The 71,597-nt window shown below is 49.9% G+C and overlaps 1 protein-coding gene across 1 annotated transcript; it reads right to left on the reverse strand.

Annotated features, from left to right (window-relative positions):
• Positions 1-3,609: 3,609 nt before the first annotated feature.
• Positions 3,610-55,397, reverse strand: ZHX2 (zinc fingers and homeoboxes 2). Its single transcript, XM_005857325.2, has 4 exons — positions 55,379-55,397; positions 55,153-55,223; positions 9,032-11,804; positions 3,610-4,825 (listed from the first exon to the last, which is right to left on the reverse strand). The coding sequence occupies exon 3, from the start codon at positions 11,565-11,567 to the stop codon at positions 9,036-9,038; it is 2,532 nt and encodes an 843-aa protein (XP_005857387.1). The 5' UTR covers positions 11,568-11,804; positions 55,153-55,223; positions 55,379-55,397; the 3' UTR covers positions 3,610-4,825; positions 9,032-9,035.
• Positions 55,398-71,597: the final 16,200 nt, after the last annotated feature.

The following is a 71,597-nucleotide window of genomic DNA, read 5'->3' on the forward strand; positions in this document are numbered from 1 at the left end:
AATCCCAAACCACTTTTTGATTTCCCATAATACAAGCAAATAGCATAATTCTTTGGCTATTTTGCAGGTTCTTTCCAAGTAGGTAATGATTCTGTGTTTGTGTGTTTGTTTTTTATGACTGGGTTTGAATTAGGGTGGCTGATTGTTTTTCAAAATCGTTTGCTCCAAACCAATGGTTTCTTTTTTGTTACACATTATAGACTGCTTGCTGGATTCCTACTGCTGAACACCCTGACACCGTATTTAACTCTTTCATTCCTGCTTAGTGTACCTTCCTCTGATTTATCCACTTGGCAAACTCCTACTCATCCTTCAAAATATAGGTCAAGTTTCCTTGAGGAGGGAGCAGACTATGCCTAACTTATTTCTATATCCAGCAATTAGCACAGAGATAAATGAACATCTCATATTCTAAGGTTACTAGTAGACTCAAGGCGGAGCTCAGTGTTCAGTATTGTGAAGACTTGTCCAAGCCCAGTGGGCAAAGACTCTTGGATTGATTATTAGTGTCTGCCGTGGATGTGGAGACGGCGTGCTGGGTGTGTATTTGCCATTTTGGTCCAGGCCATAGACTGATCTGTGTGCTGGACCATCATCCGTTTTCCCCTCTGCCCTTACCCCCACTGCTCAGTGTGCTGGGAGGCAGTTCTGATGGGTTGGATCACCAGGTCCCCTTGCCTTGACTTCTGGTTGGGTTTGGCCAGTGGGAGGCGGTGGCAGGAGGGCAGAGGAAGGGAGGGGAACAGTGTCAGGGTATTTATTCCCTGACTTCCTCCCTACTGGTCACCATGGTTTATTGAGCCCACATCTCTGCATGTGGCCCACTCTGGACATCTCTTTCAGGTTCCAGTACCTGACCCATTCTTTACCCCTCGCCTTGTTGATTTCCCCAAACTCTGTCCACTCCTTTGTAGAGAGCTCTTTTAATACACTGCCCCCAAATTACCCGGTTTCAGAGTCCCGTCTCTTTCCTGCACGGATCCAGACTGCGGCGCTTGTTCTGGGGGAAGGTGTTGGAATGACTGATGGACACCTTTGTCTCCCTCTTCCTCAAAGTCAAGGGCAATGTGCCCCCTACACTTAGCAGGATACCTGACTTGCAACATGTCCTAGGATGTGATCAGATGTCTTTTTTAGTCACTTTAATTGATCAACACCCCCACCTCTCCCAGAGCAAGGACAGAGCCTCTGCGGTGGCTCCTAAGTACATCAGCTGGGAGGCCCCTCAGACGGGAGCTTTCAGGAATCAGCAGGAGGGAACTGACCTGCATCCTGGTTCTCTCCACGTTGTACAGTGGCAGGCCAGAGAGAGCTGTCATTTCTAGAACTGTTGATTGGAAGTGACTGTGCACCAGGTGGCTTGGAAGGACAAGTGCAGCCACAACTGGTGCACCATGTGTTCTCAATCCCGTTCCTGCCTCTATCTTCCTGCTCCCCAGGGCGTTGGAGTCTACACTCTGAAAACAGGCTCAGTGGTGTATTATTAGATCCCCACCTCCCTCCCTCTTTCTCCCACCCCCAGCTCTCCCCAGTGTGCTGGAGGAGGGGGCGGGGGTGGGCTGTTCAATGCCTTCACAGCAGGGTTTCTTAAACTTGAATGAACTTGTGAATCACTGGGGGATGGTGTCAAATTGCAGGCTTTGATTCAACAGGTCGGGGGACGGGGGCGGAGATTCTGGGTTTATAACAAGCTCCCCGGTGATGCTGGTGCTGCTGATTCAGGGAACACACACTGAGAAGAAAAGACTTAGAGATGAGCCTCCAGCTGGTAGCCACTAGCCACACATGGCTATTTCCACTTATTGTCTTTCCATTGATTTTTATCCAATAATTTCATCAACTAATCAGAACTGAGTTTTGAGTGAAAGAAACCCAACTCAAAAGGTTTACAGCTAAAGTAAAAACAGAAATAGTAGGTGTTTATGAAACTGAAAAGATAGGGAGATGGACATGGTCAGGGACTCAAATGAAGTTGCCATTGTTGCTATCACCACTAACACCGTCGTCATCAATCATCTTTCTGCTTTCATTGCCTCTTTTCTTTTTTTTATTTTAAAAAAATTTATATGTTTTTATTGATCTCAGAGAGGAAGGGAGAGGGAGAGAGAGAGAGAGAAATATCAATAATGAGAGATAATCATGGATCGGCTGCCTCCTGCACGCTCCCTACTGGGAGTCAAGCCCGCAACCCAGGCATGTGCCTTGAATTGAACTGTGACCTCCTGATTCATGAATTGACACTCAACCCCTCGGCCACACTGACTAGGCCCCTTTGCCTCTTTTCTTGAAATTGTTGTCCTCATTCTTTCTACCTACAGACTCTGTCCAGCAGGGGCTTGGCAGGTGGCTCCGGGCTAATATTATCACCCTCATCATCTAAATGGAATAGGGAGCTCTTTCCTCCAGCCTCAGACTGCTCCTGTATCACACTGCGCCCAGATCTGTGATTAGGGGCTGGCGTACCAGGGCTCGGCCTGCGGGAGGGGGTAGGACACTATCACGGGCAGCCCCCAGAATCAGATGAGTGGAGGGGGAGACACGTGTCCCCTAGTGCAAAGAGGAACAGGGCAGACAAACCAGCATGTTCACTCCGTCTCACTGCTGTCTCCCACTTCATTAAGAATCCCGTCCAGCTACTCCGCTTTAAGAACCTCTCTCCTGGTTTCTGCCCCCCTTTAGTCATTCCCCACAGAGAAAAGATAACTTGGGTGGTTTCAAGAGCACAACTGTCCTCTCTGTGTATTTTCACTGCAACCAATGATCAAGGCTTCTCTTCGGTACAGATATTAAAATCAAAAGACAAACATTCTGGCAAGGTTTTCCTTTGCTTTCTTCAGGCATTTGATAACTTCACACACTGCCTTACTTGAAGAATTTATTTAAATAGCTTCAGAGTAGCAAGCAGACTACAAGGGTGTAAAAAGCAGGTGGGGAAGCAGCTACCTGCCAAGGAAGAAGCTGGAGGTGACTTTGGGCTGGAAGGGCAGGGCACCACTGGGGATGGGGTCTGTGGAAGTTCCAGTACTGAGAGCACAGACAGGAGAGGCAGTGTAGGCAGGGACCAGGAAATGAGGTAGCTACAGCCACGTTTTACTGTGTTTTTTTAAAAGTATATTTTTATTGATTTCAGAGAGGAAAGGAGAGGGAGAGAGATAGAAACATCAATGATGAGAATCACTGATTGGCTGCCTCCTGCACGCCCCCTACTGGGGATGAAGCCCACAACCCCGGTATGTTCCCTTGACTGGAATCAAACCTGGGACCCTTCAGTTCGCAGGCTGACGCTCTATCCACTGAGCAATACTGGCTATGGCTTTCTTTTTTTTTTTTTAATAAGAAGAGTGCAGGTTAGATTTTTTTGGATTTTTTTTTTTTTTTGGTGGGGGGTGAATAGGAGGAGTTTGGAGGTCAACGGGTGGTAAGGAGAGGATCGATTGCATATAGCAGAGTCCCCAAAGCCAGAGGCACAGGTGTCTGGAATGTCATCTCAGACCTGCATCCAGCTTCCTCCAGTGCGCCCTCCTTTCACAAACACCCCTTTCCATGCCCAATGGGGGTGTTTGCCGCGGCCTGGGAGCCAGACAGAAATGAAAGGACCAGGAGCAGAGGAAAAGGTTATAAAAATGTTTAGTCTTTGCTTTATTGAGTTACAGCAAAGGAGCAACAAGTTAGAAAAATTGTGGGTTTTTTTTCCCAAACTCCCTAGCATTTTATTTGTGCAATGTACTCAAATAGGGGGGGTGGGTGGGTTGCACACACAATTCATATTGCAACATTTACACCAGGTATATCTCTTGGTTTTTCTTCTTTAAAAGTTAGAACTAACTGGGAAGAAAAGCGCACTCAGGAGTCTAAAATTGGCCCAAAACAAACACACAAACAAAAAAATCAATTCATGGTGAGGCGTCAAGCTGAAATCTTGTCAAATACCACACTGAGAAAAGGCAGTTAGGAACAGAAACGAAAACCAACACGGTTCATCTTTGTACCATCTAGAGAGGAAGATCTCTTTTTGTTGCCATTTTATAAAAGTAATGACAATGCTACAAAGGGGGGAGCCCTTTCTGTGAGTATCTAAAAAGGTGCTTTAAAAGGACAGCCACCTGCCCCCCAGGTCGCCCGGCAATGGCTGGGCCCCCGGTCTGACTCAGAGGCCAGGCCATTGAGAAACCAGACCTGCAGGAGGCCGCTGGGAAAGCATTGTGCGTGGCTACCCGGGGATCCCAGAGGCGGTTGGGGGAGAAGTGGAAACAGATTTGATTTGGAAGATCTGCCCTCTGTAAACTCTCTTCAAGTTGAGTCCGACGCCTCCCCGAGAAATCTCCCAAATTTCAATCCACCTTTAAAAATGAACTCTCCCTACCTAAAATCCAGTAGATATAATGGCACTAATGCTAATATTATCCCTTTCCCCAAATTAATAAAATAAAAACGAAAAGGAAGGGAAAAAAAGCGCGTGTGACCAGCCCCCGCCTCCTGGGAAAAACCTCCCGATGGTAGTGCTGGAGATGGAAATTGCCCGCGATTAAAAAGGTAGCAAAATTCCCACGTTGTACAAATTGGTTCCAGTGGAGCAAGAGGTGGGGGACAGGGCAGAGGAGCCAACTATTTACAAGGACCCATTGAAAACGCAGTAGTAGGACTTTGGCACGATGAACAATTCCCACCGGTCCTCTGGGAGGCGCCTGTAACGCCGCTCGGTCCGTGCCTGCAGGGACAGGCCAGCTAACTAGGTCCGGCTGGAGTCTCTGGTCAGGTGGCCCCGCAGGCCCGGGAGGGGAGTTCTCTTCTTTCTTCACAGACAGAGCCGTTCTGACCGACTTCCCTAGAAGATGACACAAAACCAGAGACAAGATGTCAGGGAGATGGTGGCTGGTGGCAGGGGCTGGGAATGACCCCTTCCAAAGCCAGTGTGGGGGAGGGGGGTTTGGGGGGAGGGAAGGGAACAGGGACAGGAGGAGAGATGAACAAACACCCTTCAAGTTTGGGGCCGGTTTTAAAGTGTTTCCTGAGCACAATCTGACCAGATTGGGAGGCAGCCTCAGAACCAGGGTGGCTTCCTGGGGGATCACAGGGGTGTGACCTGTGTGATTCCTTCATCATTACGAGCCCCTTGATGATCCCTGTACAGGCAGCCAGTCACAGTGTCTGCTCACAGGCTCTGGAATCAGACAAATGGAGATTCTGGTTCTGACCTTGCCCACCTGCTGGCCCTGAGGCAGTGGACACGTGACTTATTCTGCCAAGGGCTGTGTTTCTGTGTCTGTAAGACACGGGTGATAACGGCATTCGTCTCTTTGAGTGGACAGCGACTGCTCTTCCCTCCCTCAACCAGAAAGCTGATCCAGGATCTTCCCACCTCCTAGCTGCGTGCTGAGGCCAGTGAAGCTCCCCAAACTTGACTCACTTTATAATTCATACCCCAACGGCTTCTGAGAGGGATACAGATGAGCCGTGCAAAACAGGCCGGTGCTCCAGAAATATTGCTTCATTTTTCCTCGAGGAAGGCCAGGTATAAAATCAGGGCCTTAGGGGTAAGCAAATTCGTGTGTGTGTATGTGTGTGTGTGTGTGTGTATGTGTGTGTGTGCATGGGTGAGAGTACACACATTTTCCTCCTGTCTCATAAACGAAACTGACCCCTGTCTCTTTAAGTGATTGGCAGAAACTGCCACTTTTTAGGTAAACCTCAAAACTAAGGTGGTTCTCTATCTGGCAATGAGGTTTTTCTCCTTCCCTGTGTAATTTCTTATGGACATGAACATGCAGAATTCTCCAAGCATATGCATTCATAAGGAAGAAATGCTGAACAAGGCCCTTAAAAAAATATAAAACAACACCTTGCAAGACCAAAGGGATGATTCAGAGAAAGGGACAGAGCGCCTTTTCTCGGCTGCTGCAGAGATCCCAGATGTCTGTGGGAACTGCTGCACATCCAGTCTCCTTTGGCTTTGTGCAGGGTGTGTCGCTCTGGGCGGGACTCGGCTGTGGGGCTGGCAGCTCTCTCACAGTGAATCTGGGAAGACGCTCGCTCGGAACAGAGGAAGAGGAAGCAGAGGCAGGGCTGGTGTCTTCGTCTGGGCCCAATCGCCTTCCCCCCAGCAAATCCCAGCTTGCAGGCCACTTCCCCGAAAGGCCTTGTCCCAGATGCCATCAGTTCTCTTCGTTGAGTGTCCCTGTGCCGGGGTTTCCCCAGCACAGCTGTCCTCAGACTGCCTGGCTAATTGTACATCTTATGAGGCCCGTGACGGCATGGACGGTGCCCACAGTGTTCACTGCTGACCCCGTCCCTCCCTCCCTACACCGTGTCTGGCCCACTCAGGATAAGTTCACATTTCAGGTTTATTTTTTTGAGTATCACAGCGATTTTGACCCTGTGGCCTCTTGCTAATATTGCTTTTTTAACCTCCTGGGTTTCTACCCAGAATCTTACCCCTCGGTCACAGGCATTCCCCAACAGCAGAGGCCAATGACCTGATGGATCCCCCTGGGCCCAGAGCAGCAGGTCTCAGCTTTGGGAGGAAACTGCAGGGCCATCGCGCCCATTTCCTCACGGCCACTGTTCAAACATTTCTGCCACGTGGATGTCCAGCCTCTCTCTGAACTCCGCCCAGGACAGGGAACCCACTGCCTCCCACAGCCGCCCCTGTCTACCTCGGGGACAATTGGGATGTTAAAAAGTGCTGTCTCTAATTCTGTAGCAAAATCTGCTTCTCTATTATTTTACCCGTTGGGGAAACACGAAACAATTAGAATTCTTTCCCCACTTGATAGCTTTCCGATAGCTTTCCGTTTCTGTTTCTCTTTCATTTTCCCTGTAGGGATTTCCCCAAGCCCTTCGGACTCAGGAGAGAATAACACTTTGTTCCATGAGAAAGAAAAACAAGCAGTGTGATAGTGATTTATTATCTCTCAATCATATTTCTGAGGCAAGTTGCCTTCGATAAGAGGGGGCATGGCCTGATTTTAATTAGAATTGAGATAAGGACAATACAATGGCATGGAGAGGGAGTAAGCGATTTCCCAGTGGATAGGGAAAAGCCCATTCCACTCACAATCATCTCCACACCAGGCCTCGGTCAACTTTGGCACATCTGGCAGAAGCTCTTTCCCCGTAGCAGTTTGGGGAGCTCTGGGGTTGGGGAAACTGCTGAGACTTATAGGTCAGGTAAGTCCCCCCTCATTGCTCTCAGGGAGGCTCAAGACAGAAGGAATCAGAGGGGTCACCGCCCCTTCCTGCCTTTTTCCCTTCACTGAATGTTACCCAGGTGGTTCAACAGAATTTGAGCAAATGGGGTCATATTTGAAACTCACTAGGCAGACTCCAGATGAGTTTACGAGTGTGGGCTGGCACACAGTAGGTGTTCAGGATGCATTTGTCAAATTGAACTGGACCCTACTGTCTAAAGCAGCAGTTCTCAACCTGTGGGTCGCGACCCCTTTGGGGGTCGAACGACCCTTTCACAGGGGTCGCCTAAGACCATCGGAAAACACATATATAATTACATATTGTTTTTGTGATTAATCACTATGCTTTAATTATGTTCAATTTGTAACAATGAAATTGGGGGTCACCACAACATGAGGAACTGTATTAAAGGGTCGCAGCATTAGGAAGGTTGAGAACCACTGGTCTAAAACAATCATGTAGACTTGTATCATGAATCAGAAAAGGTCAAGGACAGTAGACAAGGAAAACTGGGAGCTTTCAGGCAGATTCTGATTGGACAAAAACCATCGCTCTTCCACTTTAACAAGAGAGAGAGGGGCCAGACTGGTAGGGTTTTGCAAGAAAGTGGCCAGAGGGAGGACAAAACTGAGGCAGCCAGACGGAGGTGGGTAGCTGGCACTATTGGTGACATCAGCAGCCTTTAGCCCTCTTCCTGTCATGCCCCCTCCCTCTGAGCTGCTTCCTGATCCACAACCCATTACTACTTCCTCCTTCCTTGGAGGAAGACGACGCCATTCTGTGATTGGCTGCTCATTAAACTGCTCTTTTCATACCGGAAGGAACTGGCTAAAACAAGGTTTCCAGAAGACTTTATTTTTTTTTGCCAGGTGCCTCATTTTATTACTGGATAAATGATTGAATGAGTGACATGGCCAGCCACAGCTGTCCAAATTCATTAATAAAGAGGCATGGTCATTTCCAGGCTCCCTTTGGGACTTTTCCAATCATTCTGGAAGTCCTTACCTTTATTATTTTTAACGATGACATGGGGCGGGGAGGGCTTTTGTGCTTTGGCCAAGGTGGACCTTTCCCTCCTGCATCCTTCTCCCTACTACCCCCCACGCCCACCTCTGACATCTTTTCTAAGTGCACCACCAAGCAAGCTGCTGTGCTTTAGGTCTTGATTTGCACAGACCTCTTGTGAAGCACAAACACCAAGGGCTTGGGTGGCATGTCCCATTATGTGGATGACATGGCCATTAGTAACCATGGTAACCTCCCTTCCCAGGCCTCTGTGGCTCCACGGGCCTAATTTACACCAGTCTCGTCCAGATTGAAGGGGCTTGGGGGACCCAATCAGCAGAGCTAGGAGCAGGGTTACTTAATGAGATACACAGGGCACCTTCCATTCACCATGACAAGGCAAATGCCCAAACCTTTCAGGTTAATAGAAACGACCCCAAGTCTACAGCCAGTAAACGTAGATACTTACCCTTTAAAAATCCAAAAAGAAAAAAAAGGAAAGGACACATCCTTTTCTTGTTTGTTTTTGTTCTTAGAGCAGAGATCACAAAACAGGCGATTACAACTGCAACTAGACTTTAGAACGGACAGGCCCAAAGGGTGGTGTCCAGACAGGCCACAGGCCACAGGCCACAGGGCTGTCACCCATTGGCACAGCCTTTTAAATAAGAACATGAAATCTACGAGCCCCTACTTCTCTTCCTTTCAAAAAAAAAATAAAGAACCCATCATCTTTGTCAACATTCTCTGTACCCTACAAACTCCATTGGCTCTGGCAACCAAAAGAAAGAAACCCAGCATCCTCCCCTCCTTGCCCAGGGGAAACAGGTGGCATTACCTGTCTAGGCCTGGCCAGCCTCGGCAGGGACGCTGTCGGAGTCCGAGTCGGCCAGCTCTGCGGTGCCTTCCGGGGCAGTCTGGCTCCAGCTGTCTGACCGGTCAGAGGTGGCATCCTCCTCTCCGACCGTCACCTCCACCCAATCCACAACGCCTGACTCCCCGTTTTCGTCACTCCCCTGGCCTTCTCGGCTGTTGCCCTCTGACCTGTCCAAGGTGGCCTCTGAGGGCTTTGCTGGCAAACCCTCTTTTGCTGGCTCGCTGCCCACTTTCACCCTGGGCACCAACTTCTCCAAGTCCTCTTCGAAGAGCTTTTTGGGGTCCTTGTGGTATTGTGGGCCCACCTCGCTCCCGTTCTTCGGGCTCTCGGTGACGGCGGCCTTGACGGCTTTCCTCGACAGGGTGTCATAGCCGTGGTCCTCCGCTATGTGCTGCTGCTGGTACTGCTCCATCCACTTTAAGGTCCCGGTTTTCAGCAAGCACCTGTTCTCCTTGAACCAACGCACAATTTCAGTTCGAACCAGGCCGGTCTTTGCTGCTAACTGGTCATACTCCTGGGGTGTAGGCCACTGGGTTCTTGCAAACGTGCTCCTCAGGAGATGGACTTGTTCTTGACTTTTTGTAATTGCTGGTGAAGGACTGGGCAGAGAACTGACCAGTTGGGCACCGGTGAGCTGGTCAAGTCGAGACAGAGCACCGTTGGGGGCCACCCCATCCTGGCCTTTTTTGCCAGACCCCATGGAATCCAAGACCGCTTGCTCCATGCTGTCCCGAAGCTTCCTCCGCTCTGAGAACCAGGAGTCGATCTCCCTCCTGCTCAGCTTGGTCTCCACCCTCAGCCGATCCAGTTCCGCTTGGGTCGGAAAAGAGCTTTTCAAAAAGCTGTCTTCCAGGATTTTAACCTGACCCTGGGTCTTCTCTTTGAACTTCTGTGGGGCAAAGTCTGGGTAGGCATGGTACGTGCGACCGTGTTGGGAGGCCGACATGGCCAGCTGGTCTTTGGCAAGGGTTTCGCTGGTGATGTGGACGATGCCCCTTTGGCACCGGTACCGGTGGTCACTGAACCACTTCTTGATCTCGCTCCTGGCAAGGCCGGTCACCTCGATGAGTCGGTAGATCTCAGCATTGTCAGGGAACTGGTTCTGGAGAAAGCTCGCCTTGAGGTGGGTTATCTGCTCCTTTGTCTTCTTGCGGTCGCTGGCCGCGGTCAGCGAAAGGCTCGCCACCTTGGGTGGGGGCTCTGGCACCTGAGCCACCTGAGCGACCTGAGCGACATGTGGACGCTTGGGCTCAGGGGCAGCCTGTGGAGTCACTAAAGGTCTCTTCTGGCTGTGGCTGGTCACTCCGGCCACGGCAAGTGTGATGGGGGAGCAAGAGACAGTGGTTGACCCGCTGGTCACCTGAGTCAGCACCAGGCTGGTCTGGCCGAGGATCTGGCATGGCAGAGCTGTCTGGAGGATGGGCTGAGACATCTTTGTGGGAGCCAGCTGGGTGGGCAGCACAGTGATTGTCGGGGGGACAGTCTGGATGGTACCATTAAACATCTTCTTCCGGGCCTCCTCCACTTCCTCTGGGGACCAGCTGATGCCGTGCTTTAAGCGCTGGGTGGCAAACCAGATTCTGATGTGCTCCTCTGGGTGTTTGGACGCAGCTGTGAGCCAGGACAACTCAGCCTGGGTCGGGTAAGGGAACTTGTTGAAGGAGTTGATCATGGTGGCGTTCGTGTCCAGGGCAGAGTTGTATTTGGTAGTATTCAGCGGGACGGGGACCTTGGGGACCAGGTTGATGTTTGGTGGGAGCTGGACAGAAGGCGTGACGTGCCCTAACTCCTGGAGCAGCTCCACGCTTCCGAGTCTCGAGAGGATCTCAGCTGCGTCTGTCACCAGGCGGGCAGTCCCTTCCATGTGGTTCTCGGGGGTGGCCTCCTCGGGCTTCTTGGGCACCTTCTTGGCATCAGCTTTCGGTTTCCCTGGCTTCATGATGGGGGTTTTACTCACTGAGATCCCAGGGTCATTGTCACCACTCCCGGGGCCGCTGGTGGTGATGGACACAACGTGGTTGGTGGCTTCAATGGATTGCTCTAGGACAGTTTGATTATTGCGCTTGATCAACTTCAGCTTGAAGTTGGTCTCCCCAGGATGGAACTTGGAGTTGTGGTCAGACAAGGAGTCATACTTTTTGGTTGTGAAATTGCATTCAGCACACACGTAGAGGGGGTTGAGAATCACGTTGGGGTGCTGCATGTCCACGTGCTCCGTGAACTCATTCAGGTTTTGCGTGGAGTAGGGGCAGTATTTGCACTCATAACCGCCTTGGAGCTTTTTGGAGGGGTTCTCCCCTGTCGATTTCACCTCTATCACTTCATTTTCTTTGGAAGAGTTTTCAGGTTCCGCCGCCCAACTGCCCTTGGCCATTTCAGGCTGTGGCGTGACGATCCCCTTTTCTTTGGCCCTGTCTCCTTCCTCGGGCACATCTTGTTCTAGAACTTGTGATGTCCGAACCATGCACGGGGTTGTAGACTTTCGTTTGCTCGCCATGCTGCCTGCCTGCGTGCAATGGCTTATTTTGGGGCAGGGGTGGGTGGGGGGGCGCCTAGAGGGGGCAGTAAAACTTTTGGAACAAACTTATTTGTTTGTTCAAAGAAAGGCTCTTGGCTTTATCTCCCCTCCGATGACTTTGGCTTCGTCAATGCTGAAGTCTAGTGTTTCCAGAATGATCTCAGCACAGAAAATTGTAACTGCTCCAACAGTTAAACACAAGAGGCAGCATCATATCTGTGGGACAAGAACAAAGATAGGGTCAGTGTTTCTCTACAAGGCAAAAGAAACTAGCATTGCTTTCTGAGCTGCACCCATAACCATCCCAAATGGCACCCAGAGCAAACACGCAGGTAAGCATGAGGGTGGGCGCACGCCACAGTGAAAGATTACATTCTTCTTTTCTTCCCTCTCTTGCAAGGGAAGTGGGAACTGGCCCAAAACAAGCAAAGGAGGATGCAGCTCACTCTGTCACGTTTAGAGACTAATAGATACAGAAAAGCAGCAAAGGTACTGAGTTCTGGAGTGGTGGGTGGGGTGGTGGAGGGAAAGCTGCAGATGACAAGCGGCTGGGCTCTCAAGCCGCTTTAATTGTTGGGATGTTAGAAGTAAGACGCTTTCCTGGATCCAGCAAGTGGCATTTGTATGGGCATTAAAAAACAGTTATTAACTTTTGTTTCTATTCATAAAAATAAAACCACTATAGATAATCCAGAAAAATGCACTGAAGTATAAAGGAGAAAAACATCACCCCCAATATTATAGTTCCTTCATTTCACTTGAAAGGTTCCCCATTTCTATAAATATGGAGCAAAATAATGATTTTAAAATGGCTGCATGATACTACACTGTAGAGATACACCTTCTAGGACTGATGGGCTAGGCATCTAAATTCATGGGCTGATGTAGATAGAGCCTTTCATTGTGTGGCTAAAGGAGAAGTGTTGGGATAGCTGACATCTGGGGAGAGGGTAATGGAGGAGATGGCATATCACCTCCTGCCCCTCCCATTGGCTTGGGTGTAGGTCCCACTGACAAAAGTGCTCAAGGCAGTAAATGAATACTTACATTCATGGGCTACTCTGTGCGGTTCTGGGTCCACACCCATCTCCTTAGGGACTTAGGTGACAAACCTGAGCAGGACACAGGAGAGGGGCGTTTCTACCTTGTGAACCCAGAACCTGGCCACCCTAAGGCTGGAGCCCTGTATTTTCTTGCTGGGCAACTTCGTCTACAGTGGTGAGGGTCCCTCAGGGTACCGGTGAGGACAGGACATGGCATAGCAGAGCTGGGGGAACCATGTCCTCTTTATGACAACCCTCAACTGACATCTTCAGTCTCCATGTCCTCACTGAACACCAGACTCTTGATCTTCCCCTCAAACACGTGTCACCCTCTACAGAGTTCTTCACCTCCATCAATAACTCCACCATTGCTCCCTTGGGCCAAAGACCTCTTGGCTTCACCCCACACAATTCATCCACCATCAATCCTGTTGACTCTGTCTTCAAAAGACATCTAGTATCAGACCACTTCCACCTCTTCCTGACTTGGTTCAGCCACCATCATCTCCCGCCTGGAAGTCTATACCAGCCTCATGGGTCTCTTGCTTCCTTCCTTTTCAGAGCAGCAGAGGGATGATTTAAGATAGGAATCAGTTCATGTCGCCTTCCTCCATGAAGCTCTCTCTCAGTTTCCCATCAGAGTGAACTCCACGCCCTTATGACAGCTGGCAAACCCTGGCATTTTGGCTCATGCTTCCCTCTCCCCCTTGATCATCACACTCCGGCTGCTGGAATAGGTTGTGACAAGTCAGAGGATGATGCAGAAATGGGGGAGAACTGTACAAAGTAATGATGGTGGAAGAGAATAGAACAGAGAATGCTGGGTGCTGAATAACACGAGACGCCTTTAGAAACAATAGAGACCATAGCAGTGGAGTTGGTGGTTGGGGTGGGGGGAGAGCTTTAAGAAGCTATTTCCTGTCCTAGCCGGTATTGCTCAGTTGGTTGGGCATTGGCTGGTGCACCAAAAGGTCACTGGTTTGATTTCCGTCAGGGCACATTCATCCCCAGTAGGGGGTATGCAGGAAGCAGTGGATTGATATTTTTTTTCTCTCTCCCTTTAAAATCATTTTTTTTAAAAAAAAGCTATTTCCTGTTACCTGTGTCTGTGCTTAGCTTTTATTGTTCAGTTGCTCAGACAGACTATTTTTTTTTTAAAGTAGAGGCTTGCTGAACTGGTTAAGTGTAGGCAGGAAAATGCAGTAGCAAGATGCTATTTGCATGCACAATCTTTACTATTCTCACAAGACCAACAGATGGCTCTAAGCTCCATTTCACAGGTAAGGAAACTGAGGCTCAGAGAGATGAAATGAGCTGCTGAGGAAGATGAAGCCCAGATTCTCCTGCCTCCATCCGCACTGCTTGGTCCCTGTAACGATTCAATTTCCCAATACTGAGTCTATAAATTAGATTTCTCACAAATTCCTAGTGGCTTTCCCCCTCTGGGAGTGTTCAAGGGAGAAAGATTTTAATTGAATTATAACATATTTTTCAAGTTGCTACTCTGGAGACACTCTTATATTAGGTAGAAGAAAGCTTGCATGGTCTCCTCCAGCAAAAAATAAAAATTAAAAAATCAAAAAAAATTCAGTGGTCGAAATGCTGTTTGTGGCTGTTCTATGTGGCCCACGGCATCAGTGTCACTATGCATTTAGGTGACACGGGGCTCTGAGAGGAGGCTGGTGTCCTAGGAGTGGTAACCTGAGACCCCACTCAGTTAGTGCTCAGGGTCAGAGGAAGCCAGCTATGCCTGAGAAGGCAGACCCTTCTGGGCCCGTGTGAACCTGGAGCCCAGAATTTTAATCATTTACTCAGGGACAATGGTCCCAAAGCTCAGACTCTTCCAGCCCTTTAGTAGGTGAGGATATGGCCTCCAGCCGCCTGCTGCTCCTCAGCACTCACCATTAGGCCCACGTGCTCGGTGGAAGAGGCACAGGCTGGAGCCAGGCCTCCCTGGTTTGAACCCTGGCTCTGCCACTTACCAACAGAGGAATTCATCCTTCTCCGGCCACAGCCAGGATGCCTGCCTCACAGGCCCCAAACCCACACGCACCTGAAGGACACCAAATGCAGCCCTCCCATTCCCCACGGCCAGCCTCAGTTCCTGCAGCTGGAAAATGGGGCGAATCTGTGCCTGTAGGATTCGACTCTGAACACCTTTAACACTGGAACATTCTGGTTCCCTAAAAGGGTGACCTGAATTAGTGAGCTAGTATTAAGGATGAACGGACTTGGCAAAGCGAGGTTCAGATGGACCGTTCTGCACCTTCCTCCCCTTCAATCTACCTTCTGATCATCCCTACCTTCCCCCCACAGCCCCCCTCAGCTGCCAACCCTGGATAAGCTGCTGCACATTTACACCAGCTCATCTCACCTCAGTCATGCTGCTCCGAAGTCTGTTTATTCATCTTCTGTACATGCCCATAGAAATTTCTATGGCAACTGAGCCAATATTTTTAGTTCTCCCAACGCTGCCTCTCTGTTTTAGTAAAAGATTCTGCCTTGAATGTTTCTGAGAAGATCAAGGTCACCTGATCAAGCTCACAAGACAACAGTCACCTTTTTCCCCATCTCCACACCCAGGTCTTTTCTCTCCACCTCAGTGGAAGTAGTTGGACTCCCCACCATAAGACTAATAACCCCGCTACCTGGCCTCCAGCCCAGCACTCACCAACTCTCAACTCCTTTCACCCAATATCCTGGGTGTTTGTGGGTTACAAACACTCCAGGTTGCCTAAAAGAGTAAACAAAGCAAAACAAACATGAAAAGCAACAGTGCATTTTCCAAAGCTGTTCAATTCCACCATCGTCTGCACATTATTATACAAGCTCTTGCCTCCTATGGCAGCAAGGAAGAGCTCGGGCTCCCGAGTGGAAGAGGCTCGTCTCTAGGCCTGGTCCCACCACTCGTCAGTGTGTGAGCCTGGCCAAGTTGCCTCAATCTTCTGCGACCTTGGCTTTTCCATCGCCATAGGGGGATGGAAATGGTACCCAGGGAGCTATCCGAGCACAACGTTCGGTTCTGGGCCCTGTTCACAATGAGCTCTGAGCTCACAACACCGGGTACCTGTTGTTAAAATGATGTAACCATCAAACCTCTCACGGGAAGTTTGAGAATCCTCCTGTTCATCTCTTCTGCACTGCACTGCTCATCCCTCGCCCCCTGTATTCTGTTCTCCTGCACTGTGGATGCCTTTTGAGGTAACTGCCAAATGGATGCCACGCCACTGCCTCTGAGGGGCAAACAGTCTTCGTGAAGTCCCCTGCCCCTGGCTTCCCTGGGCTGTGTTCCATGTTCTCCCCCTGGCAGCCCTTCTTCACGACCCCTTCCATTTTCTGCTCCCATTGATGCCTCTCCATGCCCTTGGCTAGTCCTTATCCCTCTCCTCTCGTCCTCCTTGGTGATCTCATCCAGCCCAAAGCTCTAAACTCATCCTTGCAGATAGATGTTGACCAGACCAGCCTTCCCAGCCCTGTCTCCTCTGTGCAGACCTTCCATTCTGACTGTGAGGATGAACTACATGGACTCGTGAGTGGACAAAACTGGAGCAGCCACTGGCACTGACATTTGATTATTTTAAAAAACAAGGCCAACGTGATTCATGAAAACCAAGGAAATAAAATAAATTAAAAAATGGGTGATCTATATCCCATAGGTTGGATAACAGACTCTACTCAGTTAGCCCCACCTGGAAGGTGTATCTGACGGGGCAATCTGGCCGATGCTGGGCGGGCCGGTCTTGGAGCCTCTTCCAACTGTGTTCTCTGTGCATCCATGATCCTCACTGAGAGTTTCTCAAATGTTAACACAAGAACCCAGCTCACCACCTGCCTCCCAAACCCGATCTTTCCGTAATGTTTCTTTATTCCAAGTAAAAGCACCACAATCTACTCAGTCATTCAGGCCAGAAACCTGGATTTCTCCTGCTCCTCCACCCTCTCCCCACCCCACAGTGCATTACGCACCAGGTCCTCCTGACTCTTCTTCCTTGATGTCTCCTAATTCTTCATTCCTCTGCGCTAAGCTGAGTCCTCCTCAGGGTTTCCCTCAGCAGCTACATCTTGGCCTGGCCTCTGGGCTTTACCTGTTTGCGACAGGCATCGCCCGTACAACATCCTTTCCTTCCTCCTTGGCAACGACTATCCAGTTCTTTCTAGAGAAAGGCCCCAACCCACTCACGGCCCATGTGCATCAACCAGCAGTGGGCATGTGACTTGGTCCTGACCACTCACAACATCATGTCCCCCAACAATAGTGAGTGATTAAGGGATGGGCTCATGACCCAAATGGAGCAGTCAGAGCCAGTGTGGCTCCATTCCAGAGCTCTCATTGGAACCCTTGGGAGAAAAATGTATTCCTTTTCCAGTGGATTTCCTGACGGGATTGGATATAAGTGCAGGAGCCCAAGCGGCCATCTTGCCACATGACGGGGAACATGTCTGAGAGCTGAGCTGAAAGCTGAGTTGAGAGAAGCAAAGAGTCCTGACAACATCCCACTGAATGCTGCTCTGCCTGAATCCAACACGCTCTCCGACTTTTCCATGAGGTCAGTTTGCTTAAGTCAGTTTGATAGGCTCTTTTTTTTTGTCACCCGTAACTGCAAATGTCCTGACAGGCAGAGTTTCAGGCCAACCTCCTCACTGCCACCATTTCTTCCTAAAACAGCAATCCTCAGCCTTTCCCACCTCGATAGACAAGCTAGGTGACCCACCCATGTGCAACATTCTCTCATTCTTGTGTTGGCTATTATTCCACACTATTTGTTCTCCTTTAAGAAAGAATTTCAGGACAGTTGTGAGAGTGACACTTTTATAGGAATAACCTTGAGTCCTTGCTAATCAAGAAAAGTGAGTCATTTGAAAATTTCAATGCCTTATTTTTAGAAACAGACAACTGATGCCACGACTGAACATCATGTTTCCAAACACGAATCTGACCACATCATCCTCGTCTTCAAAACCTCCCTAGGAGGACTGGAGCTGGCCGTGACAGGTGCTCCTTGTTACCCATGCCCATCTTCAAACATTCTGGGCATTTAAAAAGGGAAATACAGCAGAAGACCTACATTTTAGAAATAGAAACATGGACCTTGGAAAAGAGAACACAGCTCAGACATATGTTTGTTCACTCACTCACTCACTCACTCACTCACTGTTGAGTGCCTGCTATATACCAGACACTGCGTTAGATAATCGGGAAATAAGACATACCATTCCTGCTCTCAAGGTGCCTATGATCTAGGAGGGGAAGACAGAAAATAAATAAAAAACAAAGAACTTATAGATAGTGTGGTAAGTGCTCTGAAGAGTTTCCTTAAAAACATGATGGTGACTGAAGAGTTACTTTCCATGAGATACTCAAGGAAAGCCTCTTTGAGGAGAGGATCCACCAATCAAGAGAGCAGCCTGGACAGGATAATGAGTGTCTATGAGAAGAGAGGAGACGCACTGACTACTTTTGACACTCCATGCTTACTGCAAAGTAATGTTCAAATTATTCATTATCCTGTAACAATTCCCTTCTCCCCAAAGACACTTTCTGAAAGGTCTTAAAAAGCTTCATTGGAAAGTACGACTATTCATTTGTCAATATGAAATCAAAATTCTTCCATGGTTTTATAGTGTAAAAAATGTCTTCCTTTTCCTACCTAGGACAATTCAGATGGACATGAGATAAGTTGAGAGCTCCAAACAGCTCCAAAAAAAGAGGGAAGTGGAGAAGTCATCTGCATTTAGGTCAAATGTTAGAAGACATTTTAATCTCAAGGAATAGTTTTTGCAAAGTGAACTAAAAAACAAAACTATCACATGCGTTGTTTGGAGTAGTCAAAATAAAGCACTGTCTTGATAGCTTATGAACAAAGACTTTGCACCCAAGTGTACTGTCTCCCTCTAATGAGAGAAGCCAAAGGAGAAAAACCAGGATCAAGAAGGTCCATGGGGCACTGGAGTTGGAAGGCTCTTAGAGGTGACCTGAGCTTGTCCATCAGATAAGGCAACCATGAGATCTGGGAAGGGAAAGAGCACAAGTATGGTGAGAGGACCCAGGATCTCCTCCTTCACCATCAATTATAGGACTTCAGTGGCCTATCTATTTGGGGCAGGTGGGTGACATTTCTCTTAGAGGTGGGTTGTGTTGGGAGGATGGGTTCTGCTAGGGGGTCGTCTGTCCCCAATGTCATGGTAAGATCAAGGTGTTTTGAGCTGAATTGGTCCTTGAGAAGCCAGTTAAGCAGATGGGGTCAGTTCACTAGCTTTGGGTTTGAATTGAGGCTCCATCCAACACCTCCCAGTTGTATGATGTCGGCAAGATACTGCAGCTCTCCTAGATATGGTTTCTTTACCTACAAATCCAGAGTGAATGCCTACCTCATCAGATTGTTAGAATGCCACAAATGGCATAATGCTTGTAATGACCCCATCAAAATACCATGCCAGGTACCTACAAATGCTCAACAAATGGTAGCAGTGTTGATGAGCAGCTCCACTGTAATGTATTCCAACGCAGGAATTAGTGTTGTAGAAAGATTAAGATTAAATTAATTCCCTGGAGGGGCTTGAAGTAGCTCATGACTCAGATCCAAGCCAAGACAATCAGGAAATTGTCATTGTTTATGCCTGCCTGGGCTTCAAATCACAACTCTATCACATTGTAACTAACATCTTTACTACCTCTCTTTCTCTGAGCAATAATCTAAACACACACACACACACACACAAGATTAAGACATATTTTGAAGCAAAATGGCCTCACAATTTTTGCAGTTAATTATCATCTTCAAGGCAAAACAATCTTTTTTCTAGGTAGAAAGAATCCTAGCAGTCGCCACCACACACAGGCACACCCCCACGCATCCTCAAACTTGGAAAACCAGGGCTGGGGGAAGTGTGGTGTGTTTCTGAAAGAAGAAAAAAAATCTTGCTGAGACAGAAAGAAAAAGGAATGAATTCTGGTTTTTCATGTAGCACACATAAATAAGGCACTTTCAAATGTTTAAGATCGGCCTGCTCTGATTTACAAGCCGTCAAATTCTGCTATCAAAACATTTAGAGAGGCTGCGAGATGGTCGGGATTTATCATATCGACAATTCCCCGTGTAACCTTTTCATTTCATTCCTTGGGTGATGTGCGTACACTCCATCTTCCCAGAGCCTGGAGAGGAGTGAGATTTCTCTATTCCCCAGGCACAGAGCAGGGCGAGACAGGGCTTTTCAGCAGTCGCCGCTTCTGTGTGTCAGATCCCGCTCTCCCTTCTGTCCCCCAGCCCTCCCTCCAGCCCACCCTTTGCATTCCCAAAACCACAGCCGTCTCTTGAACCCCTTTCATCTCTACCTTGAAGAGCCTCCCCTGCACCTCAAAGCCTGGGGTAAAGGCTGAAGGTGTACTTGTACTGTCTGGCACAATGTCCTCCACAGAGCCATTCATGCAAGCCAGTTCAATCCCAGACAAACCACACAGACTTAAACCGCACCCAGGGGCTGTGTTTCTCTTCTCTCTGCACAGGACACAGGGCTAATAATGAACCCCTAAAACAAGCATGTCAAACTCAGAAGCTAACATGGGCCAAATAAGCAAGGTTGAAGTTTCTGTGGGCCACAGAAAAACAAAAGCTTCAATTTTCATAGAAACGTAGGTTAATTGCGATAGACACGCTGAATACAAAGGGCTGAAGTAAATCAGTCATCATTAACATAAAATAAGAGAACATTTTGATAAAAATTAATATTTTTTCTTGAACGTTAACTTACCAGACACTGAATAACTGCACAAATTAATAAGCGCAATGCAAATAAACCTATTTTTCTTGTTGTCTGAAAGTGAAATATTTCCTGTTGTGCACACCAAACAAGTCAGTCCAAGACGAATGACATGGCCATCAGCTGCTAAAATATTTGCTACTAGTATTAGTGCGGAGAAATGGTGCGCCTGTGCGTAAGGCACACAAGGGAAATAAATGTAACACAATTATAGTGATCAGTCATTAGTGAATGTTGTAGTTCGTTATTAATAATTATGTATAACAGGATATTGTAGAAATTAAGTTACTAAATTTTTATTAAAACGTTTCTTACAAAAATTTCCATTGTGGGCCGCGAGTTTGACATGCTTGCCCTAAAATATCCAGGTCCTAATCTCTGGAACCTGCGAATGTGGCAAAAAGGACTTGATGATGTCATTAAGGATCTTGAGAGGGAAGGATTGTCTTGGATTACCCAGGTGGGCCTTCATAGAATCACAGATGTCCTTAAAAGAGGCAGATAATTGACCATATTCCCTATGCCAGGGGTGGGCAAACTTTTTGACTCGAGGGCCACAATGGGTTCTTAAACTGGACCGGAGGGCCGGAACAAAAGCATGGATGGAATGTTTGTGTGAACTAATATAAATTCAAAGTAAACATCATTACATAAAAGGGTACGGTCTTTTTTTTTTTTTAGTTTTATTCATTTCAAACGGGCCGGATCCGGCCCGCGGGCTGTAGTTTGCCCACGGCTGCCCTATGCTGTATTTTGCATCCCTGGGATTATTTCATAGCTACCGATTTGTGCTTCTTAATCCCCTCACCTCTTTCATCCAGTCCCCCAATCCCCTTCCCTCTGCAATCACCAGTCCAGTCTGTTCTCTGTGTCTAGGAGTTAGTTTCAATTTTGTTTGTTTGTTTATTTTGTACTGTAGATCCCACATATAAGTGAAATCATATGGTGCCAGGGGGAACACTTTGTAAAGTATATGATTATCTAACTCCATGCTGTACACCTGAAACCAGTATCAAATAATGTTGAATATAAACTGTAATTGAAAAATAAAATTCAAAGCTCTTAAAAGAAAAGAGGCAGGCAGAGGGAGATTTGGCTACAGAGGAGGCGACGTGATGATGGAAGCAGAGATTGGAGTGATGCTCTTTGAAGATGGAAGAAGGTGCCACAAACCAGGGGATACAGGTGGCTGCTGGACACAGAAAAAGGCAAGGAAACGGATTGTCCCCTGGAGCTTCCACAGGGAGTGTGGCCCCACCGACACCCAAGGCCTCATGGGAGTTCACTGTGACCAGTTGAATGGTTTACAGGTGGTCCTGCACAGTACACACATGTCACCAGGAAGTGAATAACTTCAATGAAGTGCGGCAATGGGCCATGGTGTTCTGTGGTCACCCATGTTCCCGTGACCTTGAAGCAGCTGGCCTGACAGCACAGTGGAATGACCTTTGTAGCCACAGGAATGGGAATACAATTCCCATTTTCATGGAGCTTACTATCTAGGGCTGGACATAGCCTTTCATTAAGAAATCACACAAATTATTAGCTAATGACAACTGACAGCAGCTGGACAGCCTGACTTTGTAGGGGAGGGCATTTCTCCAGGGCAGGGGCAGGGACTGTCACCCTTGGCTCTACACAGCATCAGCTGGGGAGCTCTTAAACACTCCTGTGTCCGGGCTGCACCCCATACCCAGTACATCAGATTCCGTGGGGTGAGGTCCAAGCACCTATATATTTAAAAGTCAAATTCCAGTGGGAATTCCCGTTGGAGAAGCACTGGTCTCAGGCCAGCCACCTTCCAGGAGACCAGGACCATGGTGACACTCTATGGAGGACACTCTAAGATGGGGGGTTACCTCACTCTGTTCCCCTGCTAGGCGGGATCATGAATCTGGGCTGCCATCCCACTTAAGCAGGTGTCAGAAAGAACTGGGCATTCTACTGGTGTTCCCTGCTCCATCCCACTCCCACACCCATCCCAGGTCAGCCTTCCTCCTGGGTCCCTATACTGTCACAGCAGGCTCCCAATCTACCTCCCATACACGGCCACGGCTTTTCCTGGGCATTGTCCAAACGGCTGCCTTGTGATCTGTCTGAAAAACAGATCATGGCACACTACCCCCTGGCTGAACCCTGCCCTGGCTCCCCCAAACTTGTTCAAATTCCTCAGTATCATCAAAATTTTGCCGATACTGTCCGGGCTTTTGATCCACCCTAAGGCACACTCACTGACTCTGAACCTTCGCACACCCCCCTCCAGGCCTCGTTCACACTGTTCTCTCTGCCTGGAATGCCTCTCTCTCCAAAATCTTCCAGTCGAACTTAGCCTGTCTTCCAAATGTAGCTCAGATCCCTTCTCTCACAAGAATCTGTCTGATTCCCTCTGCCGGGTTGTTTGTTTCCTCCCTCAGCCTCAAAAAACACCATGTGAACCTTCCACAGGGCTCTCTTAAGAGTTACTGGTCTAGGTCTCTCCCCTAGTGGGTCAGGGCTCATTCTGGGCAAGGACCCTGTTCTCTTCATCACTGTGTCTTTGATAGCTCTGAGCACAGGGCCTTGGTCAGTAGGTGCACAATCGACATTCACTCAATTTATGAACATCGATCACACCCCATTACTTTATCCTCCAGCCCAGTGGTCGCCAACCGGTGGCTCATGGACCACTGGTGGTCCGTGAGGCCCGAAAGGTTGGCGACCGCTGCTCTAGCCGGCACATCTCCTTGGTGTCTAATGCAGTTTGCAGAAGACAAGCCCACTGAGAACCTCATTTGGCAATTACTTGATTTCAACGGGGGATAACAAAGGAGTACTCTCTCTAGGAGCTCTTGTAACAGCTGACAGCAAAGTAAGTTATATAGTCTCCCCTGGATTTTTCTTAATAGCAGGATATGGCTGACTCAAGTTCAGAGCAGGCCCAGAGGTCTGTTAATATTCCTGTACTGTTAGCAGTAGCAACTCAGAGACCCTCAGCTACCCAGCCACCTAGGATCAACCCACAGGATATGTGGCATGTTGGATCTCATGCTCTCTCTGTCTGGGCCACTGGCTGTTCATTGGTTGGTTGACTGGTTCATTCATTCATTCAATTAAAGATGTACTGAGGGCCAACACTATATGGGAACTGGGAATGCTGTTGTCTGGAGCTTATAATTTGGAGGATCATGGTGTAGAGACAAGCCCCAATTGCTATACTCTGTCTCAGCTTTTCACTTGTAGAATTGTGAGTTATGATCGATTTCTGTTGGAAACTCCTAGGTTTTGGTGTTGTTTTAGGCGGTTAATAGTTAACCAGAACAGAGGCAGATCCAAGATATTAACCAAGACTGAGAATATGCTCTATATCTGGACTTCAAGACTGACAAGTAATTTTAAGAATGAATGAAGGGGCCCTGGCAGGGCTGGCTCAGTAGTTAGAGTGTCGGCCCAAGCACTGAAGGGTCTGGGTTCGATTCCTGGTCAAGAGCACAAGAGCACATACCTGGGTTGCAGGTTTGATCTCTAGTCCCCAGTCGAGGTGCATGCAGGAAGCAGCCAATAGATGTGTCTCTTTCACATTGATGTCTCTCTCTCTCTCTCTCTCTCTCTCTCTCTCTCTCTCCCTCTCTCTCCCTCTCTCCCCCCCTCCCTCCCTCCCTGCCTTCCACTCTCTCTAAACAGCATGGAAAAAATATCCTCCGGTGGGGATTAACAAAACAAAATAACACAAAAGAGTGAATGCAGGGTGCTGAGGAAGGCCTGAGGTTGAGTGCAGATGCCAAGTGTTCACATTTCCATTCCAGGTTTGCACTTCCATTCCAAGTCACATCTGATGGGGCCACCCAGCTGGTTCTGTCAGCAGGATTACAGACACAAGCTGAACTGTCCCCTCTGCAGCCCCCGACTGTCCCTGGGGCAGGTAGAAACACATGACCAGAAGGCAAGAGAATCTCTTTCTATTATACAACATTGCTATTAATAGCCCAGCGCTGGCCACTGTGCCAGGTGCTTCACGTGTTACTGCTAAACTTCACAAACTTGAAAGTAGGTGTTTTACAAATATGGAAACTGCAGCTGCGAGATGCTGACGAACATGCTTGAGGACCAGCACTAGGCCAAGGCAGAGCTGGGGTTCAAACCTGGGCTCCAAGGCTTGGCTTCTGAAAGAATCAAGATGCTCAAAGATGGGGTGACCTGACCCAGGAAATTGGGGGGGGGGAAGAGAACAGGAGAAAGGTCTTTAAAAGACATAAATAAACTCTAGTCAAGTTATTCCAAGGTCTCCCTTGAACGGCTGCCATGTCATCCCTTTGGTCAACATGGAAGGTTCCAGACACCAACCTGGAGTTCTGCGGGAGCAATGGCTATCTATGTACACGCTCTGCAAAGAGTTTTCTGCAGGCCCGAGAGACCCGCGCTGTGCAAGTGCTAACATCTGCTGATTTTGTAAGTGGATATATTTAGTGGTGGAACAGTTTTTCTTCCAGTTTCGTAACACTTACAGAAAAAATCCTGCTTGTCCTATTTTTTCCTTTTTCCCCCCTTTCCTTCCTTTTCTTTCTTTCTTTTTTTTTTTTCATGAACTTGCAAATGATGTTGCCATTCTTTCCATAGCAACATGCTAGGAGACCGACTCTACTTTGCTGGGAGAAGTCTGAGCAGGACCCGGGAGGAGGGAGAAGAAAACACAGGGATGGGGTGGAAAAGAAATGCTAAAACTTCAACAGCCAGCGTGAAGGCCGAGAGGCCTTGAGCCATGTCAGGACCAAGAGAACAAGTGTCCCCAGCACCCGCTCCCAGCCCTGCGGAGGGGTTGCCTGCTGTACCCAGGGTGGGGGGCAGACTTGCATTTGCTCCCTGAGGGTCAGGACCCTGACAGTTGTATCGTTCTTCCTGAGCTTCTCGCTTCCTTCAATTCTCTTTCGATCCTTCTGCTGACGCTAGGGAAATAGCTTTAAGTAGGTGACAACTTGTCTTCAGTACTTTTGAACTCAAATCTCCTTTTTAAAGGAAGGTGGATGCTGACATTGGGGAAGGGCTGGAGCGGGGAGGAAGGGAAGGAAAACCAGCGCCAAGGCTGGGCCCCGCGGTCCCCACTTCCACACACTATCTCCTTTCTTCCTCACGATGGCCCTGGGTGGACATTCTTATCTCCATTTCCGGGAGGAAACTCGGGATCTGAACCCTAGACTCCAGGAGGTGCCACGTCTAAGCAAGAGCTCTAATTCTGCGAGCGGGATGTGAGCAGTGGTGTCACGCCTGTGGTTTGGCAATGCCGGGTGTGCCTACGTGGAGCTCAGCCACTTGGCCTGAAGGCCGAAAAGCCAGCGCCTCCTAGCCAGGGTGCCAAACGTTAAGCAAATCCTTCTGCCCGTATTCATTCCAACGTGACCTTTCACCTCTCATTTCTATTCTCTGAGAGGCTGTGGTGAACTGGAGAGCATGTGGGATGGAGAGTGCCTGGCAGCCATTAAAAAGAATATATGACCTGGGAACATCCTCACAGAATGTTAAGTAAAAAATGAGATTACAGCACGCCATATGATTCCATTTATCTGATATCTGGAAAAGGCAAAACTAGACAAGAACCAGTGACTTCCAGGGTTGGGGGGGAAGGTTAACTGTGGAGCACAAGAGAAATTTTCGGGTGATAGCACTGTTCTATATCTTAATTTTGGCGGTGGTCATTCAACTACATTGGGTTTGTTTTTATTTTATTTTTTTTTTTCAGAGAGGAAGGGAGAGGGAGAGAGAGAATGAAACATCAGTGATGAGAGAGAATCACTGATCGGCTGCCTCCTGCACGCCCCCACAGTGGGGATCAAGCCCATAACCCGGGCATGTGACCTGACTGGGAAGTGAACCATGACCTCCTGGTTCATAGGTTGACGCTCAATCACTGAGCCACACTGGTTGGGCTACATGGGTTCCTTGAAAGTCATAGAACTGTACCTGGTGGTGATGACCCCACAGCCTGGACTATATGGGAGAGTTGCCTTGGTGGCCCCGACATCCTGTTCAAGGCTGGGAGAGCGGCCTCTGTCGAAACACTGAGGCCGAGGGGGATGTGAAAGTGTGGGTCCTCCCCCCTAGCACCCACCCACACCCCAGATGGCTTTGGCTCTTTCCCAAATTCCGATGCTACCCACTGAGCTTGGGGGTGCTAGAGAGGGAGGAGTTAGCTTCTGCAAGAACAGCGAGGGTTGTCAGGGAATAAAGCATTAGTCAGACTCCAGCTTTCGTCTTTCCTCTCCCATTCATTTTCAACGCCCTGAATGAGCTTACTCCCTCAGCCTCCGATTCAGCTCCCCATTCTTGAATTCAGCTCCCGTCCTCTTCTCTCCCCATGAAAACTGTGCTCAAAATCCATGATTTCTTAAGGGCTACACCCACACAGCGTGCTCGGTTCCGCTTTTGTCCTCAGGGCTACGGCAGCCTAAGAAAAATGTTGGTTGAATGCCTGACATGACAAAGGCAGGGAGGACGCAGTTCTGACCTGGGAACTGTACAATTCCTGTATCTCTGGTTCCTCGTCTGTACAATGGGGATGCTAGTGATACTTACTCATATGATAGTGCGGATGCAATGTGTTTAATAAGGGGCACGGTGCAGTGCTTGCGTCAAGGTAAGTGCTCAGCTGATGTTAGCCATTAGTTCTGTTATTAACAACCTAGATCAGTCCAGACAAGAGGACAGAGTCCTGAGGGCTATGAGAGATAAGAAAAAAGGAAGAGGGATCATTTCCAATGAGGGGCCCGGAAAACCGTAGAGTAGCGGTGCGGTCCGTGGTGTCTTAAGACGAGCATGTTGAGAGGAATGCTAGCGGCTCTGCAGGGCAGAAACTGTACCGTGGTCGAGACTGATGCCTGCTCTGAGCGAGGACAGTGGGATGATGGTGTGTGTGCCTCGTCCGCCCTAGGTCATGCTTTAGGATGCAGACATGCCAGGGCACATTTGGAATTCTGCTAGGACAGGCCTGCCAATACTTTTTTGAATTCTAAGGCCTAAGGGGTGCTTTGGGAAGTAATGTTCCTGTAGGGAAGCACACTGCCGGCATCATTAGAAGGAAATGCAGTTCTGACTGCGGCCTGGTGCCTGATCTGCATCAGATCATCCTTTTCCCCAGATCCCAGCGATCCATGTCTAATCCTAAGAGGAGGGGACAGGTGACAACAGACAGAGTTGTCTCAACAAAACTCTCTGCACGTGCTAGAGCCCCATGGTGGATGTAACACGTGTGTGTGTGTGTGTGTGTGTGTGTGTTGTGTAGGGGAAGAGTCTCCTCATTGCAGCACGGTCCACTGTGGACGTGACTACGGTGGGGGAGGGGACACTGGGGGGGCTGGCGCTCTGGCACTGCACGGTGTAGATGCCGTGTGGCCTCAGAGGGGCAGGGACAGGAGGCCCAATGCTGGTAGGGGCAGGTGGTTTCTCGGTGGCTCCTTAGGGTGAAGAACACCCCCTGAGGACTCCCAGAAATAGTCAGGGGGCTGGAGATGATCAGGGGCTGGAACCCCCGCAACGGTGGGTGGGGGCCAAGTCCTATGCATAGTGCCTCACAGGAGAGCCCAAGGTGGGAGCCCTGAGAAACACAGGTCATAGCTGCCATGCCATGTGGGGTGAGCGCTCCAGGTGCAGAAGGAGCGAGTTGGTTGCCTGGCGGGGGGGGGGGGGGGGGGGGGGGGGGAGGGGGGGGGTCCCTCAGCCGGGGGGGGGGGGCAGAGGGACTGGAAGGCTTCACAGGGACCAGAGTAGAGCCAGGGGCTGTGGCCGAGGGGCTGGAAAAGAAGGGCCATCCTGGACCGGGGGAGAAGCATGAGCAGACGCACAGAGGCATGGCAGGGAATGCTGGGTCAGGGAACGGCGTGGATTTGGGGTGCACGGAGGTCAGGAGACAAGTGGTGGGAGATGAAGTTAGAGGGCAGGGAATGGGGAAGGCAGACCAGGAGGAGCAGCCTCTTAGGAGCGAGGACTCTGCTCTGTTCCCTGTCACGTCAGTACCCAGCACCTGGGGGAACTCCATGAGGGACGGTTACATGATGGGATGGAGAGGAGGATGGAAGGAATTGGGATGTAGGAGAGGGCAGAGTGATATGGGAAGGAAAGCCCTTTTGGCCTTTTAAAGGAAAGCGAACCCGAAAAGCAAGATGATAAGCAAATACAGCCGAGGATGAAGGGTGTGCGCCTAAGAGGTGTGTTACGTTCTCAGCCCTGGGCCTCAAAAAAGTACTTACACATTTCAAAGAAAACATACAGAAGAAGAAAGGCACTGAAGCCCCTCTCCACTGGATTGAGGTGGAAGGCACAAAGCAAAGGGATGATTAGAGCATTCCCAGGATGCAATGCAACTTTCTGCAGGCATCGGGGGCTGTGGGGTGGAAAAGGGACCCCTCTTAGCCGGGGCCTCGGTGCTCCCTGCCCAGCCTCCGAGGCTCAAAGGGACGCGGCTGGAAGATGCACAGGCTGGGTCGCCCTGCCCAGCAGGGAGGCAGCCGCCCATGAGCCACCCCTCCTTGTTCTTGCCTTGTTGCCTGTCTTTGGAGCCTTGCTGAGAAGGAGAAAAATGGGGCCAGAGCTGAGATGAAAGAGCCTGTCATCTCATAAAAGAGCCAGGCGATGCTCTGAAAGGCGCAGAGGAGCCAACACCTGCCATTTGCACTTCAAGGCTTGAAATCCACCCGGGAGGGGATTTGCCTGCCCTTCCCCGCCAGTGCCTTGGGGACCAGCGTCTGCTGGTCCGGAGCCGGAGGAGCAGGAGGGGAGGCGAGTCTCCGAAGAAGCCCTAAGTCTGAAACCAGCATTTAGGAGAGCTGGGGACTTAAAAATCCTTCACCCCTTTCCTTGCCCGCCAGGAGTCATTCCCCCCTTTCTTTGGTCTTCGGACCACTGTGTGATGGTGAAAAGTCTCCCCCGCCACCAACAGACCTTCTCTCATCGCCATCACAAAATGAGATGCCACCGGGCTGAGACCCGGACCGGTCCGCTTCAGATGACACGCATGGAGCCTTTTCTGCTTTTATTTGGTCTCCTGAGAAGTTCTGCAGCCCTGCCGGAACCCACGGCCTGGCCGGGGCCTGCGAATCACTCAGATGTGGGAGAAGAAATGTCTCCTCGCAGACATGTTTCACGCATCTCTGGGAGCAGAAAGCAGAGAGCAGAAAGGGGCGGACGATGTTCCAAGTGAATTCCCCGAACGATCAGTCCAGGACCGCGAGCACATTTCTTGCCATCGATTTTCTATTTTCCACAAATGATCTAGGAGGGGCACTCGGGGAAATCTCCGAGCGTGAAGAGAACACGCTGCCCTTTCGGGTTGTGAACCACCAAGGTGGTGGGGGAGACCGTGGGGAGCAGGGCTGCGTGGGAAGGAAAAGCTGCGGGTTAAGGTCGGAGGCGGTCGGAGGTGTTGCTGAGCCACGTTCGTAGGATGGCGGGCTCTCGGTTACCTGCGGTCACTCTGGTCCACATGGAGAGAGCCCCGGAAAGGGGGCCGGGAGACCTGAATGCTGTGCTGGTCCCTTCCTAAGAGCTGTCATTGCCTCCTCTGTCAGGCTTGAGGATTGAGGGGTGAGCTTGCAGCTCTGCTCCCATCACCCCACCCCCCAGGGCTCTGAGATGCTAACAGCTCTTCTGAGAAAGGTGAAGGGGCACCTCGCAGACAGTCAGCAGGAGGGGGCAGGGCAGGAGACACTCAGCCAGGGCTGCAGGAAACCAGATGCCACAGCCTAGCTCTAGGTTTGGGGAAGGCAAAGAGAAAGGCAAGATGCTCCCCTTCAGGTAAAACATAACATGTATCGCAGCAGGAATCATCTCAGAGAGACGTGCCACCCCACAGCAGCTTCTCCGGGAATAACTGAATCACAGCCTCTGAATGTCAGAAGAATCCAAGAGAGAGACGACGAGGCTCGGATAGCACAGCGATAGAGAGAAAACGCAGCATGTGAATTAGCCTGTATGATTTATTAGCGAGTCCAGGTCCACTGCTTTAAGAAATCGGTCGCAAGTTTTAATTAGTTGGGTTTTTATTTTTGATAAGTGGCGAATCTTGGAAGCGGTAAAATGCCAAGTGATGGGCCTGAAAGGGCAGGTCTTGGGAGGCAGGGACAGGGTGAGCATTTTGCTCTGGCAGGAGCTTATAATGAGCTTGAAACTAGGCCAGGGCTGAACCCGGGCCTGCAGGTGCGGCTGAGAAAGAACCGGTGGGGCCCTTGGGCCTGTCAGGTGCAGGCAAATGCCATCTGCTTTGGTTGCGGCCCACTCTGCCCCACTCTCTCTCTCTCACCATTTGTGGTTACGGTGACCCCGGCTTGTGGGACTCAAGAGCCTTTAGCTCTCTTCTGTTCCTTCTCAGTACTCACTGCCAGAGAGCTGGCTGCCAGGACCAGGCAGCAGGGGGAGAGCAGCAGCTCCCTGGTCTGTGTGTTGGTGGCAAGGACAGTGCTAGGTGCTTGGAATATGACAACGAACCCTCTTTTGTCTCTGGGTCCCCAGGAGGAGGCAGACAAGAACACAGGCAGAGATGAGACAATGGATTAAGTTCTGTGAATAATGGGAGCATAAAGAACTATAGACAACCAGAGACTAGCAGGTGTAGGGTCTGTGGGGTGGAGATCAGGAAAGGCTTGCACCAGGAGTCAGCTGAGCACACGAAGGCCATAGTTATAGGATGGGTTCACCCAGAGACTTGGTAGAGCTTGCTGGCCTCTATGCACACATCATTTTGTTCTATTAATAACTGACAGCATCACAAAATCCTTCTTTTGTCACAAGGGAAAAAGAGGGGAGGAGGTGACTGGCTCAGGAAAGAGCCATGAGTGATTTGAAGCGCATGCCCTGTGGTCCGTGAACAGGTCCAAGCCAGAAGGACGCCACATTCACTGCACTGCTGATGCTGCCCAAAGTTCTTACTTAGTCCCTGGGTCCCCCGAGTTTAGGGTGGCTCAGGACACAGCACCCCAGCCTCTGCTCTCAGTCAGGAGGGGCAGGATGAGGGGCAACACGGTGGCTGGAGAACTTCCTCAACTGCCGATTCCCAGGAGGCCAGAGCGAGCCTCACAGCTGCCAACAAGTCTGCCAGGCTCCGCCAAGGCCGTGGTACGGGTAAATTCCTTCCCTCAAGACACGCCACGCTCCGAGGCAGGCTGGCTCATGAAGGCAAGATCTTTGTGGGCCCGGAAGCTGCTAAGGGGTACGGTGGTTAGGCTTGGAGATGGGCAGACGTGGATTCAAATCTGGGTTCCTGCCACACAGACACATGTACATGAATGTTCATAGCAGCACTTTTTATAACAGTCAGGAAGTGGAAATGCCTGCCAAACGATGTATAGATAAACAAAATACGGCTCCTCCATACAGTGGGATCGTGCTTGGCAAGAAGGAATGCTGACAAGCTACCACATGTACGAGCCTTGACAACATTATGCTAAGTGAAATAAACCGTCACCAAAGACCACATACTGTATGAATCCATTCATGAGAAAGCCCAGAGGAGGCCAGTCTATAGGGACAGAAAGTAGATGAGGGAGGGTTGCCTAGAGCTGGGGGAGAAGGGACTTGGGAAATGACTACAAATGGGGACCAGGTTTCTTTTGAGGTGATGGAAAAATGTTCTAAAATTGTAGTGAGGTTTGTGCAACTCTGTAAATATACGGAAAACCATGGAATGGTATGCTTCAATGGGTGAATTGTGTGGCATATGAACATAATTCAATAAAGCGGATACATTTTTAAAATCTGGGTTCCCACCTCTTCCTGGTTCCCTCTAGATTGTAAGGTTCACAAAGGATAGGACCCCCTTGTTTTGCCCACCTTTGTCTTCTAAGGACCTGGCACATAGTAGGTGCCTTCACATTTGCTAGTGCATAGATATGTGGCCTCGGGCAAGCCTGTAGGCTCTTTAAGCCTCAGGTTCTGCATCTGCAAAATGGAGACAAGGATGCCTCCTGTAAAGGGCTGCCAATAACTAGGAGATAGGCACCAGGGGCCTTGGCAGACTGAGGCACACAGCAGGGCCGCGGAAAGGGTGGTCTCTGGATCTGTGCTCAGTGCCACGGACCGGGCTCTGCAAGGGCGAGATTAGCCACCCACTGACCTCCCACCACATGTCCATTCCTAGAGCCCAGTGGCCTCGCGGTCACACACAGCAGCCTTCACAATGCCGGGAGTTGGCCGTTAGAAGCAGCTCTGGAAGGTCAGGCTCACGTGTCCCCAGCGCCCGAGCCCAGAGCAGCGGGGGCTGGCGCAGGCGTCACACTGAATTTTCTGTCCCTGCCTGGAGATGCGTCTGACAGCCTCTCCCAGACGGTGTCTGCCACTGTGGATCAGGGCCGCCAGCACTGAGGCCACGCTGTGTGCTGGCAGCCCACACTGAAAAGACACAGTGTTTTCAGAACAGCTGCGTGAGGGTCAAGGTTATGACCACTGGAAGCCACGCCACCATCCTTAGGAACTCGTTTTGCAAAAAACGTGGAAAGGAACTTCCAGGCCACCACATACTTAGAACTCTGAACCTAACTCTTTCTTCTGTTCACACTGGGGCCCCCAGACCCTCAGCCAGGGTCCTGGGGGGCAGTTCCTCAGAATCTCCATGGTCTCTTCATGGAGAAGCCCCTTGTGTGGGAACAGCAGAGGGAGGAGAGAAGTGGAAGGAGGGGCTGTGGGGTGAGGGCTGGAGGTGTGTGTGTGTGTGTGTGTGTGTGTGTGTGAGACTGTGAGGGACAAGAAGGGGTTGAGGAGGTGCTAAGCTGGCCCACTGGTCCCCTGTAACTCTGTCCACCCACACCTCTACGCCCCTCCCCACTTTGCCTTGGCAAAGCCCCTCCCCCCTTTGGGCACCACTGGGGGAGGGGGGGCCGTTTAAAGCTGGCAGAGACCCTACCAAGCAACCCCACAGTTGACTGGACGGGGCCGACTCACTGGTTTCAGACATTTTTGACTGAGGCTCACAGTAAGAAACACATTTCATGTGGCAATCCTGGGTGTGTGTAGAACCACGTATAAAAACAACGTAGACAAGACAATACGCACCCTCACTATGTAGAGTGTATTCTAACGCCCCCCTATTGTTTTCTGTTTCATTTCAAAAACACGCTTCTGTCCTGACCTACTAACAGGGACCAATAGGGTGGACAGGGCTGTGCTCAGAGGGCGGTCCGCGCATGGGCCCTGATGCTCTGTAGTCACCGTCTAGAAATTCTACATGATCTTTATCTTTGAATTAATAAATTGTAAGTAAAGTTAGATGGGGCCCATGGTCCCATTTCCTGGGTTCTGGGTCACCCACTCCCTGCCCCCAGCCAGTGAAGGCTGCTGTCCCCCACCCCAGCTTGGGGGCCTGGGCTGGCCCAGGGGGGCTCCTGGTCATGTGCATGTCCAGTAACCCGTGAGGTCTGCACTCTGTGCCTGAGGGAGTGTGACATTAAATGGCAAATAAAATGCACCATGACAGGCTGAGAGACTGCAGGAGAAAGGAGAAAGCTTTTCCCTGCTTTTTCAGCGGTGGGGCCTGCATTTTCATTTCACCCAGGGACCCACAAATCATGCAGCTGGCTCCGTCTACTAGCCCGATTTCACAACTCCCTCGTGCATTGTGACTGGCAGTGTGGAAGCATAGCACTGGGAGGCAGGACATTGCAGCTGACCGAAATGCAAGCTTTTATCAGGCAGTTTGGAGTTTAAATTCCAGTTCTGTAACGCACTGGCCGTGTGATGTTGGGCAAGTCACTTAGCTCTCAACTTCTGTGTCCTCAACCACAAAGCCAGGACCATGATAGGACCTACCTTTAGAACTGGGGTGGGGACTGACTTAGGAAAGGCGATGTGCCAAGGGCAGTGCTCTGAATTTAAGAAAGAAAGCAGTCGTTATTTCTAGATCTCGCTGGACTCTGGCGAGGCTCTAATTTTCTCCACTTTGCTTTACTTCTCTGAGGAGGGGATTCCTGAGCTGGGTTTTGAGGATAATGCAGGGTTTTTCCAGATGGGCAGCCTAGTAGAAAACAGTGTTGTATTCTTTCTAACTTCCTGATGTTCCCAAGTTCCTTCTTAATCATTTTCTTTCTAGAGAATGTCCTTTAGCCATTCTTTTAGGGTAGGTCTGCTGGCAACAAGTTCTCTTAGTTTTTCTTTATCTGAGAATGTTTTCATTTCCCTTTCATTCCAGAAGAGATCTATCTCTATCTCTATCTCTATTTCTCTCTCTATCTCTATCTCTACCTATGCCTATATCTTTTTTTTTTGGCTGGATATAGGTTCTGGGTTGCCAGTTCTTTTGGGGTACTTGTCTGAATTCTCCTAACAGTCCTAAGCCCCATGAGGAACAGGATCCTCTCTTACTCATTTCTGTATCCTCACCAGCCATGTAGCACCTGGTAGAAAGCAAGCCTGTAACACACGTTGGATCAGCTGAATTCGCCTGGAGGGGCAGCCCACAAGCCACCTGAGCTGTCCAGCTACTTTCTGTTCCATAAAGTCCTTGAATTAGCAGATGATCTCAAGTAGGTTTATGCCAAGCTACTCATCCCGTTTCATGCACAGAATTCAAATTCAAGGGCCAGAGAGCTATAAATAATGTCTTAAGGTTTTTTTTTTTTTTAAATTACATTTATTCGGGTGCCATTGGTTAATAAAATTATATAGATTTTGAATAATTTCCCCTGAAGCATATTTTTCACATTCGGGGACCTGAGTTTTCACGTAAATCAGTTCTAGTAGCAGAAGGTTAGCGAATCCCCTGTGACCACATCTTCTGAGTCTAGTTGGGACTTAAAAAGTTTATCAAGGTGGAGTCCAGTTACTAATTTAGCCCAGAGGTTCTCAGTGGTAGATGGTCTTCCCCCCTAGGGGACAGCTGGCAATGTCTGAAGACGTTTTCAGTTGTCACAATAGTGGGCACGTGGGCTATCATCCCATATACTTATCCTCTTGCACGGATTTTGTAGGACCTCCTACCACCAACCCGCCTGGGTAGCTTATTAACAATGTACATTGCACGGTCTCGCCTCAGACCCACTGAATTAGACTCTCTTGGGGAGAGTATGAGGGAACCACATTGAGGACACCCCAAAGTGACTGAGAGGTACTCTGGCATTTTTCTTCCATTCTTCCAGAAGCAGGTGAGGTAAACTGGGGGTGAGGGTGGGGGTGGCGGAGGCACACGGGTGGACACACTGTATGCATGGTCGTTTTTAAAACATTAACTAAAAATGCTCACATTCTAGCCTGGTTCCTCCAACGCCAGTCATTTGTACCACACTGTGGTGAGTTACCTCCTAGACAAACACCCCCTTGTACTATTCTTTTCTTCATAAAAAAAATCATTTTGTAAATTCTAGCACCATTCCAGACAATAATATCCATCACAGGATTGATCAGCTAGTTACGTTTTTTTTTTTCCTAATACAATACAGGGGTGGGCAAAAGTAGGCTAATAATAATAATTAATACAATAACTCATGAATAAATAATGTCAGGATACACTGTTTTGTGCACTCACACTGTAAACCCACTTGCCCAGCCTGTGTTTGCCCGCACCACTAAATGGGCGTGCTGTGGGTGCAGGAAGAGTGAGTTCTGGCAGCGTGATGCAGCCCCCAGGAGAACGCTCACATCACTCCCTGTGCTCTCTGTGAGGCAGCCGTGCCTGGCTCATCATTTGGAATCTCCGAGCTTCCTTTGCGGGGATGGATGACAATCCCCGATGCTTCCTGGAGGTGGAGGAACAGGGTGGGCAAAGGCTCGCACCCCTGACCATGACACGTGGCCTCCTTGACAGCTGCCCACTCCCACTTATGAGTCTTTGGAGCCAACCCTCAGAAACCCAGCATTAGGACAAAATGAAGGACCGACACGTTCTGAATGCCACTGAGCCGCAGAAATCGGAACGCGTGTGTGAGGAGCAGGAGTCACTGAAACCATGAACCGGTTTCCGTAATCATCCTCCTGCTTCCAGAGCCCCTGCTTTCTAGTGGGGGGTGGACAGAGGGAGAAGCACGATACACTGACGGCTACAAATTTCATGTGTCTGCTCAAAATCAGAACAAACATGGGCAGTTTATTTTTCCGTTTATATCCTTTTCCAAAAAGCCTAACCTTGACATAATGTTAGTTTTAACAGGGCTCTGCCCACAGCCCACCTGGCTACAAACTCGGGAATAAAGCAGCAGCATGAACTGCGGGTGTGCAGGATGCGCTAACACCACTTTATTTTTGTCTTTCCCTCCAATTTGCATTAAGCTGCCTGCATAATTGCCACCTCAGGTGAAACCTCTGTATTAGCTGTTTCCTTCTTGAAATACATTGATTTCCCATGGAAGTCACGAGGCTGGGAAGTGGGGAGGGAGGTGAGACTGTGGAATTGGGTTAAGACATCATTTTCAGACTCAGGTAAAACAAACACAGCAAAAGCCCCCCCAAAAAACCCATGACAGTATTTCTCTTTGGGGTAAAGGTGGGGGACTCAAAGGGGTGTCCCTGAACAATGAAACTGAAACTCAGAGAGAGGAAGTGACTTCCCCAAGGTGACACAGGCATGAAGTTACTGAGCACAGCGAGTATAAATGATACCCTCTATCTACCGCGCAGGCCTTGCTATTTAAGAAGCTTCTATGTGCAAGTGTAAGTCATCCCTGTTTAGCTCTAACAGAAATGTCAATACAGGGTTAATAAGCATTTATTGAGCATCTACTATGAACCAAGCAAGTTCCATGTGTGGAGGACAAAATTCCTGCTCTCACAGAGCAGATGCGGGAAGGGGAGCAGTTAAACCCTTCCTCAGGGAGAGGGAATGCTCTCAGTGCTATGGGAGAGGATGGGGAGAGGGTCTGTGTAGGAGTTAGAGGGGCTGTAGCTCTGGGGAGGGAGGGAGACATAACTCCGCCCACGGGCAGCTTGGAATTCCCTGGAGATATGGATGAGGCTCTGGACTCACGGTGCCCAGCTTGGTGCTTTGGGCCCGGCAGGGATTCAGTACAGCTTTGCTGAATGAATGGATGTTCTGTGGCAGGTGACTGAGCCCCTGGACACCCAGGACTGTTGTAATATTGAGAGGATCCAGAGAGCGAGTATTGGACAAGTCCGTGCAAATCCACCCCTGCAGCTGGGAGAAGAGGGCGGGGGAGCTGCTCTGCGGAGCTGAGCCAGGAGCCCAAAGGGGCCGAGGGGAGGAGCAGACGAGGGACCTGCCTGGGCACGCATCCCCCACGGCCACTTTCCAGCCCAGTGACCTCGGCGGGTGGCTTAGCCTCTCTGCGCTTCAGTTTCCTTATCTGTGAAAGGACTACAATGGCGTCTGCCTCCTGGGATTCATACAGGTAAAGGCATAAAACAGTGCTTGGCACACAGAGGGCCAGAGAAGTATGAACTGCTGTAATTTTCTGTGGGCGGGACAGATTGGGATCGCTTGGTTCCATTTGGACTAGAAACAGAACAAAACAAAGCAATCCTGCCACGGGAACCTCGTGATGTGTGAGGCGAGGGAGGGAAGAAACCTCAGAAGCAGGTCGGCCAGGCCGAGCTCCGCCTCTGACGTTGGAATTCATGCCTGCAGACTGCATTCTTTCCCAGTTTTTCAAAAAACAGAGTTGGATGTGTACCTCTTAGTTTTCAGATCCTTTTCGGAAAATGAATAGCTAATAAATACGTGACCACTATTACGAGGAATAGCAACCATTTTCCCCTGTGGCTAACACCACTTCCACCCGTCCCTGAAGCTTTTTCTGCTGTTTTCTCACCACCAATGTCCCCCCACCCCCCACCCCCCCGGGGGGGATTTACCAGAAGGATAGAGCTTTGGAATGAAAAAGGCCCTGCTGGGTAATTTCACAGCTGACACCTTGGGCAGGTCACTTCCCCTCTCTGAGTTCCCGTGTCCTCATCTGCGAGGTGGGCTTTTGGCGAAAGCTAGAGATGATGTACACGAAGCCCCAGGAAAGGTTGGTCACATAGAAGGAGATGTTGAGTAATGGTCCCTTCCTTGCACAGTGCAGACAAGTCGGGGGTCATCACCACTCACGGATTTCCCTCTGAGGTCCTGGAATGTGTCATTTACCTGAAGAAGGCTGATGGCCATGCTTGCTCCTCGTGAACTTGGGGTTCCAGGTCGAGTGAAACTACTCGAGGCCTCCAATAAGCCCACTGTGGCCTTGCGGTGACCCGGCCACCACATCTGGCAAGAAGAACCTGGACACAGTGCACAGGGACGCACTGTCCCTGCATCCAAGCTACCGACTCTCTTGGCCTCGTTTCCAGCTGTTTGGTTGAACAGAGTTGACGTGCGTTTGAGAGAAGTAGCTACACCACGGACCAGCTTAACAAACAAACAAACTCTGGTCTTTGTCAGAAAAAAAACCCACACGAAAATCACTCCAGGTATGAGGCAACATCCTGCGACGAAAACCTGATCTTGTTTCCCCGTCCCTTTAACGACTGACTTCACTAAATGGAAATGAAATTGCTCCATTAAATTTCTAAACACCACATTCAAAACACAAAACAAACAGACAGAACAAAAAATTCCCTGTCCGAAGGCTATAAATTCAAAACCAAATAGCGGGACGCAGTGTTTTCCGGAAACCATTAGACTTGAATTTCAGACCCAGAAATGTAATCATCAGTGATGTCTCTTAGAATCTCAGGGTTTTGTTGAGTTCTCAGAGCTGTGGTGCCGGAAAGCACTGACGAATGGTGGTTACTGTTATACCCAGAAAAAGATCACTTAATTCTTGTAACAACCCTTTGAGGTAGTAGGCACTATTATCCACCAAAACTGAGGCACAGTGTGGTTAGTAACTTGCTGAAGGTCACTAACTAGTAGGTGGGGAGCTGGAATTTTGACCATGGTCATAGCCCTTACTCTGTATTGCTTCTCATGACCTTGAAGTGACTCCAGGGGAGCCCAGGCTTATATTCAACAAGTTCCTAAGACGCCCAGGGTGCCTATCAGGGTGCCAAGAAATAGCTCACAGTAGCTCAGGACATCATGGTATATTCCCATGGCAACTGAGGCTCAGAGGGCTTCAGCATCTTCTCTGAGGTCACCTAATTCTTATCTCTTAATTCTCAGACTGTTCTGTCCTTGATGACACGAGTCTGAACAAAGCTGGGTAAGGGTGGGGGGAAGCCTCAGACATCGACAAAGCTCTCTTCGTGCCTAGCACTGTGCTCAGACCCAGGGAGGCAGCGAGGAAAACGGAGCAGGGACCTGCTTCAGACAGGTGGCTGTGTGACCCTGGCCTACTGGCTTCCTGTCTCTGAGCCTTGGTGCCTTTCTCTATAAAATGGTGTCTGTTTGAATGGCACTGTGTTGAATGAGTGACAGTCTCGACTGAGCCAGAGACAGAAAACTCAGAGAGGCATTTTTCTGTCCCTCCAGAAGATCTCGGTATGGCCTCTTAATTCTCATATTGTTTTTCAATCACCAGAATCGATTTCCCTCATCCCTCTCCCAGGGTCATCGCCAAGAAACTGTATTAAGTTGCAATTAATGTTGACATGTGTACCTCTTGAGCTGTCTTCGTGAAAGGGGGCGCACAGGTGGTGGCAAATTGAAGAGCCAATAGTAATCACATCGCAGGGGAGGTGTGAGCACTTCAGGGCACTTGCAATTAAATTAGGAGGAGAAATGCAGAAGGACCCCCCCTCCCTGTCCGTCCCCCCCACCCCCAATAGCTGCTCCACAGCCCAGGAAGAGGGTGTGGCCGCTGGGACTGGTCAGTACAATTGGCGTTGCATAGCTCAAGTTTTAGCAATCAACGGCTGTAAGCCCTTTTACAGTTGGAATTCACAAACAACTCTGTGCTCTGACCCTATAGCATTTTCTTCGGCTTTCTGTTGTTTCCTTGTCCTAACTAGTACCTAGACTCCTTATGTCATGGGTATAGACCAGATATTGCCACACCGGCTACATTTGGGATGTTACAGGGGGAAGAGGTGGGTGCTGTCCCCAACCGTTTAGGCACCCCCAGTCTAGGAACCAGGCCGTTGTGTGACAAGATAAGCACAGCGAATAAGAGTATTCTTCTTCATGAGAACCATCCTTTAAAATCTCCCGTCGGATCTCGAGGAAAATCCCCAGTACTCCCACCCGCCACGCCAGGCTCTTCCCAAAGAATAAGCTTTATTAAGAGCTTCAATCAAGCTCACTCTTAATTTTTTTCTCTCCTGCAATCAGGGATTCATCAGCCCGCAGTTCATTAAGGAATACTGCTATTGTTGGTAAGGGCACAGCTGGGCACCCAGAGCTTGGCCGAGCTCTCTGCAGACAGGAGGGGACAATGGCAAATGCAGGGGCGAGGGGGGTCCATCCTGCCCCGTCCTGGGATATCCCTAGGAGGCAGAGGGCTAAGGAGGGAGGCAGAAATGCCCGCCAGTCTAGATCCAAAGCCCAAGTCTCTTCTCCCTGGACAGACTCTAGAACAGCCGTGGGCAAACTTTTTGACTCGAGGGCCACAATGGGTTCTTAAACTGGACCGGAGGGCCGGAACAAAAGCATGGATGGAGTGTTTGTGTGAACTAATATAAATTCAAAGTAAACATCATTACATAAAAGGGTACGGTCTTTTTTTTTTTTTTTAGTTTTATTCATTTCAAACGGGCCGGATCCGGCCCACGGGCCGTAGTTTGCCCACGGCTGCTCTAGAACCTTCCTACAGCTATTTGTCCTGACTTTTTTTAAAGGTACAGTTTTTATTAAAAGGAATGAGCTCCCCTCTAAAAATTCTTTTACTCCCTGACCTCGTCTCTGGTTTCCTCTTGCATGAAAGGACAAAGCCAGACCCACTGCATGGGATTCTTGGGAGGATATTCCAAGATAATGACTATACATGCCTGTGACACAATGATATGTATCATTAGCATTTTTTGAGCATCAATTCTATGTTTTACCCACTATGCACATAATATCTCATTTAATCCCTACAGAAACATTATGAAGTGATTTTTGTCCATTTATTCATTCTAAAAAACATTTATTGAGCACCTACTATTTGCCAATATTATGCAACACACTGGGGATCCAGCCATGAATAGGCCAGTACCCTGCTGACATGGAACTTATGTTCTAGTAGCTGCTGTTATACCATTTTATTTTTAAAAAATATATTTTTATTGATTTCAGAGAGAAAGGGAGAGGGGAGAGAGAGAGAGAGAGAGAGAGAGAGAGAGATATCAATGATGAGAGAAAAACATTGATCGACTGCCTCCTGCATGCCCCCTACTGGGGATCATGCCCACAACCCAGGCATGTGCCCTTGACCAGAATCAAACCCAGGACCCTTCAGTCCACAGGCCGACGCTCTATCCAATGAGCCAAACCAGCTAGGCTGTTATACCATTTTATAGACCAAGACGCCAAGGCTCAGAGACATGAAGTCACTCGGCCAAGGTCCCATAGCCACCTGTCTGGCTCTAAAGCCAGCCCCAGGTGCTCCTGTGGGTTTCTCTGTTAGTGGGTGAAGGATGGGGCTCAAGATGCTAAAATGGATTAAAAGGGCACCATGTGGAATTAGAAAAGTGGCTAAAAAGAGAGAATACCACTTCCCTTCCATGCATGACATCACCGTATAAAGGATGTGAAAATGCCAGTTGGGCAGCTGGATCTTCCTTTCATGGTTTGGTTCAAAGTGACCTGATCAGATGCCCTCGGGAAACTGGATGGCACCAGCCAATTTATTCTAGCACCTTCGGAAGGAGCCGAGTGCTGTTTCTGTGTTCTGGACTCGTCTGCAGGACTAGAGGCAGTACTTTGGGATTACGAGTTGCTCATCCACATGTAAGGATGGGAAGGCTGCTGCCTGGTCCTCCTATTCTGGTTGAAAAGGAACATTCTGGAGGCGGGAGCTATCCAGGACCACCCAGGGTGGGAGGCTGGCTGCAGATGCAGCTCTCAGGCTGGCGGGAGCCCAAGGGAAACACTGGTCAGCCTGGGCTACCACCACACACTGTCCTGTGCTGAGCCCTGGTGGGCAAGGAGGAGGAGGGCGGCAACCCACAGGAAGAGACCCAGACACAGCACAGGGGGCGGGGGGGGGGGAGAACAGGGGACGCTGGGATGACGATTTACCCAAGCCACCGGCTCCAGGCAGTTCTAGGGGACACGGCTCCTTGCCTTCTTCCTTCTGACACTTCCTTTCTTTCCCATTTCCTTCCTTCTTCTCTCTTTCTCCTTCATTTGTGTTTGTGCATTTTCATTTTTGATGCTCTTGTTTTTCTTTCCTTCTATCCACTCCCACCAATCACCCCCATCTCTCTCTTTTATGTCACAGACATCCACTCTTACATATATGTGCACAATGGCAGAGCAGTGTCAGGAATGGGAGCCCAGCAGTCAATTAGATCTGGTTCAAGTCCGCCTCTGATGCTCTGTGACCCTGGGCACGTGGCTGAACCTCTCTGGGTCCCCATGTCCTTGCTTATAGAATGAAGGTGGCAATTAGGACCTTCCTCCTAGGGTAGTGGTGGTGACTGAATACATAAGGCTCAACATTTTATCCGCTTTGGACCTGAGTAAATGCTTTTAAAACGAGAGCTATTCTTTCTCTCCAGTTCTGCTATGTCCTCGCCAACAATGACAGTGACAACTTTTTATTATGTGTTTGACTCGTTGGAAGCGCTCAGTAAGTGTAGCTGTATTAGGATAATTATAATAATTTTGTTAATTATGTTATGTCATATTATTTAACTTTAAAAAAATTAAGACTAATTTTTTAGTCTCACAAAAGTAGAGTTCCCAGGAACTCCTCTCCCCTTCTCTCCCTTCCCCTATTAATCTCATCTTACATTGGTGTGGTCCACTTGTGGTCCAAATGCTGAACTAGTACTGGTACAATCAAATTGATCATTAACCAAAGTCCATAGTTTACATTAGGGTTCATTCTTTGTGTTGTACACTTAATGGGTTTTGACAAATGTATAATGACATGTATCCGTCATTACAGTGTCACACAGAATGGTTTCAAGGCCATAAAGCCCCTGTGCTTCATCTATCCATTCTCTCTCTCTCTCTCTCTCTCTCTCTCTCTTTCTCTCTTCCCAACCCCTTGGAACCACTGATCTTTTTTGCTGTCTCTATAGTTTGCCTTTAGCAGAATATGACAGAGTTGGAGCCATATGGTATGTAACCGCTTCAGATTGGCTTCTTTCTCTTAACCAATATGTACTTAAGGCTCCTTCAAGTCTTTTCTTGGCTTGATAGCTCATTTCTTTTATGGCTGAATAACACTCCATTGCGTGGATGTAGCATTTTTTTTTAAATAATTATTCATTCACCTATGGAAGGGCATCTTGGCTATTTCCAATTTTTGGCACACACTGCTTAACTTTTAATGGCATTTTTGTGCATTTTAGTTATAAAAAACTTCCTCACTGAATTGGCAGCCTTTCTGAAACGCTGACCTCACATGTGTGAACTCAACTCTTTATCAATGCCTCCCAGATACACAGAGCAAGAGACTCCTGTGTCAGGTGCCGACGCCCGCAGAGGCCACCAGGCTGCACGGCCAGTGCTCCCGAATGCGGGACTTTGCAGCAGGCCAGACAAGGGCTGACCATTTCCCCCAGTGTTGGACGTTTATGATACAGTGGGGCCTTGACTTACGAGTGTCCCGACTAACGAGTTTTTCGAGATAAGAGCCGCCTCTCGGCTGATTTTTTGCTTTGAGTTGCGAGCTAAAATTCAGGTTACGAGCCAGCTTCAGATATCCCACCGCTAGTTGGCGCAGCGAATGTCACAGTGAACGCCACAACATCAGCCCAGCATCACGTGTCTCACTCATTCACTTTTTGATTTGACATACGAGGAATCTGAGTTACCAGCTCCGTCACGGAACGAATTAAACTCGTAAGTCAAGGCCCCACTGTATTTTAAACCAGGGTCTCTCAACCTTGGCACAAGGGGTGTTTGGGGCCAGCTGCCTTTTTGTTGAGGTGGGTGTCATGTGCATTGTAGGACGTTTAGCTGCCTGCTAAAATCCCTCACCCACGACATGCCAGTAGCAACCCAGCCTCCAACTGTGATAAACCAATCATGTTTCCAGACATGGCCAAATGTTTCCTGGGGTTGGGGGCGGAGAGGGGGGGCGGGGGCAAAAGGCCCCCCACTGCTGAGAACCAGTGTTTTAAATATTTTGTTATTGTCAGTGCTGTTATGATGAGGACTTGCAAGGCCACCCTAAACCTCCAACACAGAATGCCACCTCCTAGGAGGGTTCTTTCGTTACCAGACAGTAAGGAGGTGCCCCGCCTCTCAATGTCTCCCTGAATTTCACTCTCATTGGGCGTGTTTGTGTTGATCACAGCCGAACGTGGCCGCTGTGCAGACTGGCCTGTGGATGGTTCCTCTAGAGACGACAGATTCAACATCTCAGTGACTGTAAGCTTTCACCGACTTGCCAAATATCAGACGGCCAAGGGGGGCAGGCCTGCCTCCTGCCTGCAATCCTGTGGCTATCCCAGGAGCCAGGAAGGTCTCCCCAGCGACAGGCGACAACACACCTTTCCGCTCACCCCAATTTATCCATCAGCACTTCCTGTTGGCTCTGCCTCCGAAATATCCCCCCAATGTGGCCTCTCCCCGCCACTTTTCTAACCCTGCTCCAGGCTGCCCCCACCTCTTGCCTGCTTCGGGATCTGGCGTCCAGCCCCTCAGTTTCTACACTATTTCAGGTCAATATTAAAAAAACCTGAGCCCAGTCGCGTTGCCCTCAGCTCCAATGGCTTCTGATCTGTCTTGCACTTTGCAGTGTTGTTACCACTCTGACCGTGGTCCTGACCTCTGCCCCTGAAGAGGGGTCTTAAGTGGACACATGGAGAACAGAGGTGGGACATGTAAGGGTCAGGAGAGAGCAGGTGCGGGGCCCAGGGTAGGTGCCCGCACATCCGCCGAATTTACTGGGCCCATCTGAGCCCTGGTTTCCACCCGTTTTCTCAGTCCCTCCTTTCCTCCCGTGAGGGCCGGGCATCAGCATGGCCAGCCTTACACCCTCGATTTGGGGGCTGCTGCAGCTCTGTCCCCTGACCAGCCTCTGACCAGGCCCCACGGTCTCTGGGTTCTCCAGTGGCCGCCCGGCGGGGGCAGAGTTGGTGCTGGTGAGGACTCGGACCCGTGAGAGACAGGCAAGGGAAGGAGCTGCCCAAGAAATCCCTTCTCTTCCTACCCCAGATGGGCTTCGCTGAGACACACTCCTGCCAGACCTGCTATAATGTTGGTTTTAAAAATGAGATTTGTTCCAACGTGACTGATAGACTAGAGAAGGAGTTGGGTAGGCCACGAATGTTGCATTTGCTTGTGCCCGATTTCATTTGTGAGAAACTGTAGGCGAACACAGACAGCTTTATCCAGCTAAACTGAGCTGCACAGAAATACCCCAAACGCACACCTGCTCCCACCTGAAACATGGGCCAGCTACCTCAGTTTACCTTGTATGTTATGAGCCATACCTGACCACACCTGGCGTTACTAACTTTTATCCAGTTTTACCCCCTTTCACAGTAACCCACCCACCACTGCAACCCCTGTGACACCCAGTTCCTCAAGCAAACAGGTCTTTTTGCAAGGCATGTGTAACATGTATAAAACTATGCAACTGCTTTTATTAGGTTATTTTTTTTAATGTGACATGACAAAGTTTTTGAGTGTTGTGTCCCTAACCTCATTTCCCCCAAAGGCCTGTGCTGTGCAGTGGGTGGTTTTGCATAATGTGGTGGATTTGGGGAACACCTGTGGCATTATGGGATAGCTGACTACGTTGCATATTGCCCATGATTCAGAACCACTGGCTAGTTTCTCATGAAGTAAGCAGCCAGCGGAACAATGCGTTTGTAGCATTGTTTTCTTTTTCTCACTCCTTTCCCCTCATTCTTGCTGCTGCCTGGGACAGCACATCTGGCCCTGTCCCCACCTGCCCCCTCATAAACCAGCTTCTATTTCCTTTTTCCCCCCTTTGAATATTTTTTTGGGGGGGGGGGAGAGGGAGAGAGAGAAACATCAACGTGAGAGTGAAACATCGAATGGCTGCCTCCTGCATCCCCCCCACTGGGGATTGAGTCTGCAACCCAGGCATGTGCCCTGTCCAGGAATTGAACCAGCTCAACCAACTGAACCACAACAGCCAAAGCAACCAGCCTCTGTTTTCCAGGAAACACAGGCTAAGATAGAGCGCTACACACGGAGGGAACAGCAAATGCAAAACCGTAAGGTGGGCCCAGCTGGTTGCATCTGAGTGACAGGAAGAGAGCACAGTGAAGGGGGGGGGGCGGGTGGTAGGAAATGTGGTTGGAGAGATGGAGAAGGGCAGAGTCTTTTAGGGTTTGGGCAGCCAGGGAAAGGAGTTTGGGTATCAGTTCTATTGTAGGGAGAAGCTATGGGATGATTCCATCCCCTGGGAGTGATGTGATTCGGTTTGTCTTAAAAAAAAAATAACAGGCCGAGTAAAGGATGAATTGCAAGCAGCAATGCTGTTAGTGGGGAGACTGCTCAGGCCCAGGTGAAAGGTGACGGGGTCTGGTCCAGGGTGGCCGCAGTCAGCCTCAGGACAAGGCAGGCCATCACAGCTGTCTCTGTGGACTTGGGGGAGAAGGGAGAAATTTGATTTTGCAATTGGGGGCAGGCCGTTATTTTTTAGAGAGATGAAGAAAGAATGTTTTTTAAAAATTAATGAAAATCCTTGAGGGTGGAGGCAAAGGACCACAGTCACAGTGGTTGCAAAAGTGCAAAACTCATCGCTGGCTTTGGAATGAAAAATAAAAAGAGGTGTGAGTCTGTGTGTGCATGCCTGTGTGTGTGTGTGTGTGTGTGTGTGTGTGTGAAGAATTATGCAAGGAAAGGTTATTATTTCCATTCCCTCCTTTTAGGGAACAATAACCACAACATGATAAACTGCAGTGCCATGCTGTCTGCGTCTGAAACGTGGCCACGGGGAGGAAAGATTAATCACACGGGATGGCTGCTATCTCAGGGGCAGATTAAGACAACAAGCCAGCAATTTGAGTCTGATTACAAACTGCTAAAATCAGAGCTTCTAGTGAGGGACGAGGCTTCACCAGCCCTCTTTTTCGAGGGGGGCATGGGTGCAGGGAGGGAGATTGACTTTAAGTTAATTAAACCTAGTGCTTAATTAAGTGTTCTCAGATACCAACTGCATCCTTTTTGCATGGTAATGCCAACCTGTGCTCACAGCTCTATCAAGTGTGCCGGCTGGAAGTTTTGGGGAGATTGGGGGAGAGGGAAGGGGGGCAGTTTCCATTAGATATATGAAGGCAGGCACTTCTCTAGTCATGAGAATCGTGGGGTGGTAGAATGGGTAACTTGGGGATGGGACAGAGCCCCTTCCAGGGGAGCCAGGCTGCCTGGAAAAGCAGAAAGGGTTGAGATCTTGCGGTCCAGGGAAGCTGGCTTCTGTCTCCATGGGCCTCGCACCAGCAGGGTGACCTTGGGTACGTCACCTATCCCAGTGGACTCTACACGTTTCCTTCAGAGGAAATGCTTTTGTGGTCCCACCCCGAGGCCCTGTAAATACTTTGCCCACAAACTACGTTTATCAAATTATGTCATTTCCATTTGGGATGAATCAAAATGCTCACAGTAATGGCAATAGGTACTTCCTAGGTTTATTCTAGGCACAGTGTGTCCTCGCTTAACGTCGTCAATAGGGCCTGCGACTTTAAGTGAAATGACTTATAATGGAACCAACTTTAGCAAAGGCTGATGGATACACACAGGAGTTAAGTTCCTGCAGCATCTCATCAACATTATAACCAAATGTTGAACAAAAGATGTTGTATGTACATGATACAGATTAACGACTTAATCCCCATAACAACTCTAAGAGGTAAACACTCACATTCCCATTTTACAGAGGACCCAGCATTGAATGCAAAGAGACAGTTTCAGTCAGTGTCGGACATGACCTCTCTCACCTCCCCCAGGGAGTGACCCAACCCAGACAGGTGGAACCTTGCAGACTGTGAGCTACCTAAAGACTTCTTGTTCACCAGTGAGGTGGGTGGTGGTTTGTTACGAAGCACTGTTGTGGCAATAAATAGCTGAAATGTACTACACAATGGCTTTGATTATAATTAAAATTGCTACACAATTCAAACCTTCCTTAAGAAATGTACTACACGATGGCTTTGATTATAATTAAAATTGCTACACAATCCAAACCTTCCTTTCTTTGCTTTTGGAGATACTGGCACAAAGTATTTTCATTTTCCATACACATACACACTTGATACAGACGTTCTCATGCTATTCCAATCAATCCTGGTACAAGGAAATGAAACACTCGAAAGGCTTTCCTCCCCCCCTTATGCCTCACTCATCCTCTTCCAACCCATATCTATATATATAAAAGCCTAAGCGACCGAACAACCGGTAGACTGGTCACTATGATGCGCACTGACCACCAGGGGGCAGACGCCCAACCTTCCATGGCCCCTCCTCCAGGCCAGCCAACCTACCACAGCCCCAATCAGCCCAATCGCTGGCCAGGACGAGGGACCCCACCCGTGCATGAATTCGTGCACCAAGCCTCTAGTACCTTAAATAAAAACCCAAGGTATATTTTAAATTCACAGATCCTATTTGATTAAGATAAGCTCCCACTCAATGCCAAGAACCTGCCTTTGGAAGAGTCAATCAGACTGTGGTTCTCTTCCAAGTGTAGTTTCCCCAAATTCCTCAGAGTCCTACTTGGGTTTGCTCCTCCAGCTTCAAATCCTGTCCTCTATCCATGAGGACCTGGGAACCTTCAAGGCATCTTATGGCCACTTCCCATGGACGGCCCTGCCCAGAGCCCGCCTGTGCGCCCTCCCCCGGCACCATTGGTGTGCTCCTTGCAGTTTGTGTTTTGTTGGACAAACTGGATTCCTGTGCCCCCTTACTAGCCTCACGGCTTTGGGCAAGTTCCCCAATCCCTCTGAGCTTCAGTCTCCTCATCTGAGAGTAAGGACAATCACAATGAAAGTATTACGGGGTTGCCTGTGCAGATTCAATGAGATAATATAACTCCAACACTTAGCATAGTAAGCCCGTAATAGATGTCAGCTATTATTATCATTGTGTGCACGGCACCATGGGAACCTACAGTCCCAGATAGCAATTATTTAACACTTACCACGTGTCCACTCTTTTGAGTATTTAAATAACTGGGTTAGTGCTTTTTAAATATGTTTATTTCATTTCTTTTTAAACTTCATGACAACAGTTAGGCTGTCATATAGATACTGTTATTGTCTCCAATTTACTGATCAGAGAACTGAGGCACAGAGAGGTTGAGTAACTTACCCAAGGGCACACAGCTAACAGATCACCATAATACCACTATTCCCACTTTATTATAGTTATTCAACCATCTCTCCCATTGGGGATCTGGAATACATAATCAATTTGTGCCTTTGCAGGACTTAGCACACAGTCAGGCTATCATAGTGGTGGAGACTGCCACGGAACATTCTGTCTGCCTCTGGTCTTTTCTCTCTCAACATTGATCCCCTTGAAGGCAGAGGACTGGGTCCGTTGGTACCTGTACCTGCTTGTTACTGATTCAATCATGTGGGGCCAGATGGCACCTAGAAGAGGAAACGAGCGCATTCTCACACCGGCACACACGTACTCTGGGCTCTACCCATGCCATCTCACAATCCAGCTTGATTCAAGACACCAGGAGAAAAGAAGGCTTTCAGCAGCCTCAGGCGAGCAGCGGAGAAATTAGTAGATTGGTGTACAAAGGAGCGTTTAATAATGCTATCACGCTACCCCATCCATGCGGAGCTGTTGTGACATTCTGCATTAAAGGAGTGACAACCCTCAATTGCTGCGTATGACGGAGGCCGGGCATCAGCTTGGCTCCCAGCCCCCAGAACACGTGCATTTCCTGGCGGTGATGGCATTCCGGGATCCGGGGCACTGATGGCTTCCTGCAAAAGTGTCCTCGCAGACCCTCTGCAGTGTGGTTGTTCTTCTGCTCGCCTGCCGGGAGCATAATTTCCCCTAAATATTAAGGAACTGTTTGTGAAAAGAATGTCGTCATGGTAACTGGGGGAGGAGGGGTGCTGAAATAGCCTGGTGCTGCCCAAATTGCAGCATATTAATCAAGTATCAGGTGCTATTTAATGAGCTTCCTGGTGGCCTTAAATTTGGAGGACCCAGGGACTGGAGTTTGCCCCAGTTGTCACTGTCAAGGACGAGGGTTCTCATGAGTTCCCGGTGTTGTGTAGGGTGGGTGGGTGGATGGACGGATCAATACTGGAACTAAAATTTTAGATGTCCACATCTCAGAGCTCTTTCTGACAGCTCCTCCATTTTTTATTTTCCCTTTTACGGTGGAAAAACATTTTTGCCAGAGAATTGGGGGAAAGAGGTTAGGAAAGTAGCTGGGGGAAGGCATGGCCAAAGATTTCTGTGCCTGAAAGGAGAGGTGATGACCACAATAGAGAGGAAAAATAGCAGAGTGTAGAGTCGGATGGCGTGGGCTCACATCTCAGCTCCATCTCCTCTCACTATGTCATCGCGAGCCACTGACCTTCTGCCCTGAGCAACTTCTGTTTCCCTACGCGTCCCAGGGTTGAGACCCGGGCGTACTTCAGAGGGCTGGTGAGGGGATTAAGGAGATGATGAAGCTCTCACCTCAGTGCTTGTCCAGAGTAAATGCTCAATGAAATCTGCTCACCACCTCTACCCCTTCCTTCATGGCTGCTGCCACCACAACTGTTAACAAATCCACCACTGAGGGAGGCCCCACAGAGCTCTCAGGTCTAAAGGTCTAATCAGGCCCTGACCAGCCACTGCAGGATCCAAACCCAGGTCTGGTGACTCAACTGCTGGTGTTCTTTGTGAGGTCGGCTAACTTTTTCTATAAAGGACCAGATAGTAAATATTTTAGGCTTGGCAGGTCATATGCAATCTCTATCACATAATAGTATTGTTCTTTATCCTTTTTTTAAAAAAACACACACACAACAACAACCATTTAAAAATATAAAACCATTCTTAGTTCACAGGCTGCTTAGAGATGGGCATAGTTGGGTCCCTGACATCTGCCTCATGAGGAAATAAAGAAAAAAAAGGAAAGCAAAGTAAAAGGAGATGCATATATGGGTTTTTGTCCCACTAAAAGTGGGTTGCAGTGACACATACAAAAGAAAAGCTTGGGTCAGGAATTTGTTTTCCTAAAGCAATCCTGAGAAAAAAGGACAAAGCCAGATGTATCCCACTCCCCAACCTCAAACTATATTGCAAAGCTACAGTAATCAAAACAGCATGGTGCAGTCAGAAACACAGACACACAGGCCCATGGAACAGCATAGAGAGCTCAGAAATAAACTACACATACTCTATCGACAACATTTTACAATGAAGGAGCCAACAATACACAATGGAGAAAGGAGAGTCTGCAATGAATGGCGTTGGGAAAACTGGACAGCCATATGCAAAAGAACGGAACTATTTCCCACCGTACACAATAATTAACTCAGAATGACTTAAAGACTTGAATGCAAGACCTGAAGCAACAAAAAACCATAGAAGAAAACACAGGTGGCCTCTAGAAGCTGGAAATCAAGGAAACGAATTCCCCTGGGAGTCCCCAGAAAGGAAAGCATCTTGTTGTCACCTTGATTTTAGCTCAGGGAGGCCCACTCAGACTTCCAACCTCCAGAACTGTCAGATAATACATCTGTATGGTTTAAGCAACTAAATCCTCTCCCAAGGATATTTTTCCATTGTGTTTCAGAGAGTGGAAAGGAAGGAGGAAGGGAGGAAGAGAGAGAAACATCAATGTGAGAGACACACATTGATTGGCTGCCTCCCGCACGAGCCCTGACTGGGGCCCTAAACACCACGTCATTCAAGGGTCAACTGTATACTTTTTATGATACCAGTGGCCGCACCAGCCTTGGGTGGGCCACTTGCAGCAAAAGCATCCACAGGCTGGAGGACGAGGGGCCTTCTCTGCATGTCCACTCTGATGCCGCTAAACCATAGCCCTTGGCTGAGGGGTGGACATGTGACCAGAATCTCTCAATTCCTGGGCATTTGCTAGGATGACTATGGAAGCAGAGCCCTCTTTAGCGGAGGAGGGGGCTGGGTGCTGGAGAGAAGGAATCGTGCCCGAGTGAAGCCCACACAGAAGAAAGCTGAGTGGAGAGATGGAGAGAAACAACGCCTGCTGCCACTGTTTAGATCCAGCCGGGCTCCAAGCCAGACCAGCTCAGACTTGTCAGTTACACAGACTGCCTTTTTGTTTTACAGTTCCGAAAATGTGAAGTAGACAAGCTATCTTGTAACCCAAAGTCTGACAAATACAATCGAATACCCACTCAGGTCTTGTTGCCCACTGGACTCAGGTGTTATCTTTCCTTGGCCAATAAACCCTGGGCTCTGAGGTAGCAGGGGATGGGGTTTAGGGCAAGGCACTTAGGGCAAAGTTTCAGATGGACAGTAGGAGGAGTGGGCTGTCCTCTGTCCCTTCTCTCTTTATTTCTCCTGCTCACCTCAGGTACGTGGAGTCTGCTACGGCTCCTGGAGAAAGAAGCAAAGAACCCCTCCTGTGCTATGGAATTGAGTGTGGCTGGAAAGAGGTCCCCCCAGATCTGTGCAAGAACCAAATGCCTACAGCGGGTCTTCATGTCTTCATTCACTTCCCAGCAGGGTTGAGTGAATGCCATCTGAGTGATACCCGGGATGGTTGTACCTAGGGTTCCTGATTGAGCTACTTCTTCTGGTCCCACCTCTTATGGGTTTCCCAGGGTTCTGTCCTCTGGCTCTGAGCTGTCCCTGGGAGAGGACGCTGTCACTCCATGGCCCGCCTCTCTCCTCTATCAGCTGTCCATCCATCTTCATGCTTTCCTAATAGGCCTGAGTGATGGGGCACAGGCCCTTAGTAAAGCTGACGTCTGCTCACATTGATTTTTCAAAGGACAAGAATAAGGGCTAATATTTATTGGGCACTTTCTGCCACATAAAACTGGCCCAGGGCCAAGCAGCTTGACATGAATTACTTGCTCGAACCCTCACAGCCACCTGATGTGGTAGGTTCTATCGTTTTACAGACAGGAGACTGGCACAGAGAGGTCGGCCGCTTGCCTAAGGCCACAGCTAGTGGAAGAGACAAGATTTGAACCTGGGCAGTCTAGTTTCAGGGACTCTCTTCTTAACACACACGTCGCCTCCATGAGCTGCCTCCTCATCACTTTCCCTTCCAGTCATTCGAAAGTCACTTACTGCGCACCTACTAAGTGCCAGGTCCTGTGAATTAAGGACATGGCCCCTGTCTTCAAAGCCCAACTGCTTGAAGATTTGCCAAGGAAGCACCAAGTCAGGACTCAAATGCTCTGTTCAGCCCTCCCCTCCCCCTCCTGCCTCCCATCATCCCCGGCCACCCCCCTGCTCAGGACTCTGCTGAAAGTCCCGCCCATGTGCAACAAATGTCAAACTCCATCCGCATCCAGGCTGTCAGTTTCTTAAAGAAAAAAAACGCCAACTCTGGCCTCCCGCGGCGCACTGCCTTCAGGGCCCTTGCTAAATATTTACTGCTGCTGCCAACCCAGGTCCAGGGGAACAAGGCCCAGGGGAACAAGGCCCAGTCACAAAGGAAGTCTGGTGGGTGCTCGTCATTCAGACCCTTCCGTTGGCCATGGGTGTCCCTCCTGTGCAATTTCCCCAGCTGGGTCAGGGCTGCAGTTCTCAGGCGTAGTGGCCCCAGCCTTGGTGACTTTGTGGTAGTGGTCCTACCAAAGAGCCCCAACTCCCCTGGGGCAGCCACACCCACTGTCCTCCCACAGCGTTTCCAATGCCGTTTCTTCTGGTCTGCGTGGGCTGGATCCTGGGCCCAACCTCTCAACAAGCTGGTACATCTCTTCGGGGGTCCTACCCAGAGGCCCTGATCAAAACCCCATCATGCTTGGAGAGATGCCCACCCCATCACAGACAAAGCTGCTTGGGGTCACACCTGTGTGATGTGTGATCTGGCCAATGAACAGCACATTTTAGGAGAGACCCAAGGGTCACCTCATCCAGCAGCATCTGAACAGTTTAATAGCAGAACTCTGCCACCCAGAACAGGCTGTGCTGAGAGAATGTGCGCGTGACCTCACAAGCTCGCCTCCTCCACGCTCCCTAAGCCCTCTCCCTCATCCTACCCCCAACCCCCGGATTTCCAGGTCATCATGGGACAGGGTCTGTACAAACACTGCCCTACTCAAAACTGCTCCTCACTTCAACACTTTCCATCGATGCTTCTCCAACCTGCGCTTGAATTCTGCCAGCGACAGGGAACTCACTACCTACACTGGGCGCCTACTTCACCTTGGCACGCCTCCTTTGCCAGGGAATTTTCCTCAGGTTAAGCCGACAGCTATCCACCTTCCTCCTGACAGTGACAGCCCTTAAACACGCACAGGTGGCTTCTCGCCTCTCTGTAGTCCTGCCTCCTCAGAGCTGTGGTTTACAAACTGGTATGAGCCAGTAGCTCCCTCTCTGTTCTAAGAATGTCTTCCGAGCCCTGGTTAGACGTTCCCTGGAAACAATTCCACGCATGTGCCCTCTGGAGGGTGAGTCTGAGCCGCTGTGGTCTCAGCACAGAGAGGGCAGCCTGCAGGCTCCGTTTGCCTCTGGGGAGGGCCTGGCAGGGACCCAGTGGTAATATGGGATTCACACCTGGATTCCTTGCACTGTGCCGTTTGCAGGTGTATCTGGAGGGAAACACATTCAGAGCTGCCCCTGCTCCTCTCATTCATCCTTCCCTTCTTGACATGCAACCGCGGCCCTGACCCCCACCGGACACGCAGTCACTCACCTGTCCCGTATCGCTTACATCCTGGGAATCTTTTTACACTTTGACTCTGCGACCAGTCAGTGCGTCAAGACCTACAAAGGAGAGAAACTCAATATTAAAGGCAGGGCAGAACCACTGGGTGTCCAATCTCTTTTCTGGCAGGACAGTGTCATTGGGGGGCCGGGATGGAGACGGGCACAATAAAGAAAAAGGAAATGGTGAGGATGGAGCTGCTCAGTAAACCAACCTCAAAATCTCTGGGCTTTGTGGCGATGCTGAAAGGAAAAAAAGACCCTCACCCCGGTGAGTCAGCCGCTTCTGAGAAGCCGGCCTCTGGGAAGAGCCAAAGTCCCAGCAGGGTCTGGCGGGCTGCGTGGGAGGTGTCTCTGGAACCTCACTGGGCGTCTCTTTAGGGCTTGGGTGTCTCGTCCTCACAGCCCAGGGCCCTTTGGGGTTTTATTCTGATGAGGGCGAGGGGGCAAGCCCTGTGCGCAGGCCTCAAGTCCAAAAGGTGCTGCAGGCCTTCAAACAAAAGGCCCAAATGTGTGTTTATATCCTGGGAGGCCCCTGCCAAGCGAAGCCTGTGTGCTTTGAAAATTCCCCGGGAGAGCCGGAGTCGGAGGAGCGAGGCGTGTGCCACTCACTCGCTCGGAGGATGCGCTCCCGCGTGGCAAGTTGAGGCCTGAGCCCCGGAGGTTTCTGCAGAGGCAGAGGCCCGCCTGCAGCGCACGTGTGCTCAGGAGCAGGGGTGCAGGTGAGCTGCGGGGAGCCAGTCTCTCACTCCCCACACCCAGCCCATACCTAGAGCAAAACTTGTTTTTTCTTGTTGCCCTAAGAATGCAGAGGTGAACAAGAGGTTTTTCCATTCATCTATCCCTGTTCTCAAAGGAGAACGTTTTGAGTTGGGGGGAATCACCTCAATGGCAATAACTTCTATTGACTGAGTCGCTCCCCATGCGCTAGGTGCCCTGCATCTGATCTATATTAGCACTCTTGCTGTGCGGGTCAATTCACATCACCCAGGAGCTTGTTGGAGAGGTAGGTTCTCAGGCCCCACCCAGCCCTGCGGAATCGGAACCTGCTTTTTCACAAGCTGCTCAGGTGATTCCTGGGCACATTAAAGTCGGAGAGGGCTCATTTGTTCTCGTAATCATGGAAGGAGGGAAGTCAGGCAGTGAGTCAGGAAGTCGAGGCCGTTCCCCAGGTGAGGAAATGGGCTGAAAGGAGCCAGAACGTGGCCACGGTGGTTTTAGCGCCGGTAAGACGTAGAGCCCATTCAAACCCAAGTTCATGTGATTCTCAAGCTGGTGTCCCTCTGTCTGCACTGTTGAGGGGAAGTAAAATGAGAGGGTGAAGGGGCAGGCAGGCCTGGTGAGGGGGGAGTGGCCGTGGAAGGACACTCAGCCAGGGGTGGGTGGGTGGTCTCAGGCCCTGGAGAGGGAGGGTCTAGGGCAGTGGTTCTCAACCTTCCTAATGCCCCGACCCTTTAATACAGTTCCTCATGTTGTGGTGACCCCCAATTTCATTGTTACAAATTGAACATAATTAAAGCATAGTGATTAATCACAAAAACAATATGCAATTATATATGTGTTTTCCGATGGTCTTAGGCGACCCCTGTGAAAGGGTCGTTCGACCCCCAAAGGGTCGCGGCCCACAGGTTGAGAATCGCTGGTCTAAGGTGTACTAGAGGGAACTCAGAGAGGGGGGCCCTGGATACTGGAGGCAGGTTTCCCCAACTCCTCACTTTTGTCAAAGGCCAGACAGAAGTTCTGAGCCTCCTTCCTACAGGGAAATTCAAGCTTCTGCATTTAATCCCAGTGATTAATATACCTCGGGTCCAAGGAGTTTAGCTCTCTTGCCCACTGCTCTTAGAACTGACCATTGATGGGGAGAAAGTACTCCAGGAGACAAGCAAACCTGAATGTTCTAGGCACTGACTTGACAATACTCTTTATAGTCTAGGAAGAGCTTTTCATCTACTAGCTCAGTGGTCGGCAAACTCATTAGCCAACAGAGCCAAATATCAACAGTACTTCTTCAGCATAGACTCACCCAGGCCGAAAACCGACTTCTGCGCATGGGCCACGAAGTTTCAATCGCACTGTACGCGTGCCCGCACGTGGTATTTTGTAGAAGAGCCACACTCAAGGGGCCAAAGAGCCGCATGTGGCTCGCGAGCCGCAGTTTGCCGACCACGGCACTAGCTAATCGGCTCCTTAAAAGGACTTGGGGAATGTCACTAGTACTATTTTGCCATTGAGAAAACGGAGGCACAGAGAGGGTAAGTGGTTTTCCGGGGGTCACACAGCTTTGGGGCAGGCTGGAGTTGAGGTCTTCTGACTCCAAGTCCAGAGGTGTGAGCTCAGCTGCTCCTGATGGGGAAAGAGATCTCATCACAGGTCCATGGTGCCCTTGCTCAGTGTCACCCAACGATATGGTCTTGCTCTAATTCTAACCGAATGAGTTTATTGAACGGACTCATGGACGAAGAGGAAAGCGGTCCGCAGCCCACATGGGGAGTGTGACTGTGCCTTTCTGGATGTAAACTGGCCAGCAGGCATTCTTGGTTTACCTGAGTCAGAGTTATACTACATATGGTTTGTTCTACTTCACTTGCTTCTACAAGACAGAGGAGTGCACATAGGTATATGGAGGAAAGATGTCAATAAAATGTGGAGGTTGCACTGGTTCATAGGCGACAATAGCTGGATGTGAAATACAGCAAGCAGACATCCACTTGCTCCAAGCTCCTGCTTTCGGCCCGCAGGGCCACCTGCTCTGTCTCGGAAGCTCTCAGTTCTCCCTGATCTTTGAGCGAAGCCCGTGGGCTGGCTCAGGCCTCCCTGTACATTTTGGCCAAACCTGCAACTGCTCTCCCTCCTGAACTTCCAGAAGGGATGCCTGTCCCCTTCTGCCTCGAACAGCCTCAACCCTGCTCGAGTCCCTCCACCAACAACCCCCTTTTGGTTTTGAAAACATAGCCCTATGGTTACTCAGGTCCTAAATTGCTGTGTGGTTGTTTTTTTAATTCAAATTTTAGCATGCCCTTTGAACTGTGCCAATACCATCACTAGGACTGTGCTTCATTAGACTGTCGCATGAATTGTGAGGCTCTGCTGCACCCCAATGGCCCCCCAAAAGTGCTATGATTTTTCCATTTTTCTGAATGCAGGTTTCTACAGGAATGCATATATCATTATTTAGTGGAAATACTTACACAATGGAAATGTTATTATAGGTACTAATAACTACATAATAATGCATAATATATGCAGTTATTAAATATTGAACATGTTAATAGTGTTAAATATTAAACACTATGTTACATATTTGATTAACAATCATTTGAGTACCCGTATGTACCTGTTTCTGTGCTAAGCACCAGATAGACATAAATAACTAAGACCCAGTCCCTACCCTTAGGAGTTCATGGTATGAAAAAGGAGAAAGACAAATAATAGACTGAGTGTGAGACAGGACAATGTGTACAGAGGGGTACAGGTGGAAGCAGCTAACAGATGCCTCATCTGTCTCAGGATGAAGACCACACTCCTTACCCAGGAGCCCCCGAGCCCTGCGAGGTCGGGCCCCTGCTCATCTCTCTCCACCTCACCTTGCCCTGCTGTGTTCTGGGCTCACCATGTGCTAAGTTTCTTGAAATCACTGTGCAGCTATGCTGTCCTACTCCCTCTCTCTTCAATGCTCTGTCCTCCCTCTTCCCCTAATTAACCCTGATTTACCCTGTAGGACTGAGGGAGATAACTTATAAAGTGCTTAGAATCATATAAGCAGGTATGTTACTTACTATTATCTATACTAATAAAAGCCTAGGTGGTCCTCGCACCCTTGCGTGATGCCCTCACGTCGCCACAAGATGGCCACCACAAGATGGCCGCCCTCACGTCGTCATAAGATGGCCACCACAGATGGCCGACACAAGATCGCCAGCAGGGGAGGGCAGCTGGGGGCAACCAGGCTGGCAGGGGAGGGCAGTTGGGGGCAACCAGGCCTGCAGGGGAGGGCAGTTGGGGGCGACCAGGCTGGCAGGGGAGGGCAGTTGGGGGCAACCAGGCCTGCAGGGGAGGGCAGTTGGGGGCGACCAGGCTGGCAGGGGAGGGCAGTTGGGGGCAACCAGGCCTGCAGGGGAGGGCAGTTGGGGGCGACCAGGCTGGCAGGGGAGGGCAGTTGGGGGTGACCAGGCCTGCAGGGGAAGGCAGTTGGGGGTGACCAGGCTGGCAGGGGAGGGCAGTTGGGGGTGATCGGGCCAGCAGGGGAGGGCAGTTGGGGGCTATTGGGCCAGCAGGGGAGGGGATTTGGGGGCAATCAGGCTGGCAGGGGAGGGCAGTTAGGGATGATCAGGCCAGCAGGGGAGCAGTTAGTTGTCAATCAGGCTGGCAGGGGAGTGGTTAGGGGGCGATCAGGCTGGCAGGCAGAAACAGTTAGGGGCAATCAGGCAGGCAGGCAGGTGAGCAGTTAGGAGCCAGCAGTCCCAGATTGTGAGAGGGATGTCTGACTGCTGGTTTAGGCCTGATCCCTGAGGGGTCCCAGATTGGAGAGGGTGCAGGCCGGGCTGAGGGACACCCCCTGCCCCATGCATGAATTTCATGCACTGGGCCATTAGTTATTGATAATACTTAACTATCCTCAATTGACTATGTGCTTCTTCTTGAGCACAGAGATGTAGAGTGACTTGGCCAGTGTGAATTATTCTCAGAGCTGGGGAGTCCCATTGAATTGATTCTATTTCTCCATTTACCCTTGAACCCAGCAACATCCATTAAACCCTTGGTCCTAACCAGCGTGGGGGAAAGGGTACTGGTCTTGGAGACGGGATGTCTGAGGTGAGTGTGGTCCTGGTCCTCTGGCACCTTCTGTGCCCTCACACTGATCACTTCTCTCCTTGGGACCTTGGTTTCCCTGTCAGCCAAGTGGGGTTCTAAACAGAACCTGCCTCCTTGGGCTGCATGAGGGACCAGCGTCGTGGTGCCCAACACAGTTCCGTATATGGGAACAGCAGCTCTCGTGATGAGTGTTATCAATGAATCACAGGACACTTCAGTGCCCTTCCAGCTTTAAACGTGCACACATTTCCCATCTTCCTGGCTCAGGACCCCTGGTCCCCAGAAAGTGCTGGGCATATGGAGCAAAATCCCAGTGGGATTCTCCCTACAGGCCCCCTTATTCCCTTTGAGCCCATGTTAAGCTTATCAAATTTCTAGACAGTTTATTCCATTCCATGTTCATTCAGCAAACATTTCTCAGATGACTAAGAAACTCAGGGTTTGGTAAGCATGTCACTGTGTCCTGGGCTGATGGCCTCACTCTGACGAGAGAGCAATTGTGGAGTACAGGGAGGGGGCGACGGGCTCTGGGTCCAGACTGGACAAAAGAAAGGAAGGTCAAGTTAAAAGAAGGTGAAAAGCTAAAAGCTACTCTGGGGAGCCATCATTCTGCAATCCGGAAGTGTAGTCTTACGTTGCCTGTCTTTGCTCCAGAAAATGTTTTACCTTAGTCACCAACAACAGCCAGAAAAAAAATCACTAACATTAAAAAAAAATCACTAATGAATGACTAACACAATGGCCACCACTTCTTGAGTCCTCGCTCTGTGTCAGGCACTGGACTGGGTCCTCGTGTCTTATCTTTCTTTTTCACATCAACTCTAAGGAGCAGGTATTCATATACCCATTTTACAGGTGGCAAGCCTGATACTTGGAGTGGTCAAATAAACTGGCCAGTGTCAGAGGAGTAGAAAGTCCAGCACTAGGGTTAGAACTCTGGCCTGATCGTGTATAGTCTTTCCATTCTTCCCAGACACGGCTGCTTATACACTGGCTTCAGGACTGGAGTGGCTGGAAACTGGGCCATCTCTCCCACCAACCCCACCTACTCTTCCACTAAGACTCTCAAAGTGTGCGGAGGAGGCTGAGTTTACAACCTCCCCGGGGTGTGTGGGTGCAGCCTGACGTCTTGAATGAGAACACCGAATTCTACTCTAAAATTGATCTGAATTTATTTCCAAACATTGCCCCCTCAGAACTGTCAAGTACAATCAACACTCTGGAGATGTGCCCAGCACCGGGCAGGGCTGTGTCTGTTTTGCTCACTGCTGTCTCTTCATCCTTCCAACAACTCTTTAGGGGGCACTGACTATGGGCCATGCGCTGGGGAGATAAGGTGAGCCCTGCCCTTGCACTTGGGTTGGAGACAAAAGACTTCAATGATATTATTGCACTAACTGAAGCTCATGTAATGGTGGCAAGATCGCCAGGACAGGCCCACGGGGGTACAGCAGGTGGGTGTGGGGGGACCTGAAAGAAGCAGCAGCGAAACAAGCAGAGGGGAAGAGCTGAGAAAGCCAGAGAAAGGGTGTGCGGGACTGTGGCAGGAGGGGCCCAGGTGGACACCGACAATGGAAGGTGGCCAGAGAAAAATCAAAGGCCAGACCTAGGGACTTGCAGGCTTTTCAAGAAGTTAGGTCTTTACCTGGGAGTGATGGGAAGTCTTGGGTCTGTAGTTGCCAGCACATGGTGGCCCTCAAAAGTATTTGTTGAATGGATGGCGGAATCTATCCATTACCCTAGGCCCCCTTCATGTCTCCCAGCAATCTGAGAAGCCACGCCTGGGCCCCTGTCATCTTTACAAAGGGCCACCACAGGGCAATCTGATTTGTACAGGGAAACATTCTCCCTGGGCACCTGGCCTGAGCCCCCATCAGTCCCCGGGAGCCCTGGCTCCAGCACGGCTGCTGGCAGATGTGCGGGGATGAATGCACCTTTGATTACAGCTCATGTTTCGGAGGGAAAGACACAGCTCCCTGGAGATCGGGAATCTATGAAAATGAGCCCTTGCAAAAGAGACGTAAGTGAGCTGGAAACATAAGCCCTCTGGGCGGGCAGTGGTTTCTTTCTTTAAAATAAACAACAGCAAAGAGAGGATCAACCTGGATGAGAATCAAGTTCTTCATAATCCCTAACGGGCAGGATTCAAAAGCCAGTTGCAGACGGAGGCTGAAGAGACTGGTCTGCGAGAAAGTTGTAGCAGGTTAGGATGGGCGGACATATGCCCCAAATGGGTGTGTCTGCCTCCCTCCTTGGTGGGAAACTCAGCTCCTACGTAGCTTCCAGGGACATTTATTCAACCACAGTTTCTTTACCACAGGGAGACTGCCTGACCCAGTTTAGAACGTGGTTGCTACTACTCAAGAGCTTTGTGTCCGCAGACAGAATATTTATCCTCTCTGAGCTTTAGTTCTGTCCTCCACAAAACAGGATGTGATGGGGATTAAATAACATTATAAAAGTTGGGTCCTGGGGTTTGAACCTGAGTGTCTGAATAGAATTGTCCCATTTCCCTCCACACTGCTTTTTCAACCTGGGACATGTCCTCCCCCGCCCCCCATGATGATCTGGCACATAATAGTTGCTGAATAAAGGCTGTTTCTGCTTCCATGCTTCCACACATCTCTTATTTCCCCGCCCATGTTTAGCACAAATCTGGGTATCCAGGAGGTGCTGAATAATAAACCCATGTACATTGGACCCTCCCAGTGGAACACAGTGGCTGTGAATACAGAAGGAAAAGGCAGCTAGCTGTGTTTTTCCTCTATGGCATCCTGTTCTGAACCCTTTCTTAAATGTGTTAAGTATTACTTGCCTTCAGGGTCAAAATAAAATTTCCAGAGATTTCCACTTTGCACTCATAAATGATTCTCGCTAAACTCTTTTTCTTTAAAAAAGTGTGTGTGTGTGTGTGTGTGTGTGTGTGTGTGTGTGTGTGTGTTTGAGAGCAGAAATGTACTGACTCATAGCTGGAAAAAATCTCTCTCCAACACATTCCAAATTTGTCGAGTCACATGAATTGAGTAAGAACACGATGTGGCGGCTGGTCCCAGGCTGGCGAGCAGCTCACCAGGGACACGGATGTCATCTCTCCCTTCCCTGCCCCCTACTCCAAGCAGGAGTATGGAGTGTGTGTGTGTGTGGGGGGGGTGGCTGGTCCCAGGCTGGCGAGCAGCTCACCAGGCACACGGATGTCATCTCTCCCTTCCCTGCCCCCTGCTCCAAGCAGGAGTATGGAGTGTGTGTGTGGGGGGGGGGGGGGGAGGCTCTGCAGTCAGCAGTGAACTTGAGGCAGCGTCAATGAACGCAAGGATTGGAAAGGATCTGGCAGCTACCTAAAGCCAAAGTTGAATTGTGCAAGGCGGTGAATAAAAAATCTTTTTTTAAAATTTGCATGTAGGATCGCCAAAAATGAACAACTTCATTTACTGACTCAAATCAATCCCGGGCACTATCTCAAGCACGTTACATGCATTAGACTCATTTAATCTTCACAGCCGCCATGTTAGGTGATTATGATTTATCCTCATTTTACAAGGGGGGAAACTGAGTCACACAAGTGTTAAGTAACCTGGCCAAGGTTCCACAGTGTGCGGGCGGTGGAGCTAAGATTCAGCCCCGTGCAGCTCTAGAACAGATGCTCCTATACACCTGGCCATTTGTTCCAAAAGGAAGGAATCCTTCTGCACAGAAGAAAACTCCACTCATTCCACAAATCTCTCTCTAACACTTAGAATACAAACACTGCACCAGATGTCGAAGGGGAGGTGGTGGTAGGCAGGGGAGAAATGGGGCCGACTGCTTAGCTTGGCCCATGAGTTTGAAATTGCATAGAGGAGCTATGATGTACTAGTATGCACAACTATTTACAATAAAAGTAAGTGGAAATGCCAACAGCAGGATTCTGAGGTGGCAGGGATGGGGATGGCTTGGTAAGGCGATGACTATGGAGTGATCTGGAAGAGCTTCCTGGTGGAGGTGCCATTTAAGCTGGATTAGAGGATGTGTAGGATCCAGACAGGAGATGGCCAGAGGAGGTCCTGCCTGCTTAACACCAGTGAGTACACACAGGTGGCCGGTGGCCCTGGGAGTTCCCATTTTGGTTCTGATTTGGGACCCACCCACTTCAGGTGGGAACACCATCCTTGGGGTGGCTGAACCTCCATGTATGGCAGGTGAGGAGCACAGGCAGAGGGGAAAGAGGAAAAGAGGCATCAGGGAGCTAAAAGATGGGGGAGAGAGGCAGGACAACAGAGCAAGAGGGGAGGGGTGCAGATCTGGCCAGCTCAGGGGCTCTGGACCCACCTCCACCTGGGCTGGCTCTGAGCCAGCCTCCACTCTGGGGCCTCGGTTTCTCCGATCTATGGGGAGGAAAATGAAGGAAGTGCCCGGATGTTCCAGCAGGGCGGAACTTGGAGAGCTCCCCATTCATCCCCTCACTCTGTAGCTGAGATAACCACGGGTCAGAGAGGCTGTGTTAGTGAACGTCCATGGATTTGAAATCCAGTTTGCAGAACAAAGACTCATGGGTCCCACCTCCCGGGCTGGCTGCTTTTCCCATACCTGCACCTCTGGGGGCATGCTGACCCCCGTCAGCCGTCCAGGAAGTTCCAGGCAGGCTGTGGGAGGGAGCACCCCACATATGTCCACTGCAATCAGGCTCCTAGTCCCCTAGGGCCCCGGAAGGCGCAGCCACAGACCCTGCGAGGTGCAGCTCCAGGGTCTCCAACCTGGGCCCAGCCTACCCAGCACGCCTCCCACTCAGTGTGGCTGGCACACGAGCGCGGACAGCCCCTCGCCCCCGACTCAGGAAGTTTCCAGGAAACCATGACCGTGACTGCGGCCCTGGCTTTCTCCGATAAGAGGTACATCTGGTGTGACTCACGGCTGGATTTCCGCCCAGGGTCTTACATCTTGAGTGGGGAGCACATTCTCTCCAACTGACACCCTGCCCACCCGCCGTGACAATGGAGGCTGTGGCTGCCCTGGCCAGCTCACGCTGAAGCCACCCAAATGGCGCCTAGGCCCCTGGCCTGACATCACCTTCAGAACTGGCTGGAGCCTGGGCGGTCTTCGAAGGCCCCCAGATACCAGGCTTTCCAACCAAATTCCCCCGCCCTCTGGAATGCTTGTCTTCCTCCCTACACATCCTCCATCCTCCTCCTCCCTCAGCCAGCTCCACGGCCCTCCTGCTCTCCCCCGAAAGCCCAGGAAGCTGGGCCCACCCCCTGGAGGGCTGTGCAGAGGTCCTGTATCCCCCAAGGGTGGTGGGACCCCAAGGGTGGCACCATGTGCGGTAACAATCCCAATCCCTATTCTCAGCTTGTGGGGGCACTGAGTGTGCCCACCTGCAGGCCATGGCACTTCCTGTCCCCCGCCGAGAAGACTGTCTCCAGCTTCTGGTCAAAGCCACCTCCCCAGTGAGGCCTTTCCTCCTCTTCTGCCCTCTATTTCACCACCTGTTTTATACCCTAAAGGAAAGACAGCCCATGTACTATTCTTGAATTATGGATTTGTTATTGGATGACATATTTACTTATTTGTTAACTGGCTCCTCCAGGAGGAAAGCGGATAAGAGATCAGTTCCATCCGGCTCACCACCAGCTTCCCAGCACCCAGCAGAGTGCCCAGCACCAACTACGTGCTCAATAAATGCCCCTCAAGTGCAGGAATGAGTGTGCCAGGCACTGTGGATGTGAGTTCATCTCACGTAATCCTCACCCAAACCCTGTGTGGTGGGTGTCATTGTCCCCATTTCACAGCAAGGAATCCGAGGCTCAGAGAAGTTGAGTAGGTTGTCTAAGGCCATGTGGTGAGTGAGTGGCAGAGGTAGGAGTCAAACTTGAATTTGTCTGATAGAAAAACTCATGCCTTTGACCACTGGACTCTGCTGCTTGCCCTCAACGTGTTTGAAATTCCCATTTTAAGGACACAGGAAATACCTGTGGATCAAATGATCTGGAATGCCATGTGTTATGGACTGAATGTCTATCCCTCCAAAATTCACATGTTGAAGCCCGAACCCCCAGTGTAGTTGCATTTGGAGAAGAGACCCGTAAGGGAACAATTTAAGATGAAATGAGGTCATAAGGGTGTGGCCCTGATCCCCTAGAATTAGTGTCCTTATATAAAGAGACAACAGAGTGCACTCTCTTGCTCCCTCCCCGCTCCCTTCCTTCCCTGCTAAGGCATGTATACTGAAGAAAGGCCATTGGAGGACATGGTAAGAAGGTGGCTGTCTGCAAGTGAGGAAGAGTCCTCACCAGGAACAGAATTGGATAGAACCTTGATCTTAGACTTCCAGCCTCCGGGACCATGAGAAAATAAATTTCTGTTGTTTAAGCTGACCAGTCTATGGTATTTTGTTATGGCAGCCCAAGCACACGAATACACCATGTTTTATGGAAGCTTAATTGCCAAGTATAGGAAGATAAATTCTCTCCCTGCCTCATCTCCTTCCCTCTCTCATTTAAGCACTAAATGTAGACACGAACAAGAATTTGAGGTGCTCCAATGAGTCTGGATCTGGTGGCCCATGGTTCAAACACCAGCCACAAAATTGTTCTGCTGGACTGGCACAATTTTTTAAAAAATGAGGAATTAAAATGCCCTCAGGCAGGGCACATGCTCTCCAACTCTTCCACACACAGCACGGCTCCCTGCTGTCCTCAGTTCCACAGGCTGTGTCAGGTGCCGGTGACTCTCTGTGAGCTGTACAGGGTGCCCTGGGGCAGAGTGACAGTGGGACGGGGAGAAGGGCACAGGCCATGTCAGATCAGAGGAAGCTGCATGGAGGAGGTGGCTTTGGCCTGGTCCATGAAGGGTGGGTGGGAGGGAGTGTGCATTCCAAGGAGGTGAGCAAAGGGACCAGAGGAAGAGAGTGGCCTGAGCAGGGAGCTGTGGGTGGTTGTGTGTGGCTAGAGTGAAAGATGTAGAGCTAGGACGTGGTGGACGGGCAGGGCAGAGGGCACAGGGGGCTCTCGCACACCACACCAAGAGTATGGACATTGTTGTCCGGGAGTCATGACCAGGAATCCCAGAGGCTTAAACCAGGGAGGGGACACCAGACGATGTGGGTTAACACGTTGATTATCACTTTCTAGCTGTGTGACTGTATGCACCCTTGCTTGGGGCTGTGTGGCATCTGGCTTCCCATCTATAAAATGGGCATCTTAGTTAATACTATCTATCTCAAAGGGGTACTATGGGGATTAGAAGGAAATAAAATGTGAAAAGCCCCTAGCACAGTTCCTGGCTCATCGGAGACACTCGATCTAGGATAGCTATCATTATGATGTGTATGTATTACCATTCAGTGGTGTGGGAGGTGGCTTGGGGCCATCAAAGGCCCAGTCACTATTACTCCAGTGAAGTAAGAGAAACCCTAAGGAAGGACCCAGGAAACACTTGTAGGAGGCAGGAGGGGCTGTGACCTTAAGATCAGCCTTCTCAACCTCTCTGTTTCCTCCTCTGTAAAATGGGGCTCTCCCTCCTGTCCACACGAGGTTCCTGTGTGAATTAAGTGTAAAAAGAGACATGAAGGTACTTTTGAAGTTACGAAATACCAGGCCACCATAAGGGTTTCATTTTCCTTTTCCTACACAGAAGGGAAAGATGTCTGGGGGTGGGGTGAGGGTGTAGATATGTACCTGCAGGCTCTTGTGCCTGCAAACCATTGAGGCAAGAAAATTAGCAAAGAACAAGACAGCAAGATGCAAGCACGAACTTGACAGGAAGACAGTCCCCATCTTGGACCTTTCCTCTGATATCCTTGGCTCAGCCCTGCTGCACCCCAGTCGCCGACACATCTTGTTAATCCTCACCCAAGTATATGTTCATTGATTAAGGGGGGGGGAGAGAGAGAGAGAGAGAGAGAGAGAGAGATCAATGTGAGAGAAACATTGATTGGCTGCTTCTCATACACATACACATACCAACTGGGGATGGAACCCACAACCTTTTGGTTTACTGGATGACACTACAACCAACTGAGCCACCCAGCCAGGGTCACCCATTTTTTTGCATTCACACCAATGACTCAAAACTGCTCCCAGATTCCCATCCTCAAAAGCGTAGAGTTTTCAAGCTGGAAAATAGGATTGAATGCAATCTCCCTCCATTTACAGATGAAGCTGAGAGTCACGAAAGAGAGTGGTCCTCAGGAGACAGACAGCCTGAGTTCACACCCCGGTTATTAGCTGTGTGACTTTGGCTAAGTTACTTGACATCTCTGTGTCTCTGTGACTAGAATTACCTGGGGTTGATGAGTACTGACTCCCCAGAGTGGTTTGGGGGATTGGATGAGTTAATAAGTATAAAGCACCCGTAATGTGCCTCGCACCTGATAACAACAGGAGTTATTATTTAAGGCCATAGAGCAGTTCAGTGGTAGATGTGGGAATATGCATCTTTTGACTCTGCCTTGTACTCTTTGCATGGCCCCACACTGAAATATTTGATCTAATCAATACGCTATGTTTGCTAAAGGCAGAAACATGGACTGAGCTGTTTTTGGAGTAAAGACCGCATTCCTGTGTGACCCATTCCTGGAGCATTCCCGGCCACCCCGATCCGAGAGTAACTGAATAGAGCAACACCGCTTCCTAGACACCTTCCTTACCACCTCGTGATGCATCATCTAGGGAGGCAGCACAAATAGTTCCCCAAGTTTTAAAAATTAAACAGGAAGGATACCCAAATCAATTCAGAGCCATCAATTCAGGAGCCACCTGCTTAGATGTCATGGGCACGGTGACAGTCGCTCTGGTACTTTCGTGCATCACATTTCCACGTTCACAGGTCTCACCTACAGTCTTTCATTTCTGCCTCATCATAGCTGGCGACTCACAATGTGGTTTCTGGAGTTAAACTGGTTAGTTCAAATCCCTTCGCCACCACTCACTGGCTGGGGAGCCAGGGCAGATTTATGACTGTCTCTGCACCCCCTACAAATGAGGATATGACAACACAACACCAACATCGTGGGTTGTTGGGAGAGCTGAGGTCATGCCTACAAAGCCAGAGCCTGCCCGAAATAATTCCCTCATCCGGGAAATGTTTACCTGGTGCCTAAGACACGCCAGGTACCGAGGACAGCAGCGGCCACCCAAACAGTGTCCCTCCCTCCACGGAGATGAATGAGATGGGGAAAGCAGACAATTCCACACACAAACACACACACCATGACCAGTAGCCATCTGTGCTCTGAAGAAGAAATGGAGGGTGGAGATCTTAGGGGTGCTGGTTTAGCTATGGCCTAATGGTGGTCAAGGCCTCTTTGATGGAACGTATTTGAGGCAGAAACTGGAAGAAACGAGGGAGAAAACCACAAAGGCAGCTGGCGGAAGTATTCCAGGCTGAGGAAACAGCAAGTGTGAATGTCAGTGGGTGTGGGTGGGGTTCAAGGCTGAGCGAAAAGGCCAGGTGGCAGCCGGGATGGTGATCATGTGGGCCGTGTGGGTACCATGGGGGCTCTGGCTTTTACTCTGAGTGAGATAGGGAACCACAGAGGGTTTGGGACAGGAAAGTGACAGAACCTGGCTTATGTTTAGAAAAAGTAGCTGTGAGGAGAGCAGAGTCCTGGGGCGTGTGAAACATGCAGTGCAGGGGAGGAGCGGTGGGTGAGAGGCGAGCCCAGAGGACAGCCCATGGCTACCGCAACAGCCATGTGACAGATGACAGGATGCAAACTGGAGTAGAGTGACAGAGTTGGGAGATGCAGCAGCCCCACCAAAGTGGCCACTTGAGCCTGCGCTGTGCATGTTAACTGCAGAGGTGCCACTCACATCCACCCAAATGGGTAGGGCACCCCCTGGAGGGGTGCAACATGGTGGTCCCGGAAGGTGGTGGTCAGATTGGGGATCTATTTTGAAGACAGGACAGACAAGATATACAGACGGAATGGAATGTGCGAGAAAAAGAAGAAACCAGCATGATCTCAAGGATGGCATAAAGAGCAGTGCCTCTTGACATAGCTGGTGAAGACAGAGTCAAGAGCTAATTTTAGATGTGGTGAGCTTGGGAAACTTCTACACAAAAGCTAGCTACAATGATGATGAAGGTGATGGTGAGTATGAAATGATGGCTAGTGAGGATTATGAGAAAAGCAAACGTTGAGTGTATACTCTGTGCTGGGCTCTACTTGAAGGACTTTAGACATATGAGCTCATGGAATCTCCACCATTATCATCCCTATTAGATAGACCAGCATAGTATAGGAGTCACCTGGTTGAACAGTGCCCCGCCACCCCCTCAATAATATGTCCATATCTGACACCCCAGAACCTGTGAAGGTGACCTGATTGAGAAAGAGTCTTTGCAGGTGTACTTAAGGATCTCAAGATGAGATCACCCTGGGTTATCCAGATGGGCCCTACATCCAATGACAAGTGTTCTCAGGGGAGACACCCTGGGGAGAAACACACAGACAGAGGAAGGTGATGTGAAGACAGAGGCAGAGAGTGGAGTGATGTAGCTACAAGGGAGGCCAACAGCTTCTGGAAGCTGAAGAAGCAGGAAGGGTTTTCCCTTTAGACTCTCCTCCAGAGGGAGCAGGGCCCTGTGGACACTTGATTTCGGATTTCCGGCCTCCAGAATGGTGAGCGATTAAGTTTCTACTGTTTCAAGCCACCAGGTTTATGGTCATTTGTTATAGCAGCCATATGAAAATAATACAACAAGGAAAACCAGGAACAGAGAGGTGAAGTGACTTGCCCAAAGTCACACAGCAAGCAAGCAGCAGAGCTGGTAAACTTCTGACTCCAGAGCGGCTCACCCAGCAGGCAGGTGTTAACGAGTGAAGACGCGGAGATCAGAGCCACAAGGTAAGGAAAACCAGGAACAGAGAGGTGAAGTAACTTGCCCAAAGTCACACAGCAAGCCAGCAGCAGAGCTGGTAAACTTCCGACTCCAGAGCGGCTCACCCAGCAGGCAGGTGCTGTTAACGAGTGAAGACGCGGAGATCAGAGCCACAAGGGCCACACGAGGAACGAGCTGGTGAATGGCAGCACCAGGCTCCCTAGCAGCGAGGCCAGATGCCTTTCCCACTCTCCATCCCCGCCTCTCCACTTGGAAAAAATCAGAAAGGCCCTTGTCCAGCCACTCCACTGCTTCTTGGCAGCCACCCCTTAGATCCACGGCTTTGCTGGGAATTCTACCCGATCTGGTGTCCACATGCATGTGGCCACGAAGAGACCCGCTCGGATAGTGGCCTCAGTAAACAGATTTCAGTGGCACCTCGGGATTCATCACAATCACTCAGGCACTGCGCATGCCTGGATTTCAAAAGCACCTCCCCTTTGCGTGACACTGAGAATCTCTTGGCTCCAGCCCACCCCGGCCACGCGGACTGAGTGAGCGGAGCTGGGGGCGGGACGCTGGCCGCCCCTGAACCTCTGCCAGGGGCTAAAATTGGTCTCTGAAGAAACAGAGATTGTCCATTTCCTCTCCCTCAGATGCCCAGGAAAATATTTTACTGGGGAAACAGAAAACTGGGAATCTGGGGAAAACATCCTGCCCACTCCCCCAACCCCCGGCTTTGTCAGATCATCATTTTAACAGAGAGCCGCTGTGGGACCCTGGACACACAGGGCCTGTGAATACAGCCCCTGCCTCTTCCCACAC

The sequence above is a fragment of the Myotis brandtii genome, unplaced genomic scaffold (genome assembly GCF_000412655.1).
Source record: "Myotis brandtii unplaced genomic scaffold, ASM41265v1 scaffold1102, whole genome shotgun sequence".
Lineage (NCBI taxonomy): Eukaryota > Metazoa > Chordata > Mammalia > Chiroptera > Vespertilionidae > Myotis > Myotis brandtii.

Excerpts from the sequence above, each read along its gene's own strand:
- ZHX2 (XM_005857325.2), bottom strand. The coding sequence starts at position 11,567 with ATGGCGAGCAAACGAAAGTCTACAACCCCGTGCATGGTTCGGACATCA.